The 72,089-nt window shown below is 36.0% G+C and overlaps 1 protein-coding gene across 1 annotated transcript; it reads right to left on the bottom strand.

Moving 5' to 3' along the window:
* Positions 1-4,257: 4,257 nt before the first annotated feature.
* LOC148949178 (uncharacterized) lies at positions 4,258-58,809 on the bottom strand. Its single transcript, XM_089092857.1, has 6 exons — positions 58,777-58,809; positions 36,391-37,182; positions 27,152-27,276; positions 24,834-25,026; positions 9,080-9,252; positions 4,258-6,403 (listed from the first exon to the last, which is right to left on the bottom strand). The coding sequence occupies exons 2-6, from the start codon at positions 36,835-36,837 to the stop codon at positions 6,298-6,300; spliced, it is 1,044 nt and encodes a 347-aa protein (XP_088948983.1). The 5' UTR covers positions 36,838-37,182; positions 58,777-58,809; the 3' UTR covers positions 4,258-6,297.
* Positions 58,810-72,089: the final 13,280 nt, after the last annotated feature.

A 72,089-nucleotide genomic window follows, 5' to 3' on the forward strand; every position in this document is an offset into this window, starting at 1 on the left:
TAATTTTGTTTTACATGTTCGACAATGTGATAAATGCGTCTTTTAGGAAAACTTAATTCCCCAAAATCCCCGGGGGGAGCTCTGAAAGTCACAAATTTCACCAAATGTTAATATATAGTACTGGTTATTGGGAAGTATACAGACATTTTAAGGGGGGATTTTTCTGGTAGAGAGGGGGGAGGGTCGGGGGTTATATGGCAGGATCTTTCCATGAAAGAAGTTTTCATGGGGGAAGGGACATTGCTATGAAGGGAGCGTCGGATTTCCCATCATTATCAAAGAAAAAGATCAGAAATTAAATAAAAAAAACAAGTTTTGCAACTGAAAGTAAGGAGCAACATAAAAATTTAAAACGAACAGAAAATATTACGTATATGATTGGGTTTACCCCCTAGTCAATACCTCACTCTTTAAGCCAAAGATTTTTTAGTACTTTCATAAGAGCAATTTATTCTAATTAACGGCCTTTGTGATCAAGGGGTCATTTTTAAACAATTGGAACAAAATTCAAACCTTAGCTTAAAGAGCAAGGTATTGACCAGGGGGCGAACCCCCTAATATACGCATTAAAAATCTATGAATATAGGTTTTCGTTACGTAAGTTAATTCGTAAGTTAAATATATTTATTACTAATAAAAAAGTTCGTAAATAAAATTAAACAAGTTTAGAGAAAGCCATTTAACCAAATAAAAGTAAAATTAATATACAAATTTTGTTTTAATTATTCATGCACGGTGAGCCAAAATCAAAACCTGCATTAATTCAAAAACGTTCAAAAAGTAAATAAAAAAACAAGTTTTTGTAACTGAAAGTAAGGAACGACGTTAAAACTCCAAACGAACAGAAATTATTCCGTATATGAAAGGGGCTGTCCCCTCCTCAACACCTCACTCTTTACGCTAAAGTTTTACTCTTCTCACAACTCTATTTTTTTTAAACAATAAAAAACTTTAACGTAAAGAGCGAAGCGTTGAGGAGGGGACAGCCCCTTTCATACACGGAATTATTTCTGTTCATTTTAAGTTTTAACGGCGTTCCTTACTTTCAGTTAAAAAAACTTGTTTTTTTTTTATTTAATCTGAGGAAAAGCCGAGTACCATGGTCATTCGTTTGAATAGAAAACCAGAAAAAGGCAAAAACAAGATATTATGCGAAGTAAAATGTAAAAGAGTAGGTAAATAAATAAAAAGCCTCTTTTTTATATCCAGAAAAAAAGATTTTAGATCACAATTTCAGCTTTTCATTGAAATTCCGCTTTTTGGTATAAACTATCTTTCTTCTTGAAGCGATTGACGGAATTTGAAAACAGAATGCCTTACCTCAAGATCTCCATCGTGTTTTATTGGTGTATAGCCTATTATTATTGACCACCGATTTCTTTGGTGATTCTTTTGGTTATTTTTGATGATTTTTATGGTAAAAAAGGTGATTTTTTTTCGTTCTGGTGGCAACCGTGCTTTCATTGCAGAAGTTCAGGAGCATTTCTGAAGTTCCAGAAAGCAGTTTAGTGAGTTTTTGTTCACTTGGCAAGTTCTTGGGCTAGATGAATTTCAGGAATAGATCAACAGTTCTGACTAAGGTCCTAAACAGCTTTCCAAGTACTCACCATGACCCCTACCCCTCCACCCCCTAGGACATAGTATTTTATGACTCCAAGATGTGTCACACTTACACCTAAAGCAATTGCAGAGAGTTATTGAACCTTGATAAAATACGAAAAAAGAAAATAGTTAAGAAGCCACAAAAAACTAAAACCCATTCAAAACTGGAGCAAAAAGTAATTTAACTTCGAAATTTGGATTATTTAACAGAAGTGTAAAAATTGATCTCGTCAGGAGGCAAAAATACAGTTTTAGCACGTCAGAAAAGCTACTTTACATTTTAACTGAAGGGAAAGAGAGAACATGAGGTACTCCCCAAGCATTTAGGTGTATGACAATCGAATAAAAATCAACAGAATGACCCCCCCCCCAAAAAAAAAAGAAAAAAAAACTATATTTTTCTCCGCCTTTTTGCAATTAGTAACACTTGAACTATGTAACTAAAAAATGAAATGGGCTAGAAATCAAAACAGTAATAATACAAACAGTTCGAGGTAACGAACTGTAAATAAAGACCGACTGGGCCCAAAAGTAACCGAAACTCTAAAAAAACAGAATATTGATAAAAATAAATACATCAAAAGGATTGGATTTTGATGCTGATTCCAAACATATAAAATTCATTAAATTTAATATTACCCATCAAAAGTTACAAGTATGAGAATATTGGCCAGATTTTCTTAAAAGGGGAGAAACATCCCTCAAAAGTCAAGAATCTTATTGAAAATTGCACCATGAGATTCAGCGTGTTAGAAAAAACTACTATATAGTTGTCAAACTCCCATCTTTAAAAATGTGGATTTTCTATAAATTTTCTACCAATAGTCCTAGAAGATTGACAGAGGACTCCTTTGAACGGAAATTAAAAGTTCCAGTGCCCTTTTTATGTAACCAAAAATTGAAGGGCAACTAGCCACCCTCCCACGCCATTTCCCCACAAAGTTGTCTGATGAAAATTTTGAGATAGCCAGTTTATTCAGTATAGTTGAAAGGCCCAATAACTATGTTTTCGGGGACAACGTGACCCCCCAGAAGAAAGGTCGCAAGTCATGATATTTGTCCATTGTTTACAAATAGTATTTGTTATTAGGAAGTATACCGACATTTTTCAGAGCGAGGGGGGGGGGGGATTTATGAGGATGGATTTCATACAGGGAGAATTTCCCATTGGGATGTAAGCTTTCGGGGGCGATTTTTCCAGGGGAAATTTTACACGGGGGAATTTGCAGGAATTCATATATAAAATTTGCTTTATTTGTCTTATTTTTCTCGTTGGCGACCCCATTTTATATGTGGAGATGCTCAGGAGAAAATTATCCGGGAAATTTTTACGTGGGGAGGGGGATTTCCCACGGGGAAACTCTCCATGGAAGGAATATCACCAGGAAAAATTCTCATGAGGAAATTTTCCGCGGGAAAAAATTTCAATTGGGAGGAGGGGATTTCCGAGGAATATTTTCCACACAGGGGGAATTCCACCATAACCTGAAAAACGATCAAAATTTAATAGAAACTAGTCTATCTTCAAATGAAACTACGCCAAGGAGTATTTTTTAGGTGGAACCGTAATCAAGAAATTTTCTGTGGGAATTTACAGCGAGGATGGAATTGTCCGAGGGTAATTTCCAGGGGGAAGAATTTTACGCGGGAGGAACTTCCTATGGAGGATTTTTTGGGAGGGGGATTTTCCACGGAGGGGGTGGATTTTCTGGTAATATCCGAATTAGAAATGAAAAAAAAAAGTTTTTCTACGGAAAGAAAACTTAAAGCTAACAGAAATTATTCCGTATAGGTGGGGGGCTGCTCCCTCCTAAATACCCCATTCCTTACACTAGAGTTCGACCTTTTGTCCCAATTTTTAAGAACGATTCCTGAAACACAAGGGCCGTGTAACTAGAATCAGAACCTTTTTTAAAAGTACTTACAAAACTTGAGCGAGAAGAGAGGGGTATTAAGGAGACAGGTCACCTCATATAGGGATAATTGCTGTCGATTTTTAGTTTTAATGTTGCTCCTTACTTTCAGTTGGAAAATCTTAATTTTTTTTATTTCATTCATTACAAAAAGGAGCTCATGAGCGAATTTTCAGAATAGGATTACGCGATTACTTCTCACAAGTGAAACTAATTCATCTCAACTGGAGCTATTTACTAGAATTTGAAAATTAATATGGTTCTTCTGTGCAACACTTCAGGCAAAATATATTCGACAAAAGAGGACTTCTAAATAATATCAATCAGATAATAACACTGGAAATACAAGCCCTACCAAGAGATTGCTCTCGTTAGAACAAAGTTTCCAATTGTCATCTTCAAAAAAAAGGCTTCATATAGGTTATCCTCAAATGCAGCTTGCTCAGTTTTGTAGAGAATCAAAAGCTTCATCGAACTCGAAATTCTAGCTTTAAGCTTATTCTGGGAGAATTAAAATTTCTATTAATTTTTTGGGGTACAATTTTTGATGACTCTTTCCTAATTTTTAAATCATCAAACTGTATCAAAGAATATTTTGCAAAAGATTGTAAAATATTTACTAAAATTTGTCACTTTTTACCCCCACCCTGTACACTTTTATACCCTCAGTGTGTCTAGCTAATAAAAAGGAAACAAAGACTCTTATACAAAAATAATGATATATTAAATTATAAATTTCAACGATAAAATCCAAATATAAGTCAACAATTTTCCAAAATCGTATAAAAAAGTGAAGAATAACAAATTAGTAACTGCAAACAAATCTTTTTGGCAAAAGAGGGAAACTAGTTGGTCAAAAGAAGATTTCAGAGTTCAAACAACAAGTAATAGAAGTGGTTATGCTTCATGTCTAAGGGAAATCAAAATTCTAGTTTCAAGATAAAACAAGGGAAAAACCTATACTCAGATAGGCGTCAAAACCTCTACAATTATTTACAAAATAAAATATTGGATATCTGATACCTAGCTCAGTAACTTTCTAGTCGAGAAAAAAAAAGATAGGTAAGACAAAAGGGAATTCGTGAAATAGGAACAAAGCAAATTCAATAAGTATGACATTTAAGGGGACGAGGATATTTGAAAATTGAGAAAGTAGGAATGCAGGGATTTGATAGCTAGCTCGTTGAATCTAAAGCGGAGAAAAAAAAACGCTAAAATAGTAAAAAATTAGAAATCAACTAAAAGTTAGGACTATGTGGCGCTATTATCGTAAAGTTTGCAAGAGATTATGACAAGGAAAGTGGCCTTACTTAAATTTATATATAATAGCCTGATCAAACAATATAATGAGCTAAAGTGAACCTCAAAATAACTGAAATTTGAAAAACAATCCCAAACAGACTGCAAATTTTAGGTATGCAGATTGCACACAGACTGCACCGAAAAACAGACTGCAAATTTTAGGTATGCTGATAGTTAGTTCATCGAGCTAAAAATTTACCCAATTCTAAAGCAAGAGCAATTCATATATTGAAATGTTTTTTTGTTAACTGGGAAAAACAAGTTCCTCAAATAATTCATTAATAAGTCCAATTTTCAAAATTTCATACAGGAATGAATCCACAATAAATAAATTAAAATACTAAAACAAATTATTATACGCAATAAATTACCTAGCTTTATTCAATTAACAAGTAAAATTGTAACTTCTATTTGCCATAAGTTTCACTTGGTTTGCGAAAATCCCAATACAAATTCCCATACGCAATAAATTCCCAAAACTTTATTGAATTATTATGAAAAATTGAATAGAATAAATTGGATTCCAGAATATACCAACTTTAGGGACCAATAAACAAGAAAGACAAAAATAGTTTTTTCAACAAAACTTCGAACATTTTAAGGCTTCAAAAACAGTCACTGGACTAGAACTTAAAAATTTAAACAATAGTAAAAATACGTGGCCAATTATTGCATACGGTGAAAAATCGTTTCACAAAAACCATTTCACATTAATATGAATGGTTGAGGTTTTGCAAGTAATCCATGGTTTTTAGGAAAATAGGCAATTATTAGTAATAAAACCAATCTTGAAATTCAAGCAAATAGGCAATAGATGGTGGGTAGTTGCTACTACACAAATAAATCGACTACTGAGGAATTAAATTCAATGCTGGTTATTTGTCTTGCTTCTTTGTCAAGGACTGAGTCTCTCTAAACTTAATTCTTTAGCACTCTGCTGTTTTTTTTCTCTGTTCAATTTAAATTTTTCTAATCACAGCAACATAGAACTATCGAAGTTATATTATTGTGTATAGCTCTATTATGCTTCATTTATACATCAAGTATTTATCCTTCTACACAGAACATCCAATTTGAATATTGAATCTACATATTAAACAGTTAAAAGAAGAAGCGTAACCACATTCAAATCATACAACCTATTCGTGAGCATTAAATTTTGTAAAAATGAATATAGGAAAGAAGAGGAGCAAAGAAAATATAGTAAATAAGCGAAAAATAAAATACGAGAATCATGAGAAATAAAAAACGAGAAGTAAAATATGAGAAGTAAAACACGCGAATTATGGAAAAGAGCAAGTAGAATAGACTCCAAGGAAACACAAATCTACGGTAGAAGCTCAAGTTTGCCGTTTTCATCTAATGAAGCTTCTTGACCATTAAGTCTAACAGCTACTTTAGCACCGTCATAATGAACTCGTTTCGTGTCTATGTGGTTATGCCGAAAATAAAAATGCTTCTTTTGATTGTTGCACTTCAACTACGTTGTCAGGTGAAGGCTTGGAATCTGTAAAGTTAAACTAGCAGTCCTTGCACAAGATTTCAAATAAAAATTTGCATTTCCAACACTTCCTCTATCAAATATTCTGAAATGAAAAATTCATCTGGAAATGTTCTAATAAATGGATTGTTGGTCAGACTGTCAGATAGATATTTATTCATCTGGAAGTGTCCCAAAAAATGGGTTCTAAGTCAGACTATTATGTACTCCGTAGCTATGTGAGAGCTCCGCGATACCCTTAGTAAGTCAATTTTCAAAAGCACAGAGTTGAAGAAGCAATAGAATTTCCTTTTGAAACTTTATGTTTTGTTCTATAAGACTATTTACATTTTTTAAAAGAACTATGAAATCTTTATTCCATCTAGAATGGTTATTTGCCGATGTCAAAAATATTATTAATTCCAATACGAGCTCCAAATCTACCTCACAACCGATACGAGGTGGAATAACCACACAACCGATTATGACCCTCATAACCAAAGTTTCGATAAAATACCCATTATTGCCCTTAGTACAATTGAGCATGATGTATTACTAGTAAGTTGTTTCAATAAACAGATAGTGTCTACAGAAACCTGGCAAGGACCAGATTAACATTCAGACCATCAGAATGGGCCTCAAGAAAATCTGGGGGCCTACATATATTATACAATAGCTATATTACAGCATTCTTATTGAAAACCCGTTATATTTTTTAGATATCAGAAGCAATAAAATTTGGTAGAGTTTGTAAGGGTTTTCTATTTTAAGGCTGGTTTACTTCTTCTGTTGAGAACAAAAAAAAAAAAAAAAAAAAAAAAAAAAAAAAAAAAAAAAAAAAAAAAACCACCTTTTATTCGGCCGTCAATACCTTGAAAAGAAGCTTATAAGGAATGTGAGACTGTAAGGAGGCACCACGAAAGGACAATTTTTGCACCACTTGTGGCCATGGGAGTAAAAAAAAAACAAAAAAAACGTGTTGTTAGCAGGACCGTCCTTTTCCGTTTTGACTAAGAACACAATATTTATTACTGGTTCAGAGAGTGTGGACAAATTTTTGAAAAGATGTTCCAACAGATAGTTATTGATATTTGGACCAGCATCTACACATTATTGACTCAAAATTGGATAAAACTAATAAGCTTAAATGTCGGTTATAAATTATCAGAGGTGCAAGCACTCAAACCATGGGGGAAGGGTGTGAAATTAAATAGCTACATTTCTAGCTTAAAAATTTTAAGCTATCATAATTCTTTCTTACCAGCCAGGGAACCATATTCCCCCAGATATGGCAACTTATGATCTAGGTTTCCATAAATACTTTTTTTATCTATTTTTAAGGACCCATAAGCCTCCACTTAACCATCTTTAGTGCAGAATAAACTAATAAAAAATACAAATAAAAGAACACAGGACAATATCGCACAAATAGCAGTTCAAATAGGGATAAACCCTTTTATTAAACAGTGAAAAACAATGAAAAAATCTTTGAATATTTTGATCATATACACAGTGACTGTCATCAGCACTGATGCACTGCTGATATACTGAAATGCTGATATTACCAAACCTTAAAACAAACACTGAAACTAAAAGAAGAAGACCCTTTCCAAGCAAAGATGAAAGGGTAACTGAATAAAAAATACAATAATGAATGTTATTTCAAACTTTTATTTTATGTAAAGCTTTTTTAAAGGCTAATCGCTTACTAGTTATGATATTATTAGAGTTAATACTGTAATTGACATTGGTCTGAAAATATTCATTTTTACTTTGAAACTAATTCAATTTATTATAAAAGATTAAGATATTGACCAATAATTTTGATTACAAAATATAACACAGAATGTTAGCACTCCCACACGAGGCAGTGCCAGATTCAGGATCTTGATTTTCGGAAGAAGGGGCAGGGGGTACAATTTGATGACTTTCACAGTAAAATATGGAGAGAAAGAGAGAGGGTAAGAGAGAGAGAGTAAGAGAGAGAGAGAGAGGGAGAGAGAGAGAGAGAGAGAGATAGAGAGAGAGAGAGAGAGAGAGAGAGAGAGAGAGAGAGAGAGAGTGAAAGAGTGAGAGAGAGAGAGAGAGGGAAGAGAGAGAGAGAGAGTGAAAGAGTGAGAGAGAGAGAGAGGGAAGAGATATTATTTGTTTTAGGTACATTCCTCTAAAGTCAACTTGCAGTTATTAAATTGAAGCGTGGATTTTATAGGGAAGGGAAAAATGAAGTAGGATTAAGATGAAAGAACATATAAGGAAAAATTCTTGTTAGCAAAGAAAAGGCAGATAGTGCCACAAGGATACCAAGTAGTCTTCACGGCATAAGGGAGAAAAAAAAAGAAAACTGTGAACACAGGGAGCCTAAGGGTGAGTAAAAGAGTCACTAGTTTCCATTTAATATTTATACTGTAAGGTCCAGCCAATCAGTTTCACACCAAGTGAGAAACTCGTTCGTATTTTTTGCCCCAGCTTAAAAATTCTTTTAGGAGAATTTTTTATCCATCTTTGAGTATTTATAATTGGCTAGCCCTTCTCCCCATTTTGAGAAAGCTTCGTCACGAAAAGCGCCTAAAATTTGCCTCTTTCGTCAGTCAATGTCGTATTATCAGAAGAAAACAATTGGTGAGTGATGAAAAAGAAAGTTTTTTTTTAATTTTTCAAGTTATAAAATAACAATAACACAAGAAAAAATCATAGCAAAGAGAGAAAAAATTTCTGGAGAATAAAATTGGCTAATAAGACTCTGGACAGATAGAACAGACATACAAATATATTAACAACTTACTCTAGTGTCCCGTCTTCCCTTTTGACGATTGTTAAAGATTTAGTCCACCAGACGTGCTCTCCGGTTGAGAGTGCATAAAAGACAAAATCATGAGATCGGATGCGGATTTGACCGTCAGGACTTCTGGTAACCATTTCTCTCTTCATATTTATTGACTCTTCTTGGATTGCAGACTAGAAAGAAGAAATAAATTGGTTTTCTTATTCAATATCGCTTTTTTTGTGTTATTTGGCAAATCTTCATCCGCTTTTCGAAGCGCCCATGCTTCAGAGCCATATTTGAATACTGTCATCACTGTAGCTTCTAATATTTTATTCTTGGTTTGCAGATTTATCTTCCTATTCTTCCAAATTTTTTTAACAGTGAAAAAACACCCTGAGCCTTGGCTATTCTACTTTTAACATCTTCACTGCTCCCACCATCTTTACTAATAATACTACCAAGGTAAGTGAAGCTGTCCACCTGATCAATGTTTCCATTACCCAATGTCACCTTTTCATCTTCACTTATTCCTAGCCTTAGTGAATTAGTCTTCTTAACATTAATATTCAAACCTATTCTAGCTCCCTGAACTCGCAAACCTCTTTCATTTTGCTCACACTTTCATCTAGGATGGTTAAATCATAAGCATAACCTAAGTCCAGGAAAGTTTTTCTTCCCAATTTGATTCTGTGGTCTCCTATTGCCTTCCCTGTGCTCCTCGAGACCAAGTCCATCAGAATTATCCATATAAAGGGGGATAGAACACAACCCTGCTCAACTCCTGATTTGATACAAAACCAACTACTAGCCTTATTTCCTACCTTAACTGTAGCAGTGTTATTCTTGTACATAGTACTAATTACTTTAATGTATTTGTCTGGTATACCATACAAGGATGAAACCTTTACTAAAGCTCTACAATGAACAAAATCAAACGCTTGCTCATAATCTATAAAACTAAGGACTAAGGGTGATTGATAACTCAGGAACTTCTCAATTATTGACCTAAGGGTGAAATTTTGGTTGACAGATCCTCTACTTTTTCTAAAACCGCACTGTTCTTCTCTTAAAACTTTGTCTACGGCATCTCTCAGTCTAAAAAGTATCATATTACTAAGTAATTTGCTACCTACAGAGACCAGACTAATGGCTCGATAATTACCACACTCACTTTTATCACCTTTCTTATAAAATGGCTTAATTAAGGTTTTCCTAAAATCGTTAAGTACTTCCCCTTTTTCAAAAATCATATTCATAATCTTCAGTAACTTATCTCTAACTTCATAACAATCATATTTAAAAACTCATTTACCACCCTATCAGCACCTGGAGCCTCACTGTTTTTTAATCTTTTTAGTACTGTCACTAATTCTTTCTCATGAAACAAATCTTCTTTCACATCCGAGGTATCACAAACTTTTTCATTTTCCTCTATATCTGCAACTCTATCTCGGTTTTTCTTGTATAACCATTATGGCTTATAACTTCCTAACTACATTCTGGGCTGCTCTTATTCGCGGTTCCTCTATCGAAAGTTGGACCACAGTTTATACCCTTGAGTTAGAAAGTTTTGATTAAACCACCCCCTTATTATCTGTCGTCGTTTACGAACAATATTTTACTATTATGCTGTCTAGCCGCATCTTCCAGGTCCTCGGCAATTTTATCCATGGCCTCCACTTCACACCTTCTTAGTTAATATTTTAATGTTTTCTCCACTTTCTTTACATTTCTTTTGTTTTCATATGATCTATCACTCAGATAATTCTTGTGCAAATCCTTTCTCCTTTCCATTAAACATAAAGCTTTTTCACTAATATTAATTAAAAAAAACTTTCCATAAAATAAGTTTTTCAAAGAAAAGTAAAGAACTCCGTTTAACAAGAAATGAGCAAAAATAAAATCAAATAATCTACCAAGTGTGAAACTACCACAAACCAGCATCGATAAATAAATGAAACCCAAAACAAACAGAAATTACAATAATTAACCAAGTCAAACTCAAAACGAGCAGAAACTAACAGAAGTTGGGCGCAAAACCCCTATGCCTTCCCAAGACGAGAACAAAATTTACATTTTACTGAAAAAATATAAATGTTTTTACTTTTATAACTTTAATAAATCAAATAATATTAACATTTTAGTTATTAAATTTCAGTATATTTATATTAAACTGACAATGCTTATTCATTTGTATTTTTCAGTAAAGTGCAAACTTTGTTCTGGGCATGGGAAGGCATTGGGGTTTTGCGCCCAACTTATGTTAATTTCTGCTCGTTTGGAGTTTGACTTGGTTAATTATTGTAATTTCTGTTTGTTTTGAGTTTCATTTATTTACCGATGCTGATTTGTGTTAGTTTCACACTTGGTAGATTATTTGATTTTATTTTTGCTCATTTCTTGTTAAAGGGAGTTCTTTACTTTTCTTTGAAAAACTTATTTTGTGGAAAAAGTTTTTTTTAATTAATTTCTGTTCGTTTTATATTGACATAGTCTTTTCAGGGAAAAAGAAAAAAATACTTTAAATCTTTTCGTTTTTTAAGATTTAATATTTTGGCCTGGTATGTGTATGCTGGAGAAAATTTTTCAGCAATTTTTAACAACATACACCCTTTTAAAAATCTGGACACAAATTGTACTGTTTAATTTAGTTCATACCTCCTCTAGTTGACCTGAAATGGAAAACTTGATACCATTCACAAAAAAATCTGTATACTTTCTTTGACAGCTTGGATACACTTACGCTCTTTTGATTTTGGTTAAATTTTAAGTCGCCCCGAAAGTTTGAACTTAGTACCCTCAGTCGTTCTTTGAATATTTCCGAGAAGCCTTATTGGGATTTAGCATTAAGAAAGTGCATTTTGATTTAATCTTAAGGCAACACTTAGTTTTTAAAAATATTGGGCAAATGGGAGGGTGGTAGTGGAAGGGGGATTAGTTGCCCTCCGATCACTTTCGACTATTAAAAAGGGCATCAGCCCTTTCCATTTTCAATTGAATAAGCCCTTTTCAAAGTTCCCACGACAACTCCTTTGATACGAAGTGCCCTGGTCTAAACAACAACAACAACAAAAAATAATACATTATACCCACATCGATCTTTACTATAAAAATGTCAAGCCTTCCAATCACTTTCGTCTATTACAAAGGGCACAAGGCATTTCAATTCCCAATCGAATGAGCCCTTTCGGAAACGACAACGCTTTCTATAAACACCTTATATGCCCCCAGGGCATAAATTGCAACCCTTACTTTAAGGTCTGTGAGAGTGGTGTCATCCCCAAAGACCTAATTTCCAGAACTTTCAATTACGTTAAACAAAATGGCTATCTCAAAATTTTGATTGGATGTGTTTGGGGAAATGGTGGGCATGAGAGGGGTGTTAGTCGCTCTCCAATCACTTTCAACTAATAAAAATGGCACTAGCCCTTTCAATTTCCAATCAAATGAGCCCTTTTGAAGTTTCTACGACAAAACTTTCAATAAAAATCTTATATTCCCACAGGGCATAACGTACAACCCTTGCCCTGAGTGCTGGGGGGGGGGTCATTCTCAAATACCTAATTTCCTGAATATTCTAATACGTTGAAAGAAATTGTTATCTAAAAATTTTGATTGGATTTGTTTTGAGGAATGGTGGGCGTGAGAGGGGGGTTAGTTGCCCTCTAATCACTGTCGACTATCACAAAGGGCACAAGCCATCTTAATCTGGAATTGAATAAGCCCCTTTTGAAGTTTTACGACATCTCTGTCTATAATAACCTTATATGCCACCAGGGCAAAATTTACAACCATTGACCTTTGGGCTCTGGGGGGTTTTTCATCCTTAAATACATAATTTCCACAACTTTCAACTGGGTTGAACAAAATAGCTATCTCTATACTTTGATTGAATGTTTCTGGGAAAATGGTGAGCGTAGGAGGGGGGTTAATTACTCTACTCACATTTGACTATTAGAAAGGGCAATTTTCGTGTCAATCAATGAGTTCTCTTAAAAATTGTTCCGACCAATTCCTGTATATCCCTATTACCCCCTCAGGGCAAAGCGTACAAACGCCGCCCTGAAAGCATTGAGGGGGCTATCATTCCAAAAAACCTTATTTACAAAACTTTCAACTATTTTGCACAAAATAGATATTTCAATATTTTGATTACATGTGTTTGGGAAAATGGTGGGCATGAGACGGGCGTTAGTCGCTCTCCGATCACTTTCAACTATTAAAAAAGGCACTAACCCTTTCAATTTCCAATTGAATGAGCCCTTTTGAAGTTTCTACGCTTTCAATAAAAACCTTATAGGTCCCCAGGACATAAGTTAAAACCCTTGCCCTGAGGGCTGTGGGGGGGGGGGGAGGGGTTGTCATCCTTAAAGACCTAATTTCCAAAACTTTCAACTACGCTGAATAAAATGGCTATCTAAAATATAGATTGGATGTGTTTGGGGAAAAGGTGGGCTTGAGATAGGGGTTAGTTGCCCTCAAATTACTTTCGACTATTAAAAAGAGCACTAGCCTTTTTAATTTGCAATCTAATGAGCCATTTTTCAAGTTTCTACGACAAAGATTTCAATAAAAACCTTATATGCCCACAGGGCATAACTTATAATTCTTGCCCTGAGGGTTGTGGGGGAGTGTCCTCCTCAAAAATATGTTTTCTATATGGAAATCAACTACGCTGAACAAAATGGTTAGCTCTAAATTTTTATTTGATGTGTTTGGGGGAATGATGGGTGTGTGTGGGGGGGGGGGGGGGGCTAGTTGCCCGCCAATCACTTTCGACTATTAAAAAGGGCACTAGCCCTTTGAATTTCCAATCGAATGAACTTTTTTTGATGTTTCTACGACAACGCCTTCTTTAATACCTTATATGCCCCCAGGGCATAACTTAAAACCCTTGCCCTGAGGGCTGTGGGGGAATGTCCTCCTCAAAAATATATTTTCTATCTGGAAATCAACTACGCTGAACAAAATGGCTATCTCAAAATTTTGATTGGATGTGTTTGGGGAAATGATGGGCGTGGGGTGGGGGGGGCTAGTTACCCTCCAATCACTTTCGACTATTAAAAAGGGCACTAGCCCTTTGAATTTCCAATCGAATGAGCCATTTTTCAAGTTTCTACGACAAAGCTTTCAATAAAAACCTTATATGCCCCCAGGGCATAACTTGTAATTCTTGCCCTGAGGGCTGTGGGGGAGTGTCCTCCTCAAAAATATATTTTCTATATGGAAATCAACTACGCTGAACAAAATGGGTAGCTCTAAATTTTTATTTGATGTGTTTGGGGGAATGATGGGTGTGTGTGGGGGGGGGGCTGGTTGCCCTCCGACCACTTTCGACTATTAAAAAGGGCACGGACCCTTTGTATTTCCAATCGAATGAACTTTTTTAGAAGTTTCTTTGACAGCTCCCTCTTTAAAACCTTATATGCCCCCAGGGCATAAATTAAAACCCTTGCCATGAGGGTTTTGGAGGAATGTCCTCCTCAAAAATGTATTTTCTATTTGAAAATCAATTATGCTGAACAAAATGGCTATCTAAAATTTTGATTGGATGTGTTTGGGGAAATAATGGGCCTGGGGGGGGGCTAGTTACCCTCCAATCAGTTACGACTATAAAAGATGGCACTAGCTCTTTGAATTTCCAGTCGAATGAGCCTGTTTTGAAGTTTCTACGACAACATCTTCTTTAAAAACCTTATACACCCCCAGGGCATAACTTAAAACCCTTGCCCTGAGGGCTGTGGGGGAATCTCCTCCTCAAAAACATATTTTCTATTTAGAAATCAACTACGCTGAACAAAATGGCTATCCCAAAATTTTGATTGGATGTGTTTGGGGGAATGATGGACGTGGGGGGGGGCTAGTTGCCCTCTAATCACTTTCGACTATTAAAAAGGGTACTACCCACTGCAATTTCCAATCGAATGAGCCCTTTTTGAAGTTTCTACGACAACTCCTTCGATACGAAGTGCCCGGGTATGGAGAAAAAAAACACATTGTGCCCACATCGTTCTTTATAGTTGGGGGGGGGGCTAGTTGCCCTCCAATCACTTTCGACTATTAAAAAGGGTACTATCCCTTTGAATATCTAATCGAATGAGCCTTTTTTGAAGTTTCTACGACAACGCCTTCTATAAAAACCTTATATGCCCCCAGGGCGTAACTTAAAACCCTTGCCCCGATGGTTGTAGGGGAGTGTCCTCCTCAAAAACATATTTTCTATCTGGAAATCAACTAAGCTGAACAAAACGGATATCTAAAAATTTTGGTTAAATATGTTTGGGGGAATGATGGGCGGGGGGGGGGGGCTAGTTGCCCTCCAATAACTTTCGACTATTAAAAGGGCACTAGCCCTTTAAATTTCCAATTGAATGAGCCTTTTTTGAAGTTTCTACGGCAACGCTTTCTATAAAAACCTTATATGTTCCAGGGCATAACATAAAACCCTTGCCCCGAGGGTTGTGGGGGAGTGTCCTTCTCAAAAAGATATTTTCTATCTGAAAATAAACTACGCTGACAAAATGGATATCTCAAAATTTTTATTTAATGTGTTTGCGGGAATGATTTGCGTGGGGGGGGCTAGTTGCCCTCCAATCACTTTCGACTATTAAAAAGGTCACTAGCCACTCCAATTTACAATCTAATGAGCCCTTCTCGAACTTTTTACGACAACTCCTTCGATACGAAGTGCCCGGGTAGGGAGAAAAAAAAAACAAAAAAAAAAACAACTCATTTTGCCCACATCGTTCTTTACTTAGGCCGCGCTAGCGCGCTGCCTATGATTCTTAGCTGCAGTCCTAGCTTTCCTCCCAAAGACACCTTCAGCAACTTCACAAATTATTTTTCTAAAATTATTCTAACCATCTTCCACATTATCAAATTTTAAACTCTGAAGTTTAGTATTCAACTGTTCCTGGAGAGTTTCTCTCAAATTCTCATCCTGGAGTCTACCAGCATTATAACTTCCGGGAAGGCAGTTTCCCTTCCGAAATTTCAGCTTTAAATTAACCCTTTACACTAATAGATGACGATCTTTACTTTTAAAATTAATAACGGCACTCCTATATACCATAGTATTCTGTATTGATCCTATCGGTCTTCGGTTTACTATAATATAATCAGAATGGCTTGCTGTTTTACCATCACGTGAATACCATGTTTACTTATGACCAGACACCGTATTGGTTATAACTAGATTGTTATACCTACAGAATTGCAAAAGTCTGTATCCATTACTGTTTTCTTTTCCTACACCAAATTTACCTAAAATAGGATAGCATCTATCTCTATTTCTACCGACCTGGGCGTTAAAATCTCTTAGTAAAACATCATATTTCTACCTCGGTCTATTTGCTCCTGTAAGTGTAAGCAAAATCCATCTGAGTCACTAGTATCTCCATCAGTCGGTTCTACAGGGGCATATACTACTATAAGTGATACCCTGAAATTTTTAGTCATAAAATGAGCAATTAGTATTCTATTATTAATACCTTCCCAGCCTGAACAAGACTTAGCAGCTTCCTTATTCATCATGAGCCCTACTCCCTGTCTATGTGCCCCATCCTTCCTGCCTGAGTAAACAAATTCTATATCACCTAATTTCACGCTTCATACCTATGAGTTTCTGAAACTCCTAATAAGTCCGGTTCAAATTGTCTAAATTCGTCTGTCAAAATGTCGCTACGATAGTCATTTTTTAACGTCGTAACAATCTAAGTTCCAATTTTGATGCTCTTTAAATCATTGAAATTATTTTGGCCTCAGGAAAAGCAATGATGACCGGATACCAGTGCAGGACGGGGATCACATATGTTCTCAAGTCTACACCGAAGTGCTTAAGCCGGCTTAGAACCAGACAGCAAGAAGTCCCTGGGACCTCCATGAATGGAGGCTTTCTGCAATCCTGGGCCCATCTTGGTCAGAACATGGTTCACTCGGCGATGCTCTTCTATCAACAAGAGTCGAAATCCTGCACAGACAATATCAAGCCTATTACCTCCGACTCATTATATATTCATACCTACAAAAATTATGCTACTACGAGGATGCAGTCCATAGTAAATAAATTAGCTAGGAAGAGGTTTTTCAGCCCGAAGACGCCCGTCAAAACATACCAAGCCCAGAAGAATTATCCATTGATCAGAATCCCGTGCGAATGCTGTGTCGTTTACTAGGCTATAATTTCCTCAAGGGGCGCCGCTCCTCAAGTGGGAATAGAATTGACCGCGAGGTCCACAGTCTTGCAGGTACCCCGAAAAGGTCGAGGCAGCCCTTGTCCATAGATCTGAATCTTACGCCCTGCCACAGTTGTCCTCCTATAGAGGATCCTCCCACGATGGTGTTCTGCATCACCACGCAATTTAACCTATTACTGTGAGAAGGTTTGTAACTCATGGGACTTGTGGACACACCAGTGGGCCCTATTGAGTGTGCCCCAGTTCCTATTATGGACCCCCCAGGGATAAGGTCTCCCCTTGGTCCGTGCCTCCTATGGAGGTACCCTATATATTCATAGAGCGTTCCCCTATCGCCACCTGGGGACACGCTGAGCTGCCTGGGGGAGGCCAGGAGCACAAGTTAAGACAATAAAGCCAAGACTATAAAATGAAAGCAGATTTCCAAAATGATTATAGAAATTATGGTGCTTAGGCTACATGCTATAGCAACCACACTACAGAAGTGAAGTTAGTCACACTGAAATATACCCAACTACGATGAAAATATATTTAGTAACAAAATTATGGAAACTACAACAGACAATTATGTTCAAATTAACATTTCTTTTTATGATTTGCGCATAACAGTGTCTGAACATTTCATTGGTTAAAAGACTGAGAGGTATCTGCTTTGAAAGAGTAAGATTGACTTGGCTACCTGTATAAATACTGGTTTTGAGATCTTTGATTCTAAGAGAGTGTATCTTCTAGACACTAAAAAGATATTTCAATTTTCACCCATTATTTTAATAATGCATTGCCTACCTTATAATGTATTATTTTAAAATAGCTTCTTATAATCTTTACCACCTAGCCTTTTCAAAATAAAATTTACCTATGTCTTGTGTATGCCACCAGCTCGAATAAAAAATTCATGGCAAGCAAGCGTATTGGCAAAAGAACCCGCCGCTCTCGGAAAATTTCTCTCAAATCCTCATGCTGAAATTTATCAACGTCACAACTTCTTGGAAGGTAGTTTCCTTTCCTAAAATATCCTCTTTTGATTAACCCTAGACACTAAAAAATGGCGATCTTCAATTTTAAAATCAATAACAGCATTCCTATATTCCCTAGTATCTTTCATCGATCCTACTAGTCCTCGGTATACAATAACATAATCAATAATGTTAGCCGTCTTACCATCACGTGAATACCATGGTAAATTATCGGGCATTTTATGCACAAAAACTGTTTTACTTATAATTAGATTGTTATACCGACAACTTGCAGGATAACCGTTACTATTTTTTTTTTCCTACACCAAATTTACCCTGGCTAGGATACCATCTATAACTATTTCTGCCGACCTGGGTATTAAAATTCTCTAACGAAAATGCCATATTTCTGCCTGGGATCCTGTCTTTTTCTTTCTGCAGCTGTAAGTAACATATTTCGGTCACATATGCAGTGACCGTCATCAGTAGTAAAACTTTACCGTCATCAGTAGTAAAACTTTGCTACTGATGACGGTCACTGCACATGTGACCGAAATATCTGGTATTTTTTGAATTTCCATCACTGTTTTCATTATCAGTGTCTATTAAAAGGATTTTATCCCTATTCGAACTTTTATTTATCTTATCTGACCTTTGAACTATTTTTAATGAAATGGCTATTTGAAAAAAAATTTCAGATGGGCTTGGGGAAAAGAGTGTGTGGGGGCGGGGCTAGTTGCCCTCGGATATCTTTTGACTCTTAAAAAGTAAACTAGAACTTTCATTTTCCAATCAAATAACCCTCTCTCTGAAGTTTATCCGAGAATCCCTTTTATAAAAACCATATACGCCTCCAGGACAACACTTACAACGCCTACCCCCCGGGCCCTGGGGGGTTGGGTTGACACCGGAGTTTTTGTTATCTAATGTTTTAACAATTTTAAAAAAACTGGCTATCTCAAAATTTGTAGTGGATAGCTTTGGGGAAAAAGGGACGGGGGGGAGCTAGTTGCCCTTAAATCTCTTGACTCTTAAAAAGAGAACTAGAACTGTCAATTTCCAATCAAATGAGCCTTCTATGAAGTTTATACGAGCATCCCTTTCATAAGATAAATACATGCCTTTAGGGCATAGGGCATAACTTAGAACGCCGTCTCCCAGGCCCTGGGGGGACACCGGAGTTTTCTTTCCGACCTCTGAACTATTTTTAACAAAATGTCTATCTCAAAAATTTCATCAGATAGGTTTAGAAAGAGAGGGCATGGGGAGAGGGGACTAGTTGCCTTCGGATCTCTTTTGACTATTAAAAAGTGAGCTCAAACTTTCAATTTCCAAACAAATGAGACCTCTCTGAAGTTTATATGATCATGCCTTTCATAAGAACCATATATGCCCCAGGGCATAACTTAAAACGCCTGCCACCGGGTCCTGGCGGGCTGTGTCGACACCTGAATTTTTGTTATCTGACTTTTGAACAATTTATAACTTAATAGCTATCTCAAGATTTTTATCGGATACATTTGGGGAAAAAGGGGCGTGAGGGGGCTAGTTGCCCTCCAATCTCTTTTGACTCTCAAAAAGAGAACTAGAACTTTCAATTTCCGATCAAATGAGCCCTCTGTGAAGATTTTACGAGTATCCCTTCCATAAAAACTATATATTTCCCCAGGGCATAACTTACAACGCCTGCCCTCAGACCCCTTGGGGGCTGTGTCGACTCTGGAGTTTTTGTTGTATGGTCTTTGAACTATTTTTAAAAAAAATGGCTATCTCAAAGTCCTTATTGGATGGGTTTGAGGAAAATAGAGCGTGGAGGGGGGGGGCTAGGTGCCCTCCAATCTCTTTTGACTCTTAAAAATTGAACTAGAACTTTCAATTTCCAATCAAATGAGCCCTCTTTTAAGTTTATAAGAACATCCATTCCATAAGAACCATATAAGCCACAAGGGCATAACTTACAACGCCTGCCCCAGTCCCTGGGGGACTGTGTCGACACTGAAGTTTTTGTTATATGATCTTAGAACTATTTTTAACAAAATAGCTATCTCAAAATATTATCGGATACATTTGGAAAAAAAGGGCGAGGGGGGGGGGGCTGGTTACCCTCGGATATCTTTTGACTCTTAAAAAGTGAAGTAGAACTCTCAATTTTCAATCAAATGAGCCCTCTCTGAAGTTTATACGAGCATTCCTTCCATACGAACGGTATATGCCCCCAGGGCATAACTTATAACCCTTGCCCTGAAGACGGTGGGGGGAGTGTCCTGGTTAAAGATATAATTTACAGAACTTTCAACTAAGTTGAACAAAATAGCTTTCTCAAAATTTTGATTGGATGTGTTTGGGGAAATGGTGGGCGTGGAAAGGGTGTTAGTTGCCTTTCAATCACTTTCGACTATTAAAAAGGGCACTAGCCATTTAAATTTACAATCGAATTTAGCCCTTTTTGAAGTTTCGACGAGAACGCTTTCTATAAAAACCTTATATGCCCCCAGGGCATAACTTACAACCCTTGCCCTGAGGGCTTTGGGGGGGGGGGGTGTCATCCTTAAAGACCTAGTTTCCAAAATTTTCAACTTCGTTGAACAAACTGGCTGTCTCAAAATTATGATTTGATATGTTTGGGGAAAAGGTGGGCTTGAGAGGGGGGTTAGTTGCCCTCCAATCACTTTCGACTATTATAAAGGGCACTAGCCCTTTAAATTTCTAATAAAATGAGCTCTTTTTTAAGTTTCTATGACAAAACATTCTATAAAAACTTTATATGCCTCAAAGCCATAGCTTACAAAACTTGCTCGAAGGTCTGTGGGGGAGTCTCCTTCTCAAAAACCTTATTTCAATCTAGAAATCAACCACGTAGAACGAAATGGCTATCCCAAAATTTTGATGGGATGTTTTTGGGGAAATGGTGGGCGCGGGTGTTAGTTGCCTTCCAATCACTTTTGATCCTTAGAAAGGACACTAGAACTCTCGATTTCCAATCGAAAGAGCCCCTTTTGAAGTTTATACGACGACCCCTTCCATATGAAGTGCCTCTGGGAAAAAAGTAAATAAAAATAAGAAAATAATAATAAAACATTGGAGCCGTATAGCCTTTACTATAGGCAACACTATAGCGTTGCCTCTGATCTAGAGTACATTTAGCATGTCTGAAAAATCCCTATGTGTGGATATATGAGTAGGCTAAGGCAGGAAATGCAGAAAAATAAATCTTTTTTTTAATTTGTTTTAATAATAAAAATTATTTAAAAAACTCGCCAAAAAAATTATATTGCGTCAAGTGGCACTGCAACAATAAAAAACTATTGTTTCAGACTTGATGAAGCTTCTACATCAAGTTGTGTTATTGGAATTAGCATTTTTAAACACTTTTATATTAGGAATTCCAACAGAATTATTTATCGACTTGGAGTAATATAGCTCTTCCCTTTTAGATTTTTTTTTTTTTTTGCTGCGCTTAAGGTAGTCGCTTAAAGTGGCGTTCACATGCGTTTCTAGCTAGAATCCCATGTCTAGACACGTGTCTAGCCAAACTTCAATGTCTAGGCAACGACCGTTCACAAGTAAAATTCGGTGCTTAGCTAAAACTACAAATTTAGTTTCAAATAGATTACAGTTGTCATTTCAGGCCAATTAAGAGAGCTTATGCATGCAAAATTTTCAAAATTGTAGTCCCTATTTTTACTGTCACAAGATAATGGATGAGATAAGCGAAACAATCGCCTTAGTGTGCTTCACTATTATGTCTGGTGTTGCATATTTGCCTAAAATGAAAAAAGCAATGAGACAACAAAAAATAAATTTAGTTTCAAAATGTAAACATGGATGATGAAAGTAATGGAACTTGACGCATTCTGATCAGCTATAGTCGAAAATCTTAGACATTATGTTCTAGAGTCTGGAACTCGATGTGCAGCTAAGTACCTTGCCTAGCTAAGCGCTCAATTTTACTTGTGAACGGTCGTTGCCTAGACATTGGATTCTGGCTAGACATGTGCCTAGACGTGGGATTCTAGCTAGATACGCATGTGAACGCTGCTTAAGACAAAGATAAAGTGCTTAAGACAAGGTATACATTAGTCGTTGTATCTTTTGAGATGGAACAAACTGCCACAAAAGTGTTTGAAGCACTAAAATGTTCAGGCCATATCGCACGTAGCAAGATAAATTCTGCTAGTTCACTTTGTTGGTAGGGAATTCTTTCTTCTAAACCGAAAATTACATAGAAGGTGTGAAGTGAATCTCATGGTCAGATCCTATCTGTCCTTTTTTAATGAGTGCAATCTTTGGTAAAATATCCACAGGTCTATCCGTCAAAGACAATATCAGCCTTTTTGAAATGCAGCCTCAAGTAATCCACATAGTTGCCACAGATAGCCCCATAAAAGAGCTCTCTTTGCCATAGTATCCTGTGCAACAACAACCCCCATCAATAATGTTGTGGCAAGAAAGGCTGGGGGACACTGGGTCAAAATTGGAAAATCTTTCATATATGGTGTTTGCAAGAGAGCCCTTGTCAGGACTTCAAACGGTCATAACTTCAAAGGGTAATAGAAAATATGTTTTCTAATGCACGAAAGTGACGCTTAAGTTTTCTTAGTGTAACATGAACTGCAAAAAAATATATCTTAGGATTTTTGGATCAACCTCGGGCTCCCTAATAAATTTTGGCCATGTGGATTTGAGGTCGTAAGGTCTTTTGTGTCTAAATATTGTATAATTCAGCAGGAAAGATAAGGTATAACACGACATTCCCAAATATTTTTGAAGAAAAACATATTTTTAGGCTTTTTTTTCACTGAAATTTGAGTTTTATATGTATTTTTGAACAAAACTGAAGTCTAAAGCGAAGAAGATATCGAATCTCAGCAAGTCCGAATATTTATTAAAAGACCCTTCAAAACACATTAAAAGCCAGTGTTTATTTTTTATTTTTGTGCTAAAATTTGTGCTTTTTTTTTAATTTTGGGGTGCTAGTCAATTTCAGAATATTGCAAAGTTTTGCAATGTTATTCTTCATATTTTTTTTTTGAATATTTTAGTGTAAGATCATTTCCAATTGCAATTGTTCCAGGTTTAACCATTTTTTCCTGCAGAATGACTAGCCTAGTAGTTTATTGGTGGCTGATAGATGGATGAGGGTGAAGCATTTAAAGTTATATTATATTAATAGTAAATCTACTGGGTGATTTATTTTTGGTTTTGGGGTGGAGAGCAAAGAAAATGAGAAACTTACAAGAGTACATTCTTCGGCAATTAAGCATAGGAAGAGCTAGGAAAATCTTGACAGGTTAATTAGGCTTGTCGATTTTAAAAAGACAGGCCTTCAGGGGACAGAATTCTGTTTTCTTTACCCTCCTCTGCATTTTAAAATGCCTGAAAATATGGTATGCAACGGTTTTGGGTCCAAAAATTCGTTAAATGCTAGATGGCGCTGGTGATTTTTGTTTTCAACACTAGCGCCGATTTCACCACTCTTATAAGTTTCCCCATATTCTTTGGTAGATCGTGTGACTTTCAGCAGTTCACAAAAAAGTAACTGTATAGATATTTAATATTTTTACTTTCTCCTTTGTTCTGAAGCGTGTTGATTCTCTCTTAAAGAGGCATCACAACTTGTTTTCTTCAGTTTTACCAGTGAGGTCATATTTCGTCTAGATTTCATATAATGTTTAAGCTTTATTAAAGAGATATTTATAAACGGCTATGGCTAGGCCACGTTTTAAGCATAAATGAGGACATATTTCCAAGGATTATGCTTCTTGACCATCCCATAAGAGGGCTGAAAAAAGCAGGTCATCCCTACATTGGGACAGGAAGAGGTGATAGGGAGGAATTTAAAAGAAACAGGAACTTCCCGTGAGAGGCTAAAGAATAAATCTTTGAATAAACTAGGGGGAGAAAGAGGATCACACGCAGTTGTGTTGGTCTCAGGCGGTGGTCTCAGTGGGTTGTTAGTAGTATTGGGAATACTAATAACGACTGAACGAGACACCTATCAAGGTAGGTCACCATAAATATTTTTTCCAGTAAATTATAAAGAAAGAATAAAGTCTAGCAACAATTACTATTTTTATTATTATGCAATGTGACTACCTATAAGAAAAAGAACATCCGAGGCCTTGATATGAAGAAAATGATTTTTGACAGGAAAAGAAAAGCAAAAAATTGTTCAGGTTCCGATATCACAGTGCTGCAGGTAAGTTTAACATATGCAAAAAAAAGAAAAAAAAAGATTAACTCCACTGTCAGACAAAAATCTTGCTTTCACGGTCACAGATTTTGCTGAATTCAACGTCTGTTGTAACTAAGAAAGAATTATGTATCTGTGTATGTTTATTGTAATGAGACAACTTTATGGCTAGATTTTAGGAATAATTGAAACGGCGCCTTTAGTCCTATTTTTCAAATATATTTTTGGCAAAATATTCATGGAATGTTGTAGGTTACTATACACTGCTGATAAAAAAGAAAACAAATATTCTGATTTCTCAAGATTAGCATTTTGTTGAAAAAATATTTTTTTTTGTGGAAAAGTTTAGACATGTCTGAGCTCAATGCCAATACTTATGTTGAGTATCCCTTTTTACAGTCACGTGAAGAAAAAAAGTTTATACTCACTTGGATTTGATTTTCGCCAACATATACGCCTTGCCTAAACATTCTCTTTTCCTCTGAGACCCTGGTAATCATGTCATCTCGAAAAGTATAAAACGTATCAAATTTGGTTCTGACTCCTCCTTTGTCAAGTAGATATGCTATTCCTTGTCTGTTAAGGCCAAAACTTATCCCCATATGCCAAAACTTCACGTACCTTCAATGATATAAAAATAAACAAAGAACAGAAATGTGATGTGCTGATAACGAGCGTACGAGCGCTGAAGGTTCGAGCTGCCACCCTTAGTGAGGAAAGTGAGCAGAGGAAGGCAGCGTTTGACTATATTCGCGAAAGCCGAATACTCAAGCGAGTCTCGAGTATTCGAGAAATAGGTGCAGACGATAAATAAATCGACTTACGAATTGAGAAAATAGATGCAGATTATTTTTTGAGTTGTTAGGATAAAATTTAAAAAATCCAAAGGATTAACACTAAAACACAAAACAAAAGAAAAACCAGAAGTTTGACTTCACGATAACAAGCATTTAAAGCCCAAAAGGCTAGAGCTGCTGACCGTGTGTTTGTGTGAGTACACTATAAAACACCCTCTAGTCAAGCTAGATATAAGAAAATTGATGCAGAACAGTTTTAGGAGCCTTAAAATGTGAAAAAGTCCATGAAAAAAAAAACTTTAAGAACAAAGTAAAGCGACAAATATAACGTCATGATAACAAGCGGGATAGGCCGAAACCCTAAGACCCGCCGAAGCTGCCGCCTAGGCTGTTGGAGAGAATGAAGATGACAAAAAGCCGGCCAAATTAGCTCCTTTTCTAGTCTATATGCATAGATCAAGCATCTTCGTGTGTGTATATACACCAACAAATAAGCTAAACCTACGCAGAATAATTTTAGAATCAGAATATATAGGCTATAAAAATTCAAAATATAGCAAAAAAAAAAAAATGTAAACATGACATCCTGATAACAAGTTACCTGGTGCTGAAGGATCGACCATCGCCTAAGAGAAGGAATATACCATCATAATAATGAGTGTGTAAGGACAGGACTCCCAACTGTCATTATAGGAAGGTAATGTCATGCTATATTTGCGAGGGTAGGATATCCAAGCGAGCAGAGGTGAACAACAAAACCAGTAAAGCCGGTCTTTTACAGGCAAAGTAGCCGGTGAAGCCGAGTCTTCTGCTTGAATCTAGATATACTAGACAAAAAAGCCCACTTTGTGGGTCTTTTGACTAGGCAGGCTTTTGGTCACCTCCCTCTACTTACTTGGGTCTTCGGCCCTTTAGTATGGCCCTTGACACACTCTGGCCAGTAATTATATATGTGATATTACATATTAATCAGCCTTTTGAAGGCCAACTTTTCAGAGCCATACTTGACAACTGTCATTACCGTGGCTTCCAGTGTTCTAATCTTAGCTCGCAGACTTATCTTCCTATTTGACCCTCAATCCCAAATATCCCTAAGGTATCCATAATTCTTAGCTACTGACAAGGTCGTATCTAGGGGCAGGGGGGAGTTATCGAGTCTAAGCCCCCCATCCAAAAAAATGCCAAACTCGTAAAATATAAAACAATGGATATAAAAGAATTCTTGACTTGTGTGTTAAGTTATTTGCCATGACCATTGCGCTATTTTTTTTTTAGTTTGTCAAAATTCTTTACCCCTGTAGCCATTCTCTATCTTAGTTGAGCCAATATTGTTCCTCATTGTGCAGAAATTTCTGCTTTTTATAGTAACTACCAATGCCTATCAGAGGCGCCAATTCACAATAATGTCGTGGGAGTGCAGGGACGGGTGCATTTTTCAAAACCCAGGGGAGGGGGCAATTCTGTTGTTTTTTCCGATTTGTTCAATGAAAAAAAAAAAATGCATTTTCAATGAAAATACCATAAGGAAGGTATTTTTCAAATTCTGGGGAGACAATTACCCCCCCCCCCCCCAAAAAAAATGAAGACTACTGATGCCTATTTTTGCTTTCGTCTCGATTTCTTTTCTAGCTAAAAAAAAAATGTATCTGCCATATTGTTTATTTCATCCAATGAGAGTTCTGTAATTACTTCACCTTACTTCCAGCAATTCAGACCAGGGACCAGTTGAATAATGCGCAATTAATTAATTACTTGCAAAACAATACGCATTTAACTTATTACATAAATTTAGTGAGACAAATTAACACACATAATCGACCTACAGGCTTACAGTCTATTGCTGAAGTACATCAACAGCACCGTAAAAATGTCTTCCTAGATTCCATTTTAGATATATGATTTCCTCCCCACCTACACTCTATTGGAAAACACCCAGCAAAATTTCTTACCTATGTTCTCCTTCCTCGTGAAAAAGTGTAGAATCACATCTATTTCCTCTTTTTATTAATGTTCCTAAAGGATGCGAGACGGCAATCGATTCTCTGTGACCCGCAACAGAAACGAAAGTCTGAACCTTAAAAAGATAAGAAAATGAGTCAATACGGAAATTTTAAAATATTGTTTCCACTCAGTCGTTGAAATCAATTGTTGAAACTGCACTCAGTTGTTGAAACAGCATACGATCAAACTAAGCTGTGTTCGATTTACTTCATTAGTTAACTAATAAGTTGATTTTGCCCATTTTTTTGCAATCCTTAGTTAAATTTGGACGTTTTTTTGACGAACGGATTCTTAGTTAACTGAAAAGTTGATTATGAAACTACTATTAAGAAGTCTTTGTTGTTAGATATCTGCGAAGAATTTCTGGCAAGAAATTCGAACTCGACAGCTCATGCTTGCCTCTATGGTAAAAGGCTTGGCTGGTGCAAAATATGATGATTTATTTAGGAATACTCAGATTGAATGATGCAGCTGTTTATTAAAAGCGTTCACTCAGTGGCTGCATTTTCAATGCTGGAGTTTACTTTTCTTCTTGTAAAAGGAAATAAAAGGTATAAATTTTCACAAAAAGGTTGATTCGTTGTTAGCTAAGATGATTTCAGCCTACTTCATTATCTTGACTGTTTCAAGCCTCCCCTTGCTATACCTGACGGTCTGTTCCAAATGTCTTGCACGACTCACGTTATAGCAACTTCGAATTTTCTGCCAAACTTTCCGTTTTATTTAAAAAATGTAGACTTGTTAGTTGACAAAGTTCTGTAAAATCGAACGCAACTCTAATGGAGATGATGAAAGTCCAAAAATGGGAACATTTTAGGACCTCTGGATCATCCGGATTATATTGGCAACCTTGAAATTTTCATACGATGCCAGGTAGGTTTCGAAAGCCCTACAGGTTGGAAGACCGGCATGATCCTAAGGGGTGCATTTGGCATTGACGGAGTAAAAGTAAACTGCAAAACTACTAAAGCTAGAAATGAGACATTCTTAGAGCAACTATTTTGAAACTACAAGGGATAAAATTATCTCACAGTAATTTGAAAGACAAAAATAAAAGAAAATATTAACGAATTATTTACACAAGAAGTACCCTCATAATAAAAAGTGACAAAGTCGACCGTAGCGAGCGAAGCAGGCAAAGGGAGGCCACAGAAAGCCTGCAAAGCAGGCTTTCTGCTTCTAAAACGAGCAGGAATAAATCTGCATAATAAGTCAAGATGAATGTGAGAGGAAATTGCTATGAATGAATAAATGAGACCGAAAACGAACATAAATTAAATGAATAATCAATACAAAGTTAAAACACAAATTGATTTGGATGAATAAATGAAACATGAAATGCACAGTAAATAAATGATTCTTGAAACTCAAACGAACATAAATTACCACAAATAACTGATAGAATACCACCCGCTCAAACTCAATAAAGGCTAGTATCATTTGCGCTTTGCTGAAAACTATTTATTTTTATTGGTTGTAACAGACATTTTATTGACTAATTACAAAACAGTATTTTGGTACTTATCTGTTATAGCGGCAACATTGAAGAAGTAAAGTTAGGTTAATCCTAATGAAAAATACCAAAACATGATGAAAATATAATATTTTAGAAACAAATTTCGGCTATATATCTGCAAATTAGGGTGAAAGGGGGTGGGGGTTAAGTATATCGGGTCTGCATGCAAAATTTGTTAGCTATAATTATTCTGCATATTATGAAGTAAGAATAGGTTTCAAACGTCACGCTGTCCAAATACTTTTCCCCCCCCCCCCCTAATGTGCGAATATATAGCCCAAATAAGTCCAATGTATTATGTCACCCGTCACTTGTTTCCCACTGAGCGCAAGTTAATTGTTTCTTAATACAGACAGATGAAACCGGTTTTGTTCTCGGGTTTTACACAGCGTAATTCTTGAGTGTTGCCGCTATAACAGATAAGTACCAGTATTTTTTATGGCGTAGATAATTTCGGAGACCACACTGCCGTTCCATGACGATAAAATAAAAGTTCAAAATAGGGATAAAATCCTTTTTAATAGACAGTGTATAGAAAATTCACAAAAAATACCAGATATTTCGGTCACATATACAGCGACCGTCATCAGTAGTTTTACTACTGATGACGCTCACTGTATATGTGACCAAAATATCTAGTATTATTTTGTGAATTTTCTATACACTGTCTATTAAAAAGGATTTTATCCTTATTTTGAACTTTTATTTTATAGTATTTTTATTGGTGTTGCGGTGAGTTGTTAGTAGTACTAGCAGTAGAGGAGACTCCAAAGTTGTTGCGCCAAGCCTTTCGTTTCTTTGAGGCATATCTGCTTTCAAATGGAAGGCAACGTTCAAGCTTTTTGAAATGGGGCCGCAAATTTTGCTATTTACTGTTACTAGTCATTTCTGTTTATGATTTTGATTGATTTTCATTCAATTTTCTTAGTCCAGGACCGAGGAAGATTAATGATATTAAGTTTCCCTGGCAAGTTTCCCTGGCAAGCCGTAATACTTCCATTATCAGCACACAAAAAAAAGAGCTCCTTTGCTCCTTTCTTAGTAAAGACATTAGAAAATTGTTTTTTTAACGCTAATCAATAATCTTTGATGAGCTGATAGGGATGTATGACATGAGTCTTTTTGTACAAAAATTCGTTCATGAGATACACAATACTGGGAGTTTGAGAGGTTGACTACTTAATTGCTGAGGTGCGTCTTGAAAACAAAAAAGTTATGAAAAAAATTAGGATAGTTATAGAATTATTTAAATACGAGCAAGTGCGGAATCTAGGCCCTGACTTGGTGCAAAACCAAGCTAAGTCCTGACTTAGTATAGTATATGCTAGGCTTAGTATAGGCTTTTTGGCCTCCATAGAACTACACATACCCAGTTTTTGAAAGGGGAGCTAGGGCTTTTTTCACTCCGTAAACATAGGCTAGTTCAGGTAGTTAGATTTTGGATGAAGATAGTGCAGGTACCACGAGATAAACTTACTAGAGAGGCCTATGAAGAGCTACTTGCTTCAGGGCGTAAGAGGTCGTGGCCGTTTAGGGTTAAATCCTTATTAGACAGATTAGGATTGTAATGTACATGGAATGATGGTAGAGGACCCTCTAACGGTCTGATTGATATAATAGAAATGGTTAAACAACGATTAGAAAGTCAGGAGATATAGACATGGGGGACTGAAACTGAGAAATCTAAGATATTAAGCGTTCTTAAGGAAGTTCAAAAGGTGTTTGGACCGGAGATCTACGTTAAATTTAATTTGCCAAGTATGTATTTGCCATACTGGTTGCAGCTGCGGGCCAACTGTTTGCCTTTAAGATGGAGGAGTAAAGTATTTGAGAGAGGTAAGGGGTTCCTAGCGTCTACATACACATGTCTCATTTGTAATATTGAAGAGGAACTTCTGGACAATTTTCTGTGCCGGTGCCAGGGCCTTACTGATTTGAGGGAGGATGTTTTGGGGGAAAGTAATTTTTCACTTCGGGTCATGTTCTCTCAGACGGTACCTAGCCTCATGTGTAGATTATGTAGATTTGTGGATCAGGCACTAAAGATAAAAAAGGAACTATTGTGAAGAAGATTTGTTATGGTTTGGAAAAGAAAGGCTGAAGGGAGTTTTATTTTTGTTTTCCTGTTATATTTGATGTATAATGTATATGGCCCTGTATAAAGGCTTTTGAATACACGATTAGTATTATTATTATTATTATTATTATTATTATGTGTGTGACATTGTGTGTAATTATGCGAGTTAGTTTTATAGTATTATGTGTGCTTTTGTGCTGCAATTGTTATGTTATTTTATTTTTATTTTCTATGGGCTATGTTTAGTTATTGTTATATATGTTATTATCATGTGTTTTAACTATATATGCAACTGAGTTTGTTTTTGCCATGGCCCAAAGAGGTATTTGTTTTGCAATAAATATCTATCTATCTATACAAAGCAGCCAAGTCCAAGCTGTATTTACTGCTCTCCCACTGCGAATGTTTTGCAGAAAATCAGGTATTCACATATTGCAGGCATCTTTCACCTCCTTTCAAAGGGGTTCATATAAGAACTTTTAATCAGCATGATTCTATACAAAAAAGCAGGTCCATGGCCATTTTAGCCCCCCCCCCCACCCTTTTTTTCTCTCTCTCTCTCTCATCTCTGTCTCTCCTTCACCACTGACGTTTTACCAGAAAAGTGGGAATGGTGTACCTTTTTTGAGCGGAATTACGCTGAATTGTAAATTCTGCTATTGAAAGCATAAGCCACTCATTTGCCACTTCCCCTCCTACCACTAACATTTTAGCAGAAACGGAAGCATGTTGACCCTACTTTAAACCACAATGGAGTTTAATCTACATGATTGAGAATCATAGTGGGTCCATGGTCCTTTTAACACCATACCTCGCACTAACTGACCAATAGAAGATATGCATGTAGAACCTTTTTTCAGCCACCGATTTTTTCTATAGGATTTTTCAGTTTGAATGATTGGAAAAGCAGAGTGCCCTGGCCCCTTCTAACACCTCCCAGTCCGTCATCCTTTCCAACCAATTTTTCGCAGAAAAATAAACAAGCTGCATGCTAAAACATTAATTTAAACCGGAATAATTCTCGATCTGATACTACTGAAATGTCAATTAACTATTTTCAATTGGAATGTTTGTAACACCAACGTGGACCCTTTCTTCTCTGTCCCCTCTCGCTTTGCCAAATTCTTGGTAGAGAGATATGCCCATGGCGCTTACTTTGACTTGGAACCATAAAACAATTTTCAATTATTATTATCAGAGGCACAAAGTGGGCCAGCTGCCCCTTCAACAACCCGAACTATCCTGTTTTCACAGAAAAGTACGCAGGTTTCACATTATTCTACTTGAAATTACGTAAAGATTTTAAATCTGTGTGATTACAGCAAAGTGAGCCAGCGGCCTCAATAAGAATACCTAGATTCTATCACTCACAACCTTTTAGCACAAAAGTAGAGATTTCAATATTGCTTGAACCAATTTCATGCAAACAGTTTCTATCTATACGGTTGGATTAGAGGATTAAGGGAAGCCTTGGCCCCTATAAAGCCCCTCCCCACCAGTTTTTTTTTGCAGAAATGCAGGCATATTGCAGCTTATTTGAACCAGGAGCATGCAAGAGTTTACTGCATTGGAAGATCAGTGTGAACCAGAAACCCATCCCCTCCCTTCATGGCAAAATTTTCAGCAGAAATTAAGCCATACAGCACACTGTTTGCACTAATATCAATTTTCATAGGTGTTATCAAATACATAAAGGGAGGATGTGGTCCCACAACACCTTCTCAACCACCAAATTTTCGGCAGAAACGCAGACAGGCTTGTTTTTCGCAGAAGCTCAAAACGTACGGGGCACTAACAGTTACTTTGGGCTAACAAAACAGAGGGGCATGAAATTCATAGATTGGTACACGTTTTCTTTGTCTTGGAAAATGTCTTCCTTTTCTAAATTAGTTTTTGTTTGTTTTTGATAAACATGGTTTTACTATCGACATTTGTAATTGCAGAAATAGTAGTAAAGTGTTTTTTTAAGACTTTCTGCGTAAGAACTAAAATGTTGATTTGCAATTTGTGTTTTAGGCAGAATTTAAATATTTAGTCCATTTTTTTAATTATAATTAAAAAATCAATATTATTAAAAAGTTAATATTAATTTTGAATAGCTAACAATTCAGGGTCAGTGGGAAGGATATTCTCCTGCCATATGGATTCTAATATCTGAATATCCAGTACTTGGTATTATCTGAACGATATACTGCATTGTGTATGAGGTTGGTGCTGACCCCCGTCCCAGCCCCTTCAGACGCCCACAATTATACACATAGTTTATCCCATCGTATTATTAAAGTTCTGTTTCATGTTCTCTTTTGTTTAACAGTTAATTACTACCATCTTTGTTACTCCAATGACGCATATGAATCAAAAGAAAATGTAATAACAAAGATACACACAAACCGTCGAGGAGCTGTTTTGGGATATTGTAAGACGCAATGAATGCTCCTTCTTATGCAGGGAGGTATATGAACCAGAATAAAGGTCCTTTCACTGCGTTGGACTGGTTTATAGAAGCGTGCTGTGGTTGGTGTGAACTTCCCGAGGTTTAGAAGATTCTTCTTTAGGACGCAAATCACTTTTTTAAAGATGGTTGATCCAGTTTGAGGGGAGGGGGTAAATTGTAATTCCTGACTGCACTGGAGTTTCCTTGTATCTGTGTAAACCGGGAATAACGTTTAAAGGTTCCGGAACCTCACAAAGCAGACATGCATTCCAATAGAACATGCCAATTGTTTTCTTCAAATTGATAGTAATTTCGGCAGAGGAGTGTTGAAGCCCCCCCTCCCCCTAAAAACAGACACCATTTAGAAAAAGATGTCTGGCTTTCAACCAGTAGAGTATTACGGTGGAACACCTTGACTGCTATGGAGAAGATAAGATGTAAGAATGATGGACCTTTGCTCTATAGCTAAAAGGATCCACAAAATTCCAATTCCATGGAGGATTTATCTGTAGGAAATGTGACTATATGCATAGATGCCAGGTGATAGATAACTAATCAACACTTTAAAAGTCATCGCAATTGCTAAGAGCTCTGAAGAAAGGGTAGATTAAGATTTGGGCAGAGATACGACACTATTAAGGTTTAAATATTGATGCAAGATGGAATTTGCTGATTGCAAAAATGTAACAAGAACAGAAAACGTTGCAAATACATTAGGAGCAGTTTTGGGGAGCAGCTTCACATTTGCCGCAGCAGCAGCAACTCCAGTTTTCGGCGAGAAAAAAAATTCTCAATAATTGCTAATTTTGGTTCAGACCAGGGCACTCCATCCAAGATGAACTAACCGCATTGAGCTTATGGACAAATAAGGCTCTGGAATCTGTCCGACGACCTGTAGCGGTTCTACTTGATATCAGACAAGCATTTGATGGTATGAACCATTCCAATTTTCTGGGAAAACCAGAACATGTAGGAGGGATGAGAGACGAAGCTCAGGATTAGTTTAGATCACTTCTGAAGGATTGCAAGATTTATATGTGAGAAAATGCAGGAGATGATACAATTCCCAACTGTGGTGTCCCCCGGGGCTCAATAATAGAACCACTGCCATTTTTTATCCACGTTATTGATCTATGTCAAATGCTGAACACGGCACGGACAAACCTTCGCTGCTTTAACCTATGCTACGATGAAGAATCCTTCGACCTGAAGATGACGATAATGAGCTCGTAGCTTTTGTCGACAATCCTATGTTTGGCTACTGTGAAAAGTATGAGACAACGCTCATATCTAAGCTAAAAGATACCAGGAGGAGTCATATCTCTAGATGTATGCTAACCGACTTGTCATTAATGTTGAAAAATCTTTCGTTTTATTGTTTTCGCGAGTCGGGGATGTCCATCCAGAAAAATATGGTATCCAACCATCCAGGGGTCTGATCAATCGACCAGAAAAGGATTTCCCAAAATACCTGGGAATCCTCCTTGATGAGAACCTGTCATCCCTGCATGACACCCAATTACTGAAACTGAAGCTATCCTGGAATCTTGGAATAATAAAAAAGACTGAAGAAGACTTCGCAGAAGAAAACACTGTTCCTCCTGTACAATCCTCTGATAAAACCCCATTTATAGCATTGTGTATTGATCTGGCAGTCGACCTTCAATTTTCACCTGCGAAAACTAAACTCGATTCACAAAAGATGTGTGAGATCAATTGGAAAAAAATGAAGAGTATTTTCCACTGGAGTCACTCCACCAACTGCCATGCCTGACTTTTGTGTTTAAGTTTTTAGCTGACGAGCTGTCAGATTAATTTAATGTATTATTCGAAGTATTTCAGACTAGCATAATTTTCATACCCAATCACAATCAAACTTATACATACCTATTACCCTAACTGTACGGTTTGATTTTGCTCTAAATATAACATGTGCGAAGACATGGAATTTCATCCCAGAAGAGCTAAGAGTTTGCTTCATTTAAGAAAAGAATAAAAAATCATTTCTTAGAATTTTAAGAGAATTGTTAAATTTAGATGTGGCAAACAAATACTTTAAGAATAAATTAAACGTAATAGAATTAAGATAAGAATAATAAGAGTTTTATAAAATTCGAATTTTGATTGAATTAGTTTATTTTAATTTTGTATGGGGTACTTTTCCCTGGGGTTAACAGCAGAAAGGTATTTGGTTCTTGTTTTTTGTTTGTTTTTTTAATGAGAGGAAAGGTTGTGTCTGAGAGTAGGAGCAGTGACAGCTCAGCATATTAGGCTATGCTTAAAATGTCAATATTGTAGTTCCCGGCATCCAAGGATGGACTGGATATTTTGATTATATGATAGTTGTGTTTTTATTTGTTAATAAGCACATTTCGCTTGGTATGAAGAGGTACCAACTGCATTATGCAAGGAAACGTATTTAACTGCACGGCAAAATTTTCATCAATCACGCACTTAGAGATTTGCCTGAGATTGAGCGCTGTAGCCATTGGTATCTTGTCAGAGAACTCGCCAGTAGGTTGAAAGCACTGAGATTTGCAAGACATTCAGTGGGCAAGTTTGTTCTGAGTTTGTCACACCCAAACATTGTTTCTGAGAAAAACTCGACTACTGAGCTTTAGGTTATAGTCCAGATACTAGCCGGCTTCAATGTTTCATAGTTCAGGGAATCACCAAGCATTGATACTTTGAAACACGGTAGCTCCACGGCTCAACATTAGATTTAAAAAAGTATATTTAAAAAAAAAACCGCGGAGGAAAAAAATATTAAAACGAATACATAAATATATACTTTGGAAACAAGCATATAAATTAGGCAAGGGCTTCATCTACAAAGGCTGAAGGCCCATTCTTATGCCATAGTGAGCATACCGAAAAGAAGAGGGGTGTAAATGGCAGCCGCCCTTGTATACGTGCGTAGTAACTTAGGTGTCACATCTCTGAAGATAATAATTTTAGATCTAGCTCCATCTCCCCAAAACAAGGAAAAATAGTATATAAAACAACAAAAAAAACTCACAAGGACGCAAAAATTTACCAAAAATATCAGCTAGCACACACATTTTTCCTAGAAAATTAGCCAACATGCCCGGCTTTTACTTAAAAGGAAAGCTGTTTATAACTATCACAATAATATCGAATAAATATAGGAGTTGTTTACCTTATTGTTAATGAAAATGAATCCTAAATCATCAGTGAAGTCCATATACACATGGTCACCTAGTTCAAGTCCACTAGTGCCTCCTCTTGTGCTGAAAGATAGGTCCTGGTACAATGGCACATCTGTACTGCGATTAACATATGTAGGCAGCCTTGGAGCTTGCATATCCACGGGAGACCCATCCATATACACATGGTCACCTAGTTCAAGTCCACTAGTGCCTCCTCGTGTGCTGAAAGATAGGTCCTGGTACAATGGCACATCTGTACTGCGATTAACATATGTAGGCAGCCTTGGAGCTTGCATATCCACGGGAGACACATCCATATACACATGGTCACCTAGTTCAAGTCCACTAGTGCCTCCTCTTGTGCTGAAAGATAGGTCCTGGTACAATGGCACATCTGTACTGCGATTAACATATGTAGGCAGCCTTGGAGCTTGCATAGCCACGGGAGTCCCATCATGGTCATTTGAAGAATGAAAGCCTTGAGTAATATAAGGAACATATTCAGCACTTGTAGGATTATAAACTAGGGGATTATTTCCAATTGAGATGCATGCAGGATGTAAGAACAAATCGGGCACGGGTTGCAAAGGAACTGGTATAGCTGATGGTAAAGCTGGGAAGCACGGGTAAAGTCCATTAACTCCATTGTTAGGAAAATTATATATGGGACCTTCTACTTGGGGTTCAATTAGTGTCCTTTCCGGGTTAGATGGATGGAAATACTGGGTGTTTTGCCAAGATTCTTCAGCCTGGAGAAGAACTCCAAGATACCAGATAACTTCCTAGAAAAGTAAAAACATGTTGAATATACGAACTTTTAAAAGTGAAACTGTGATGTGTTTATGTCAGACTGATCTGACCTGGAATGAAACTCCAATGTTTTTTTTTTTTTCACGGAGAGAAGATGGAATAAAAAGGGTAAAGGGGTAAGGTAAAGGATACAGCAATAGACTCAACAGTCCAGAATCGCGATGAGGAGCTGATTGATTATTGACTTTAATCAATACTGAATAGTTTCACTCTTCTTGTCGTTATAAAACTGTCCTTCTCCTATTTTTTTTTCTGGAAAATAAAATAAATTTTTACTAACCGACTAATTTTGAAATACCTACGATAGAACAATGGATTGATTCTCTACCTGGCAGGACTGGCTCGGGGTTCGATTCCAACTGCTGCAAGGTTGGGTGACAGGCTTGCTACCTGGTCCTGTAAAAAGACCCAGTAACTGAAACATCAATTTGGCACCCTAAGCGCCATCAAAAGTTCTGGAGATCCTGTATCCTTTTATCCTCAATTTTAGAGTGCATATAAAAGAAGATGTAAAAAAAACTATCCAATGCCCAAAGGAGAGAGTTGGTAAAGGACAATAAAGCAGCTCAATTGGAATTGTTACTTGAAATGCTATGTCTAACAAGATTTTTCGACCCTTCATTTTCAGAGGCATCTGGGTCGAAAAGTCCTAAACTTCTACATTCTTGGTAATTTGTTACGTAATTCTAAATGAACAAAATTCTCAAGTTGTTTTTACAGAAAAAACTAAACGCAATTGAACTCAATTTGTGGTTAAATCTGATGGTGACTTTACAGAGACAAAGTGAATAACAGAAAATCCTATTGCGATAGTGATTGAACAAAAGCTTAGGAAATAAGCGATGCTAACAGTTTGTTAGTACATGACGATTCTACTAGGCCAGCATGACACAGGTGTAAGAGAGAGAAAGAGAGAGTGAGTGGAAGAGAGAGAGAGAGAGAGAGAGGGGGGGAGAGAGAAAGAGAGAGAGTATTACCTTTTTGGACCTAACACCTTTCTAAAAGAGTGATATGGGATATCCTACAATTGAAAAAATATCCTATGTCAAATGGTTTTCAGTAAAGGGTGGCGAAAAATGACGAACTAGTAAAAAGAAGATGACTTGTTTATTGGCAAAATTCTGATCCAGCATTTAGCTTCCTATTATTAGGTTTAATTCCATCCCAAGTCGCATTTCGTAGTAGCCTATTTGTAATCTTAGTGTTAGTCATAGTATTGCAGTATTAGTAGTCGTATTAGCAGCCGTAGTCGCAGTAGCATGCATCTAGTGTCCTTGCAAATATTTTGAACAAAACAGCCATCTCAAAATTTCCATCGGATATCTTTGAGGAAGTGTGGCTTAAAGGAGCATAAAAGGGGCTGGTTTCTCTCCAGTCCCTTTTGACTCTTGAAAAGGTCATTAGACCTTCAATTACCAATCGAATGAGCCCCCTCTAAAATTCCTACAAAAACTCCTTCCATACAAAGCGGCCTGGGAAAACAACATAATACACTGAAGCCTTATTTCTATTTACTCAGGCAGCGCCACGCTGCCTATGGTGATCCAGAAAAAAAAAACTCTGGACATCTGATCAGAATCGTTGAATTATGATAAGATACAAAAGTGTGCTAAGTTGATTGAGACATTCCAAGACAAAGTGTTTAGTGATCTAAGGCCAAGAAGATGGCCAATAACATTAGAGGAAAAGCCATAGCCTATAGGAAAAAGAAAAGTTTATTCCGCTATAATACTGGATACGTTTTCCAATTACATGTCACAATGCAGTTTTTGTTTGACATCAAAACTATCCACAGAAAGGACATTTTCATAGGTTGTTGTAAGAAGTTACAAAATCATAAGACTGTAAACGAGCATTCTGACATAAAAAAGGCTCAAAAATGAGTTTCTAAATATAAATTCAATTACTGACTAGAACAAAATCAATATCATCAACGATAAAAGACATGAAAATCATAAGAGAAAAGATTTTTTTTTCTTAATTTATGGATTGCACTCTGAATACACCTGACCATACCACTAACAATGACCGACTGTGAATAGTGCTTTAGGAAATTGATGGTAATAAAAACGTATTTGCCAACATCAATGTCTCAAGAAAGATTGAAGTCATTTGGAATTAATACCCCTGAAAATGAGCTAAAGAGGATAGTACTAGGCCTATAACTAAATCTGCTTGCCAAACCCAGAAAAATTCCTTTAACATTGGAAAGATATAATAATTTGACAACTTCTATACATGTTGAACAATAAAACATTTCCTTAAAAACTCATTTTTATTTTTAGAACTTAAATTTTCTGTTCATTTTAGCCTTCTTACTTTCCACTCAGCGATCTGTTTCTATTATTTGAGATATATTTTAAAGCCCATCAATGAGCTCACAGGCTTGAAAACGATATTCTAAATAACAGATAGAAGTTTTTGAAGCAAAATTACTACATATACGTATCATTGCATATTTATGATGAGGTCAGAGGAGCAGGGGTGTTAGGTTTGCCTCACACACCACCAGCTTAGGAACAGCCCTCCTCAAGGCACAGTCCAAGAACAGAATACTCATAGACCAGCTTGGAAATATCTTCTTTCTTTCAAATTAAGATTGATAGACCTGTCTTTACTAAATCTTTAAAGCCCTGTAAGTAGAAAAATAATAGAAGCAGTAGCATGCAAAACCCTCGGGTGTAAATCCATTCCTCGGCATTTCCTTAAGCTAGCTCACAAATAATTTGTAGGACCACACTGGCTATGAATGACATAATGAAATAAAAAACCCTTTCACAATTTTTTCATTACGCTAAGCTTGCTCAGCAGATGTTGAAGATAATTTAGAGTCCTTCAACTTCCCAAGGCCCCTAATTTGGCGAATAAGTCCATTCCTGACAGCAAAATTCACCAAGTTCATGTTTTAGTATTTTCATAATTAGAAATACAGTATTTTCGACGCTTGGTGCGACATTCATCACCCTCGACAGCTTCATGAAATACTCAAAAGCCCTTAAAGAGTCTTATTAAAATAAGTTTAACTTGAATATCTAAACAAATTTGTCCTGTAAATATTGTTTACTAGAAGTCAATAGCTAGGACATATAGAACATATGGTAATTATTATCATTGGATAGTTTCAGAAATCACAAATACAAAGATTAATATCGAAACTTCAAACAAAGTCTTTAAAAAATCTTAAAAAAAATTCTCAGACAGTTTGTTTGCTTATTTTCATAGCCAAAACACAATAAATATTGTCATTATTGATGCTCAGGAGATTAGTTCTCTTTATAATTTGATTGTATGCAAAATGCTATTTATTTAAAATATCTGTAACTTTAGAACATGTAACTTCAGAAATATAATGTAACTTAGACAGCAGAATGTAATTTTTTGCATGTCCATGTAAAAACTTTAAAAGCCAAACTTGAAAATCGTTTCTCTTTTTCTTACTTAAATAAGTCAGTACAGAGTTACAGAATCAGTCAGTCATTGTGAAGTCAAGTAAAATTACAATTTAGTAGCCTTTTGCCAACTTGGAAACTTCTTGAGCTAGGCTAGTGAACTTCCAGGAAAAGATTTAGAGTTCAAATTAGGGCCCTGAAAGATGTTTTGATTACTCAGTCAAAGACCTGACACCTCAGTCCAGGACACTGACTTTTCTTGAACTTTGAAATGTTTGGTTCTAAGGGAATAGAACCTTTAGAAATAAATTTCTCCCCAAATAAGGTCCAATGAATATGTTTTTCTCCTCTTAACTCTATCCTTTCTTGTGTAATTCGAAAGACACAAGGAACACTTGTCCCAACGTGAGAAAAATTGAAGTTGACTTTAACATTAAGCGGCGTTCACTAGCGTGTCTAGCTAGAATCCAATGTCTAGACACGTGTCTAGCCAGAATCCAATGTCTAGGCAACGACCGTTCACATGTAAAATTTGGTGCTTAGCTAAAACAACAAATTTAGTTTCAAATTGTCATTTCTAGCCAATCAACAGACCTTATGTGGACAAAACTTTCAAATATTATAATCCCTATTTTTACTGTCACAAGCTAAGGGATGAGATAAGCAAAACAATTGCCTTAGTGTGCTTCATTATTATGTCTGGTGTTGTATATTTGTCTAAAATGAAAAAAACCATTAATGAGAAAACAAAAATTAAATTTCAGTTTACAAATGTAAACAATAATGATGAAAATAGTGGATTCACATTCTGATTGGCTGTGATCGAAAACCCTAGATATTGAGTTCTAGAGACTAGAACTCAATGTCTAGCCAAGCGCCTTGTCTAGCGTGTCTAGCTAAGCGCTGAATTTTACTTGTGAACGGTTGTTGCCTAGACATTGGATTCTGGCTAGACACGTGTCTAGACATGGGATTCTAGCTAGACACGCTTGTGAACGCCGCTTTAGCTCAATTCCTAGGAGTCACTTCTATAATTCCAGAAGTCCAAAAAAAAAATGAACTTTTGAGCCCAAACTGAAACACAACTCAGGTTTTATTGAGATTTACTCTAGTAATTTTAATATGTGAGCTGGAATACAGTAAAATTTATCAATAAAAAGCCATGATTTAAGAACAATCCATGTTCTGTGCTGATTTTAACACCACACTTGCTAAAGGTACAGAAATTTGATATGGTGGGCTCTTGATTTGAGAAGCATATATCAACACTGTGTTGAAGTATTTTGTACTAGTACTATAGTTATGTACCAGCTCAACACTGTGTATTAAAGTATTTTGTATTAACACTATAGTTATGTTACCAGTTATATAGTTATAGTTACCAGCTTCCAGCAGGTAAAAATATGGCTTGAACTTCACATGAATCACTTTACTTAGAGTCTAACGAATGCAAGAAGTACCTACATTTAAGCTTACCATTGCAAAGTGAATGTACTGAGGATTTTGAAAATTTATAATTACTATATATGCAATATTTCCATACAGTTTTTAATTGCTCAAAAGTGGATTTCAGTGAACCCCCTGACGGCGATCCCAAAAAACTGCCCAAAACTAATTTCTGAGAGTAAGAAAAGTCTAAAATTAAAAATATAGGTCTTAAACCAGTAGTGATGTAAAATTTATTAATGTGAATGAGTTATATTGTTTTGGTTTGTCTTTGTAATAGGCAATCAATAAACGAAATAAAAGTTGTTTTTTTGCATAGTCGTCGTGACCATGTTTTGTGACAAAGATAAGACATTTCAGAAAATTCCACTGTGAAATCCCAACTATTTTTGAACAGTTTTATCAAACTTATGAGCATTTTGTGCATATATATCTTCCCTTAGCTCTCACAAACTCGGACGAAAACTGCTATTCAAAATATGCGTTTTTGCTCGTGATTTTTAGTTTCGTTTTGGCATGCTTTTGATTTTGACAAGCTAATTGTGATGACTGTTGAAGTGATTTTGCTTAGATTGCAAGACAAAATTTGCAGTGTGCACAAAATATAATCTTGCAAAAATGCTGGTAATTTTACAACTCTGTGCAGAGTCTGAATTTGACTGCAAATCTTATGTAAGGCAAGACCAAGTGATGCAAAAGCTAATACTAATTCAAATACAATTTATACAAAATTTTTCTTTCCAATTTGTGGTATTAGTTCGGCAGACTCAAAATTAGAAAGTTCCAACAAAATAATTATGGCCGCAGTCAAAATGTGTAGTGCATTTCACAGCATTTTGCAATGATGGCAGTATGTTTCCAGTAGTTAATTAAAACTGAATTTTAATTTACAATGAAAAGTAACAACTTAATCCAACTTGGGTCAGATGCAAAAACTCAAAGTGTGTCAAATAAAATTTTGCAAAATTTTCACAACCGAGTGCAAAAACATACTAAAGTTATAAATTTTGAATTTGATAAGCATTAAGTACCATATCAAACTCTTTGTAAACAAAACACTCACAAGCTAGGAGGTGGAACATAGAAAATGGCAATTAAATCCAGTAGATTATCAGTCATTTACATTTAATTCAGTGAGCAATCCCTTCTATTTGGTAAAACTGAAGACCTGTTTGTGTTATCCCAATGTTACAAACAAATTTCTGTTTATGCAGAGATAAAGAATTTTTATCAATTAACAAAAAGCTTTTACTAACAATATGAAAAATCTACAAATTAAGTGAAAAATAAAAATAGGCTTTTGTATGTGACCAAAATTTAAAACAGCACTTCAAAACTCACGACAAGCATAAAAATGAAATACAAAACTTGTAACAGAAAAACAAAATCCTTTCTCAAGGTTCAGATTCAGAGAAAATTTCAAAATTCATTTTCATTCTTAATTTTATTTGCATGTTGTACCCAAAATTCACCAGTCTCTTATAGAATATCCATAAACATTCAGAATCTGGTTTTTTCACCTCTTTTATGATGTAGCTGTAACACACCTTCTTATTTCGGATGGCAAGTCAATAAGGAAAAGGTACCAACTCTTGCTAAAAACAACAAGGATACATTGGCTAGAACCTAATGAACTAGTACCTTTTTCAAGACTTCAATCCCTATTTTGAAATCTTTGTTATCATCTTAGAGAGGAATATAAGGTTTTGAAATAGCACTGAAAATATTTGAAATTTTTACTTGAAGCCAAGTTGCTTGAAGAGTTTAGCTTCAAATATGACATGAGGCAGTTCTCGTCAAATGAGAAACTATCACATCACAGGGGAAAATGGTGAATCCCCCAAACAAAAATGTCTCTGGTTATTTGACGGGTTCTTGGTTTTAGCCTGAAGCACGTAACTGCCCCACCTCTTGAAGAGAAAGTATGTTAATTTTTTTTTTTTTTTGGGGGGGGGGGGGTCCTAGCTCTCAAAATCCCTTACAGTGAAATTTATAGATCTAGGTAGGTTTACTATTTCATTACATTTAATACATTTATTGCTTGGAATGGATTCTAAATAGAACCAATCACTCTAGGAATGCAGTTTTAGAAGATGTCTTGAGATTACTATTAGCTTGCTGTCATCTTTAAATATCTTAAATTCTTAATCTTTTGAGCAAAAATATTACACTACAGCTCAATTACAAAAAAAAAAAAAAATTCAGAAAGGCTACACTAAAATAGTTGGTAAATCACATCAAGGACAAATGACATTTGACTTTACAGATAAAACAGTGGACTAAGGTGGGGAATTGGATAGTTTTGTTAAGATTTATGGATGGGATATCTGCAGCCATTTCTGCCTACTGAACTTGTGCAGACCCATTTTTACAAATCTTTACATGACTAGAAAGGCTCAGGTATTTGCTCTACAAAGACACTCTGAACAAATGGATTTAGAATAAGACATTTTTTTTTCATGAGTTACAGTTAGCTTAACACTGAGGTAGGCTCACTTCCCAGTCGAGGGGTCGGGTTTCAATTCAAAAAGAGGTGTAGGCTTCAAGGGCACATCAATTCGAGTTATGGCCCTTTTATACAAAGACATTCCAGGATGAGTCTTCTTTGCAAAAGTTTGTTGATCAAACATGCTTGCTACCCTGTGCTTAAGTCTTTGAGAAAAACATATTTCTTTTCTAGGAAACTCTTTCTCCTAGGGAGCTAAACAGTACCCTTAATTTAGTCAGCCAAGCATATTTTTGTATGTTCGTGAACATTAGGACTATGTAATTATGTACAGCTTTTAAAATGTAGGGAGGTAAAGAAGAGCAACTGGAGAAAATTAGACTTCCAATCCTGTGTTATACACCTCTCATAGAAATATATTCCATGACAAGACTTGTTTGCAAAAGTTCGTTGATCAAACATGCTTGCTACCCTGTGCTTAAGTCTTTGAGAAAAATATCTTTCCTTTCTAAGAAAATCTTTCTCTTAGGGGCATTAACCTAAACAGCACTCTTAATTTAGCCACCCAAGCATATTTTTATTTGTTTGTGTACATTATGTACAGCTTTTAGGGTGTAGGGAGGTGAAGATGAGCAACTGGAGAAAATTAGATCCCCAACTCTGTGTTATAGACCTCTTATAGAAATATATTCCATGACAAGACTTCTTAGCAAAAGTTTATTCATCAAAAACGCCTTCTACCCTATGCTTAAGTCTTTGAGGAAAATTAATTAAAAAAAAAACTCTTCTTCATTAACGAAACAGAAACGAACGAAAATCACTACAAACAAGAGTTTGGGTACCGCAGCCTTCTCTCACTGTAAAAATCTAAGACCTACTGCGTCATTGGCGCTTTACTGAAAACTATATGGGTCTCAAACAGTCTTGGAAAGTATAAACAAAATCAAATTGAATATTTGATATATGATGATATTATTTGTTAAAAGATCCATCAGTGAAATTAATTTCACTGTAATTTTATTTTCATTTTCAATGCTGTAAGAACTGGAAAAGAAAATATTTGTAATATAGTTTGTTTTCGGTGAAGCGCCAATGACGCAGTAGGTTTTAGGTTTTTACAGTTAAGGAAGGGGGCAGTATGCAATCTACCAGGGGGGTGTCAACCTTGGAGTTTTTATTATCTGATGTTTTAACTATTTTTAACAAAATGGCTATCTCAAAATGTTTATCGGATGGGTTTGGAGAATAGGGCGTGATGGGGAGGGGGGGGGGGCTAATTGCCCTTCGATATCTTTGAATCTTTAGAAGTGAACTAGAACTTTCCATTTTCAATCAAATTAGCTCTCTCTAAAGTTTATACAAGCATCCCTTTCATAAGAACCATATACGACCCCAGGACATCACTTACAACGCCTACCCCCGGGCCCTGGGGGGGGGGGTGGCGACACAGTTTTTGTTATCTAATTTTTGAACTATTTAAAAAAAAGTGGCAATCTCAAAATTTGTAGCTGGGGGGTTAGGGGAAAAAATGGCGTAGGAGGATAGGGGCTAGTTGCCCTCTGATCTCTTGACTTTTAAAAAGTGAACTAGAACTTTCAATTTCCAATCAAATGAGCCCTCTATGAAGCTTATACAAGCATCCCTTTCATAAGAATCATGCATGCCCTTATGGCATAACTTAGAACCCCTGCCCTCAGGCCCTGGGGGGGGGGTTGAATCAACACCGGAGTTTTTCTTATCCGACCTTTGAACTAGTTTTAACAAAATTGCTATTTCAAAATTTCATCGGATGGGTTAGGAAAAAAAGCGGGGGGTGGGTTATTTGTCCTCGGATCTCTTTTGACTCTTAAAAAATGAACTCGAACTTTCAATTTCCAATCAAATGTGCCCTCTCTGAAGTTTATACGGCCATCCCTTCCTTAAGAACCATATATGCCCCCAGAGCATAACTTACAACGCCTGCACCCGCGCCCTGGGAGGGGGCGACACGGGAAATTTTGTTATCTGACCCTTGAACTATATTTATTGGACTATAAACTATATAATAGTCCAATAAACTATAATGGACTATTTAACTATATGAACTATAAAATGGTTATCTCCAAATTTTCATCTGATGCATTTGGGGGGAAAGGGCGTGGGGGGGGAGGTCAGCTGCCCTCTGAACCCTTTTGACTCTTAAAAAGTGAACTACAACTTTAAATTTCCAATCAAATGAGCCCTCTCTGAAGTTTATACAAGCAGCCCTTCCATAAGAACCATATAGGCCCCCAGGGCATAACTTACAACACCTGCCCTGGGGCCCTGGGGAATTATGTCGACACTGGAGTATTTGTTATCCGATTTTTGAACTGTCGCCAGCATATGTGCGAATATGTGTGATAAATAAATAATTTGAAAGCATTCTCTCTGACAATTGACAATGTGACTATAATGTGTCAATAAACAAAAAAAAGTTAGAAAATTGTTTCTAATTTATAAGGATTATCTTTACAAAAGCAGTCAAAACCCAATGCCTAGATTAAGCTACAGAAAATTGTTTGTATTTGTTGAATTTTTGCATTACCTGTTGTACCTGTTGAATTTTTGCATTACCTCTCACCTTGGCTCTCACCAAATCTAACAAGATGTGTATTAAAATTACACAGAACATTTTCTTCTGAACTTTTATTTTCTTTGAGATGTTTTACAAAGAAGCAGAAGCTCTGTCTTTTCCAAGCTAGTGTTAATGAAAGTTGTAAAAATTCCGATTTGATGTAAGCAATAACATTTTGAAAAAAAAGGCTGTGCTTTCATAGCTTAATGGGAAATTTGATGAAACTACAATTTTCATACCATGTGAGAACTAGACATCACCAAATCTAATGCCAATGCACATAAAAATTGCATAATTGTTTGTGGTAATTTCTGGCATTTGTGTGGCATATGCCCTAAAAAGACAAGGATTTCTTGGGATTTTGTGCTCAGAGTAAGAGTCACTCTTACTCTGATTAGAATCACTGAATAGAATCAAGCATTGCCCTGTTTGTATATCAAAATAGAGAACACAGCATATTTTTTTTTTTTTTGATTTGATAACCGGGTTTATTCAAGAAAATACACGACAAAATACATAAAGAAAACACTAAAAAAAAAGCAATACAAAAAAAATAAAAAAATAACCCTCTGGGAGCTTTTGCTTGTTTGGAGTAATCCCTTAAAAATAGGAATACAATATTAGAAGACCAGTTCTTATTAAATCTAATGACTAATTCCTTATAGTTTATGCATTATTTGTATTCTATTTTTTCCTCCTAAGTTTTGCGTCTCCAATGTTGGCTAGAATAAACAGCCTTCAGAACAATTAAATAAAAAAAACAAGTTTTTTAAACTGAAAGTAAGGAGCGACATTAAAACTTAAAACGATCAGAAATTATTCCGTATATGTAAGGGGCTTTCCCCACCTCAACGCCTCGCTCTTTACGCTAAAGTTTTTTATTGTTTTAAAAAATAAAGTTTTGAGACAGAGTAAAACTTTAGCGTAAAGAGCGAGGCGTTGAGGAGGGGAAAGCCCCTTCCATATACGGAATAATTTCTGATCGTTTTAAGTTTTAATGTCGCTCCTTACTTTCAGTTTAAAAAACTTGTTTTTTTTATTTAATTTGTGAACGTTTTTTAATTAATGCAGGTTTTGATTTTGGCTCACCGTGCATGAATAATTAAAACGAAACTTGCATATTAATTGTAGTTTTACTTGGTTAAATGGCTTTCTCAAAAGTTGTTTAATTTTTTTCACGAACGTTTTTATTAGTAATAAATATACGTAACTTACGAATTAACTTACGTAACAAACTTCCATATTCATATATTTTTAATACGCATATTAGGGGGTTTGCCCCCTAGTCAATACCTTGCTCTTTAAGATAAAGTTCAAATTTTGTTCCAATTCTTTAAAAATGACCCCTTAATCACAAAGGCCGTTAATTAGAATAGATAGCTCTTTTGAAAGCACTAAAAAAAAACTACAGCGTAAAGAGCGATGTATTGACTTGGAGGAGACCCCCCTTATATACGTAATAATTCTTGCTTGCTTTAAGTTCTAATGTTGCTTCTTGCTTTTAGTTGAAAAAACTTGTTTTTTTAAATTTAATTTCTGATCGTATTTTAAATAATGCTTGGAAATCCGGCGCCCCCTTCATAGAAATGTCCCTTACCCCAAAGAAACATCCTCCACGGAAAGATTCTCCCGAGTAACCCCCTCGTTCAGCCCCCCCCCCTACCAGAAAAAAATTCTTCCTGAAAATGTCTGTATACTTCCCAATAACCAATACAATATATAAGCAATGGGCAAAGTTCATAACTTGCAGCCCTTCCCCTGGGAACTGTGGGGGATTAAGTCATCGTAAAAGACATATTTATTAGATTTTCTGACTATGCTGAACGAAATGGGTATGTCGAAATTTTGATCAGGTGACTTTGGGAAGCATACGAGCGTGGGAGGGGGCCTAGGTGCCCTCCAGTTTTTTTGGTCACTTAAAAGGGGCATTAGAACTTTTGATCTCCGTTCGAATAAGCCCTCCTACAATATTCTAGGACCACTGGGTCAATACGATCACCCCTGGGAAAAAGAAAAAAAACAAACAAACAAACAAATAAACACGCGCCCGTGATCTTTCTTCTGGCAAAAAATGCAAAATTCCACATTTTTGTAGATAGGAGCTTGAAACCTCTACAGTAGGGTTCACTGATACACTGAATATGATGGTGTGATTTTCATTAAGTTTTTATAACTTTTAGGGGGTCTTTCCCCCTTTTCTCGAAAATCAGCAAAATATTCTCACGCGCGGAACTTTTTATGGGTAAGATTAAACTTGATAAAACTTATATATTTGAAATTAGAATTAAAATATGATTCATTTGATGTATCTATTGGTATCAAAATTCCGTTTTTTAGAGTTTTAGTCGCCATTGAGCCGGGTCGCTCCTTACTTACAGTTCGTTACCACGAACTGTTTGAAAAAGGCTTATATCAAATGAGAAACCAAAAAGATCCTTTTAGTGGATCTTTATCTACTTGTTGCACTCTTAAAAAGCTGCATAATAAAAACTAGAAAAATGGGGTTTTGTCCACACTTTTCAATTTTTCTAGTAAGAGGAAATTATCCCTTTTGTATCTTCTCTTCTATGCAAGCATATGCAGTTTCTTCAACAAAAATATTTTATTAAATGATATCTTGTTGTTTAAGCTTGTTTCTGAATATGGAACTACTGTAAGTTACTAAGCAACTTTTGAATTAACAATGTTACATGTGTAGCTTTTTGGAATTTGTGTTTAAATACCCAAGCATTAGGCAAAAAAAATCACTGGTACTGAAAGAGAACTCTAGAAAAGAAGTAAACATAAAATATGTTGATAAAATAGCCAAAAAGAGCTGCAGTGAACTGTTAGTAAAACGGCAAGGGGGGTTGCTCCCTAGTGTTGGGCGATATTCAATATCGATATTTATATATCGATGTGTCGACCTAAATATCAATACCGAAACGTAAATATCGATATCAAAAACGATATTGTGAATTTTTGTCATTTTTAACTTTTTCTGACATCTAATGGTGAATGTCCAGCCGAAAACATTCAACAAAATAATTGATGCATAAATGGCAGAGAAGAAGAGCAATAACGCATCCAATCCTTGACCCATACATACTGATACATAGCCTGCTCTCAAACGCAGGTTATGCTTAGTGAGGGAGGACTCTCAAATGTGGATGAGAACCTCCAAAAGGCTTTGCTGGATAAATGCCTTATAGGTTGTTAAGCCTTGGTCTTATCACACCCGTCACATCTTGATCCAAGTTTCAAGAAAACGTACATCATTCTTGAGTCACCATTAGAAAAGCTTTAGGAAAGGTCCTATTTGTATTGTATACGAGATAAGTGCATTAAAGTGATAAGTACTATATACAAGAATAACATAGCCGCGGTTAAGGTAGGAAATGAGGTGAGTAGCTGGTTTTGTTTTAAGTCAGGAGTTTAGCATTTAAGTTCTATCCCATTTATAAGGATATTTTGATGAACTTTGTCCTGAAAAGCACAGCAAAGGGAATGGGAGAACACGGAATCAATTGGGGAGGTAAAACTCTCCTAGACTTACATTTTGCCAATGATTTGAGCCTCCTAGATGAAAATGTTGGCAACGTGAGTGAGTTTTCATTGTGTAAGAATAAGTTTGAAAATTAATGTTAAGAAGACTAAGTTGCTAAGATTGGGAGTAAGTGAAAGTGAAGAAGTGACGTTGGCTGAAGTGTGGGCACTCCAAAAGGCAGAGGAGAATTTGCTGGATGTTTAAAGAGAAATTGCCAACAGATTGTTTTAGGTACCCAACTGAATGAACGTTTCCCAAACAGTAGACTGTACGAAAAAAGTCGCTCAATCTCACCTTTTAGGGCTGTAATGAGGACTGTAACATGTTCAGCTGATGAGGGATAACAACTTGTTTAAGATCGTCCTTGTGGTCAACCCTATAGAGCCAAATAAAAAGCAGGTCTTTCCCAAAAAGGGGTGGATTGATGTCTTGAGGAAAGAGTTAAAGGAAACAAACTTTTTGGGAGGTAGTAAAGAGGGAGGCTTTGTATAAATGGGATGAAGGAGCATGCGTTTCTGTTTTGGTCTCAGGCGGCTTGGTGCTGCAGTGAGTTGTTGTTTTTTGACAATCTTCTCCTAGTTGAGAGTAAAATTGCAAGAGGATTGGATTTGACCTTGTTGGCTGCTGAATCTGAATCAGAAGTCATGTAACAGTTGCTTTGATTCAGCCACGACAGAATAAAGCCAGTATGTGAGGTTTCACGACGAAGTTTTAGTAGTCAGCACAAGACATGCTTCGCTGGCAGCCAAATCTATCATGGCTCTGGAGATTTTTAATAGGGATCTACTGGCCAATGAAGACTGACCCTCTTAAGTCGCGGGGGTGTGTTATGGCTCGGCTTAGGAGTAAAATAGAATACTAGGAGACCCAAATTTGTATCCTGGCAGTAAGGAGATCAGAGACGTTGAAGTTTTATGTCTGAGTTAAAGAGGTTTTTGGTTTTGAATACTGTTTTAAATTATATTTACCACCTGAGATACTAGGGACATGGTTTTGTATTTGTGTAAATTGTCTACCATTAAAATAGAAAAAAAAGGTTTTCGAAAGAAAAGGGTGGACTCAGAAACGAAATACTTTTGCCCTATTATACAGGAGCTGATGATGTGGCACACATTCTGGCTAGGTGATAGCAGCTCTCTGATTTAACAAGTAGATTTTTTGAAGGTGATGCCCTTGAGTTCCCGGGGATCTGACAGACGACTTTAAAAAGAATAATTATTTAGGTTTGTAAATATGCTACTGAAGTGACAAAGAAAGGAGAGCGGCACATTATTTTTAGGGGGTGGGGGAGTGATGATTATAATTTGTGTTATTTTTGTAGTGTATATTATAGAATAATGTGTTGTATCACCTTGTCAGGTTTATAATGAGAAAAACAACTGTAGGTATGATATATTTATGTTGAAAGAAAAAGAAAGTAATATAAGTTTGTGTTTTTTTATTCTTTTTTTTGCTGGGAGGGGAGAGTAGATTTGTGTCACTATATTGTGACTTGAATTTTCAAATACTGTATTTAATGGCCTTGTTCTGTTTATAATAAATATTTCTATGGGGTTTCAGAAATATCCATACAAGGTTGCCAATGAATTAAGGTCCATGGCCGAGACCAGTGTCCTTTATAAAAGTGTTTTCCAAGGCTGCTAAGTAAATCACTGTAAGGCAGAATCAACTCACAGCATTGATGTGTTGCTGTTTATTTTTCTTATTCCTGAGTAATTTAAATTTTGGGTTTTTGTGTTATTCATTTATGTAGTCGAAGTTTGTTTTTATTGTTTTATTTTAAATTGTTCAAAGTTTGAAAAAAAAACAAAAAAAGCTGTTTATTTACAATTTTTGTCACTGAACTTTCTCAAATCCATGAATTAATCTGAGTAGAAAAACTGAATCGAAATATAGATACATCAAATATCAAAAGTAAAAATATCAATATATTGATATATTGGCTATTCAGATTATCGCCCGACACTAATGCCCCTCCAATAGTAACCACAATAGTAGGCTCAATAGTAACCGAAACTCTAAAAAACAGAATTTTGATATCAATAGATACATTGAAAGAATCAGATTTTTATGCTGATTTTAAATATATAAGTTTCATCAAGTTTAGTCTAACCCATCAAAAGTTACGACCCTCAGAAAATTTGCCTTATTTTCAAAAAAAAGGGGGAAAGACCCCCTAAAAGTCATAAAATATTAATGAAAATCACACCATCAGATTCAGTGTATCAGAAAACCCTACTGTAGGGGTTTCAAGCTCCTATCTGCAAAAATGTAGATTTTTGTGTTTTTTTGCCAGAAGAAATATAAGGGATGTATGTTTATTTGTTTTTTTTTTTAAGGGGTGATTGTATCAACCCAGTGGTCCTAGAATATCGCGAGAGGGCTCGTTCGAACGGAGATTAAAAGTTCTAGTGTTCTTTTTAGGTGACCAAAAAATTGAAGGGCAACTAGGCCCCCTCCCAAACTTATTTTTTCCCAAAGTCACCGAATCAAAATTTTGAGAAAGCCATTTTGTTCAACACAGTTGAAAAATCTAATAACTATGTCTTTGAGGATAACTTAATCCCCCACAGGCCCCAGAGGAAGGGCTGCAAGTTATGAACTGTGCCCATTGTTTACATATAGCATTGGTTATTGGGAAGTATACAGACATTTTCAGGGGGGATTTTTTCTGGTGGGGGGAGAGGGAGAAGGTTATGTGGGAGGAACTCTCCATGGAGGAATTTTTCACGGGGGAAGGAAAGTCTCCATGAAGGGGGCACCGGATATCCTAGCATTATCTTAAAAACGATCATAAATTAAATAAAAAAAACAAGTTTTGTAACTAAAAGTAAGGAGCAACATTAAAACTTAAAACAAACAGAAATTATTACGTATATGAGGGTTTGCCTCCTTCAATACCTCACTCTTTATGCTAAAGTTTTTTTTTGTACTTTCATAACAGCTATTAATTTGTGATTCAGGGGTCATTCTTAAAGAATTGGAACAAAATTTGTACTTTAGCATAAAGAGCAAGGTATTGACAAGGAGGCAAACCCCATCGTATACGTAATAATTTCTGTTTGTTTTTAAGTCTTAATGCTGCTCGGCTGCTCCTTACTTTCAATTGAAGAAACTTGTTTTTTTTTATTTAATTTCACAAAGAGACTCAATCTTGTAAGTTAATAACTGGTAAGTTTTTTGGAGAGGTAATTAATTTACTTGCTAAAAGAAGCAAATATCGTGAGATTCCTCAATCAAAAGCACCAGTAGTGCCAGGTAATTCGCCTGGTTATAGGCAAAGTTTTTTTTTTTTTTTTTAACTGGCATTATGAACAAAATACTGATGAGAAATAAATTTAAAAAAAAAATCAACATAATTAGCAAAGTTTGTGAATATAAATGAGGACTGTATCTAGAGATTAGGCGGTGGGGCTTGTATTCAATTGTAAAGTTTGTTCAATTGTAATACTTGTGTACATGGCCTTTTCTGAACTAAGCACTTAAATAACAAAAGAATAGTTTTATTTGATTTTCTGTTCAATACTATTTCCAAATGTAAGGGTTGCTATCAGGACAATTGCACACAAGCCCCCTTCACCAATGGGTCTAAATAGGGTAAAGGGACCAATGATTTGACAGTTTTTGTAAAAAAAACAAAAAAAAAACAGTTTTTCTACTCTGGAAGGCTGAACTTAAGACTTTTGGTTTGAAAAGGGTTTCAATATGTAGGAAAAAACATCCAGGAATCTTGCTCTTTGATTAGAAGTTATATCAGAAAAGGATACAAAACCCTGATTTTCTGAAATTGGACCATTTTCACCTACAAATTCAACAGAACAAAATTTACCTGTTTTCAACATTAGTTGGAACCCAATTCAACACATGTCAAAATACTTGGGGAATGCTTGTGGGCAGATCCTTGTGCATTTGGCATGCCTATTCTTTTTACTTTATTTCTTTGTTTCTCTTCAACTTTGTTTAATATGTAGGCTAAATATAGAACACAATTCAGATTTCAGATAGTGGAAGCAAATAAACTGAATAAATTGTCTCAGGTATAGGAACAAAATTGGATAATCATATGGAGTGTAACTGTGTACCCTAAGTCAGATGCCTTTTTTCTTTTTTTCACATTTTTGCATATAGGCCACAAGAATAGTATCTCCAAATGCTATCTGGAATGGCCCAGTTCCTCTCATCTTTAATGGTCCAGCAAAGATTTCTTTGTTGTTCACACTGGAAATGTCAAAATTTGGCCATTTCAGAATTAATCTGCCATTTTAATCCACCTTAAAAATTTTAGTTTTGACTATCCTTTGTCTATAAAGTCCAGAATCCTTGAAATATGCATGCCCAACTTAAGATTGTCAGAAACTTATGAAACCAAGGAGTTTAACATGTTTCACTAGCATTTTGGGTCAGATGGGGTCTAAAAAACACAGGAGTGGATTTCAAGAATTTTAAACAGTTTATTTTTATTATTATTGACTTAGTGGAATTTACGTTTGTAATTCTTAGCCTTGTCCTAAACATGGGTAGGATTTTGTTGGGGCCACTTTTGATATTTTTATGACATACTTCAAGGATCAGCAGGTAATCTACACATTAACACCTTTGAGGGAATCTCTTACCAATTTCATTAACCAATGCTAGATATAAGAGTGGTCCTAACAAGTTTCCTTAAGGAATTCTACACCAAATAGGGAGGGGATCAGAGAGAGCATTTTTGTATTTTACAAATTGGGATCTATTTGAAAGAAAACATATACCAAATTTACTAAAAGAGGATCTACTTTAAAGTTATACAGTGATAAATGAAATAGGGTGTTGAGATCAACCAACTCAAATGATCAAAAATATGAACATGGTATGAGGCCAAGTAGTAGTTCCTCAGATAATGGAAAAATCTAGTATCTAGCGTCAAATCAGTTAAACAACAATTTAATAAAAACCTTTTTCAAACTTTTTTTTTCAGTGAAATACAATTAGAAATAATAATCATCAAAATCTCTTGTTGTTGAAAAAGTACCTGTAAATTTGACAACTGTTTTTGTCAGAGGACCCTTGAATTTTGACACCAATTGTTTCTCATTTGTTTTACATGTTCAGTGAAGTTTCAACAGAGTCACCTATATTTCAACCAGGCCTGTTGCTTTCTGTCGAAAATTTCAACAAGGTTACTGCAAGATATTCTCAAAAGAAATGAATCCCATGATAGAAGCCAATATCTATGTTTGAATTTGGCAGAAGGAAAATTTTTAGTCATCCTTGCATTCCACTACATCAGACAAGAATTTTCAACACTTGGAACATAGTTTTGTCAATATAATATTAGCTGTAATTTTTATTTGATATTATCAAGAAAAGGCCAATTAGAGAAGATCAGATGTATTTTGATGCATTGGTGCTGATCCCAACTTTTTTTGCAAAGAAATAACCAAGTAATGACAGTTTGAATACTACATGGTTCAAAAATTGTCAGGAGCTCATTTTGTGTCAAAAACAGGAAACTTAATGAATTGAATATTCTTTTCTTATCTCAGTGTATTAGATATAGTATCCATGTTTTGCATTGTCAAAATATAATGGCAGCTTCAAAATGCGGGGTTCCAAGTCACAACTAAACAGAGTTATCCTGTTATAAGGAAAATTTTGACAGTGGTTCAAAAATTGTACTGTCAAATCATTGGTACCTTTACCCTGTAGCACAGTGCTATATAGGCTACAACTTTGCTGATTTTCTTGGGTTCTTTAAGAGTTAGCATTGTAAACCAACTGCTGATGAGAAATAGAATGAGAAGTAGCACAAACCAACAAAATCAGCAATGTCTTACTTAACAAGTCTAAAGCAAGATTACTCTTATGAAGGAAATGCTATAAGCCTAATACCAGAAAAAATGTACAAATCAATACTCTTTTTAAGTAAAATTCTAGATGAGGGACTTATGACTCTCTTGTAAAATGATTGTGTTTAGAGATTGCCAGTTTCAAGAATGAATTCAGAGCCTAAATTATGCCCTGAATATGTATTTTTCAGGTTTATGTCTCTACCTTTAGCCTATTTGTAAGGCTTGGAAAATATTTAGAAGACAGTCCTATTTCACTAAATCTAGTGGAACTTAGGAAAAAATTACTATTCCTTAATACTGGGCTGAGTCCACTTTTCTTTGACTCTAGGTTGTGATAACACACTCTTAATGATTTGAGCAGGATTTTAGGTAGTATCAGAATAGCATTCTAGCTCTAAAGAAGGAAACAATATAAAATTCTGAAAACCACTTCAAAAATTCTAAAATAGTTACTTATTTCAGTTCTTAAGGTGTCCCAGTAAACTTTATCCCCATCCCACAATGATCAAATTTATAGGCTACCCAAAATTATATTTATGCATTGAGTTTTCTATAGCCTATGCTGACTCTTTTCCTCAAATTCATTTAATGGCAAACAAGCAGAATTTGGCATGTGGAAAGTTAAGTTTTATATATATATATATATATTTTTTGGGTTATATATTTAACCATTAGGAGGGAAGAGTTAGTTGGTGCACCTTAAGAAATGAAATAGCCTAGCTGGGCTATTCTATTTCTAGCTGGCCTAAGTATTTTTAGAATTTTTAAAGTCATTTTGAGAACTTAGTAGCACCTCCTTCTTGAGAGCAGGAATGCTATAGGCCTACTAATACCCTTTAGGCCATACTAGGATTTAAAGAATGTTATTTTGGAAAGGTTTCTCAATAGGGAATTAATCTTTTCTCATTATAGCCTAGGCCTAGTGTCTTGTTTAGAGAAAAAACCATTCAGTAAAATTACCATTTAAGCCTAGGTCTACATCTGGCCTTATTAGGGGGTGGGGGTGGAACACAAAAGCCAGTGAAGCCTAGTGACAGTTAGGCTAAGCCTAGATGGAAATAGTGGCCTTTTTGAATGAAGAATCAAATGGTAGGCTACCACTGTTTTGCTATTAGCCTAAAGTGATTAGATCAGTCAAAAGAGTATTACCCCATAAAATTCTCCTTTAGCTATGTTTGGCTATCTTGGAAAGGGTTTAGGCTAGGAAAATGAAACTTTCAGGGATGATTCTATAGGCTAAAGTATGTCCTGGGAAAATATTTTGAAGTATATACCTCTACTCCTTCTCCCTCTAGAGGTTCCTGACCTTTAAAATATGTGTGTTAAAGAAGTGAAACCATGCAAAATAGATCATCTGCTGGTAAATTTCTACCAAATCATATTATTGACTTTTACATAAAATGAATATACTGCTCAGTGCCTTTTTTTTATGCTGATTATGAATGTAGTAATCATTTCTATCGGAAAGGAATTTCAGCCCCCCCCCCTATATCGGATCTGGTTACATATATGGGACCTCAAACCTACACAGGAAATGGAATATATAGGGGGGGGGGGCTAGAACTCATTTACGAAAGAAATTTTTATTATAGGCCTATTTTCTATAAGCATAAAAAAAAGGAATCGGATGGTGTATTAACTTTATTCAAAACTCAATAATATGATTTGGTAGAAATTTACCCATCTGCTTAGATGAAGCAGCCTACAACAAAAATTTTTTCAGCTTTACAAATTTGCTCAATCCTAATTTATCAGGTTTTAAATATATCAAATACATTTCCTAAATTTTGAAAAAAAACCATTGACATGGCTTAAAATTCTACTCAAATAACAGGAATTGCATTTTCAAAACTAAAGCCAGAGAAAAACAAACTGATAGCCTATGGCCTAACTGAAAATTAACATAAAATGCTGTTTTGTCAAAATTTCAATAGGTATAGACCTATAATGTAGGCAAATTTCAGGACCCTCTAGAGGGAGAAGGAGTAGAGGTAGGTACTTCAAAATACCTTCCCTGGACATACTTTCAGGGATGGGCCTGTAGACCCATCCCTGAAAGTTTCATTTACCTAACCTAACCCCTTTCCAAGATAGCCAAAAGTAGCTGAAGTAGAATTTTACCTATTGCCTTAATAACTTTTTGCAAGTAAGCAAGCAATTGCTAAACTGCAATAGCCTAGGCTATCAAAAATCTTTTTGGCCTCATGAATAAGAATAGACCTAAGCTAGGGAGGAGACGGAAGTAGCCTAAGAGCTCAAAAACGTGATTTCAGGCTTCAGATCTATTCCAAGACTACAAAAAAGCACTAAATAAGATTTTTCTGCCTCTAACTTATAAGTTAAAACTTATACAAGATGCCGAAAAGATCTAACGACCTACAACTTTTAAATATAAAAAATAAGCCTACTTGTTCGTCTCCCATCTTATGATCTGACTGTAAATGAAATAATAGATGGTGTAAAAGGATATTTACTTAAAAAAAGGCACCTCCCACTGGGAGGCTTCGGAGTGGGGCGGCTGTGGGAGACAGAAAACTGCATCAAGGATAGCCCAAGGAGGATGAGAAACAGAGGAGAACGGAATCTTTGACTCTTACACTAAATGAACAATAATTGTATATAGCCTATGTATATGTATTTATTTATCTGTAAATACTTTTATTTATCTTTTGCCTTTATCTAATTTGTATTTTATTTATTATCTTCTTAAGAACGGTGCTATAATTATTTCTGAAAATTGGTATGCTACTGTTACCATTTTCGGTGTGAAAAAAAACGATCTAGATAGGTCATGACTTTGGGAAAACTGGTTTAGAGTCGTAATATTGGAAAAAAACATTTTTCATACGAATGTCGTCACAACTACTTGGAGCAGTTATAACAAATACTGCTAAACATGAATGTCTCTGCTAAATATTTTTTTCTTTTCAAATTAAAATTTAATTCGATTCTCGATAGCATAGAATAATACGTCGGTATAAATATACGACAAGGTTTTCCGAATAAATGAAATTAAATTTGCTTTGCAAAAGAGATTTAAAAACTATTTTTTTCCCCTGGTACTAAGAACTATTTGCGCCACTGACAGAGCTGCACTATTTCGCAGAGCTAAAGAAGTTTGGAACAAGCTTTATTCGTATTACTAAAATTAGGATTTCAGTTGTGTTAAAAGTTTAAATCGATTCATCAGAGTATTTTCCAAAGGTAGCAACAAAAATTGTACAGAAAAAATACCTAAATCGCCGTGTTATAAAAAAAAATGTCTTTTATTTTCAACCCAATAGAAATTAAGAGATAAAAATATAATATGAATTCCCTTATTCTGGATCTTTAGCGAGTTCGTAACGCATTGAGCTCATTAAGTCTTCAAATGGCTTAATGCAATTTTGACAATATTTCAAATGTTTAAGATAGTGAAAACTTTCAATTTTTTGATTTTTCAAAACATGGAGCAAAGTCATTAGTTCAATTCCTAAAAAATTTAAACTAAGCAGACCAGTAAGAGTCAATATCGTCAGCTCACATATGTTTAGGGAGAGAGGAATATGTTTTTTTTTTAAATATAGGGGTGCATAGTAAACTTGTTGTTTTTTCAATTTTAAATGAAAATACAAAAATATACATTTTTCAATAAAAATACAGTACGTCCCAAAAATGTATTTGTAAAAACTTAAGTAGACAAATCAAGGGGGCAAATACCCTTCCCTGCTCAACTGAAGTCGTCTATTCAAAAGCTGAATAGCTTTTGAATTGCAAAAGCTGGTGTCGATAGAGTTAGTATAATCCGTTTGAGACACGGTGGCAAACTTCTCACAATGCATCTCTCTATTCTTATGCAGATTATATTTACCCAGGGGATAGTCCCTTCTTCCTACTGTATCGGAGATCTCACTCCTCCTCTATTCAAAAAGAAGGAAAATCCGAGTTCCACTGATCATCATTTCGTCCTTGAAGAGATTATGTCACACCTCTTCGCATCAGTTTGGTTTTAAACGAGGATCAGGATATGCCGATGCCCTAGCTGTAATTGCTAATATTTTGATCGATGCTGATTCTTCTAGAAAAAGCCTTGTCCTTGTCGAGCACGACGTTAAACGCGCTTTCGACTCTTTTGTTCACACAGCCATATTGTTAAAAGCTGCTAAACGCAGAGTAAATCCTGCTGCCATCTGTGCCCTCGTAATATGTATTCCAGGTTACGCATCAGCCTGGAGTTACTGCCAGATAAGGCATGAAGCACCCGCTCCTTGTAGTAGATTTGTTCCAGTTATGAAGGGGGTACGTCAAGGAGCAGTCACGTCACCTTGTCTTTTCAATAACTGTGTTATTGAAGCACAAGACCTATGCCCATCCTCTTTGATTTTGCCCTCAATAAACCTGCCTCTGGTATGCTGTGCTGACGACATTATAAATCCCAGCCGAACCCTCTAACTAATCACATAAATTTTCAAAATTCTTCAAGCTGAATATCAGAAAATCTGATTAAAATTTAACTTTGCCAAACCTGAGATCATTCTTTAAATAAGTTAACTAAGTAAAAGAATGATCTCAGATTTAGCAAAGTTAAATTTTAACTAAGTTAACTTAGTTAACTTAGTTCCATATGTAGTTCTTGGGAATAGCTCTTACCAACCTTTTGACCACCTTATTTATCTTAGCCTCCCCATAAGTTCCTCATTCCGCCACACCTCGCTTTTCCTTGATCAGCTCAAACGCCCAATTTCAGCAGCTCGGGACTTCAAGGAGACACAAATCTACAGTAGAAGCTGAAGTTTCCCGTTTTCATCTAATGAAATTTCTTGACCATTAAATCTAACTGCTACCTTGGCGTCATTACAATGAACTCATTTCGTGTCTGCGAGGTTTTATCGAATATAAAATGCTTCTTCCGATTGTTAACAGCAAAATTTTGAAATTAGTGACTTTTGAGATATTCATTTCAATGTTCATCGTTTGCTTTTCTTCAGTTTTAAGCAATTTTGTCAGGTCATTTCGGTGTGAAATTTTCTAGGTATAAAAACATAGGAATTAACTCCTTTATTGTTTCAGTACAATTTCAATGCTTCAACTCATTGGGGAACAGACACTGGAGACTATTTAATTCTTTTTTTGATTTTCTTAACGACGTTGTCAGGTGAAGGATTAGAATCTGTAAAGTTAAACTAGCAGTCCCATCTCAAGATCTCAAAAACATGCTTGCTTTTCCGTCACTTTCTCTGTCGAATATCCTGAAATTCAGTGCCTAGTTTATTCATCTAGATACTGAGAAAAACCAGTGAATTGATTTTTTTATGTGACTAAAATGAGTTAAAAATCTGAATAATAAGAGGACGAAAACTTCCTGGCTCAGTAAGGCTACTAAGAGGTTCTTTCTTCTGGAAGAGAAAATAAGCAAATAACCTAACCCTAGGAAAAGAAATCAAAGTGTTCAAAAAAGAGAATTTTACTTGAGCATTAAAAATAATTCACTCAGTTGAAGTGGTGATTTGCAATGAAAAGGTCAATCTAACGGAAAAAAACAATAGGAAGAAGACAAGAGGCAATCTCTCAGAAAAAAGAAAATAAATGAACAAAAAAAACAACAAGATATTATCATAAAAATGAAAGTCAACTTTTTGGCAAAATGTTTTTTTGCCAAACAACATTTGAACAGTAGGTATCAGCTTTTAGTTTTCTGTCGTTTATTCCGATATCTTATCCAAGCTCTTCAGGTTATGGCAATGCTGCCCAATAGATTCTTAATAGTTTAGCCACACAAACTAAAAAAGTTTATAATGGACAAGATAGGGCAACCCTATTTATAGCCCCAGTTCTGAAGAATTTCCTTATGGAAATTCCTTATGGTTGATTTATCTTTGAATGTTTAAGATTTGTTACCCACTCCGTCTTGCAACAAAATTTTCAAGAAAAGTTTCGTTAAACTTACCTCTTCTATAAAAGATTAGTTTCCTTTTCAATTTTCAAAATTGCAAAATAATAGTAAAACAAAAAAAAAAATATTAAGACATACACATCAATTTCTTGCTAATGAAATCCGCACTTCTTATAACTTGATTCTCGTGACAAAAAGAGCAAACAGATTATAAAAACACAAAAATGTATTAATAACTCACATTAAGGTTTTTCTCCAATTGATAGTACGTAAAAGAAAAAAACATGTTATCTCATATGTATTTGTCCATCAAGATTTCCGGTAGCCATTTCTTTCTTCACATATATTGGTTCATCTGGAACTACTGACTAGGAGCAATTCATTTTTAATTCCTCTTCCAGCTTGAATCTTTATTCGTCTAACACTGATTTTTGTTTATTACAAGACATCATAATTACAAATGGTGGAAATTAAAAAAAACATCTTACACATAGGATTAGATCATTCTTTAGCTTGAATGATTGAGTCTAGGTGTTTTGAAAAGTAAAATTTCTAATATTTTTTTTTTTATGTTGAATCCTATTTTTTATTATTTTTTTTTTTTAAGAGCACAGTTGGCATATTTTTTGAAGAGGAAGGCTCAGAATTCTGAAGAGGTGATTCAGCATATTTAAAGAACATCGCATTTTAATTCTTGATGAACTCCAAAGTGAAAACTGTGCAAGAAGTATTTTGTCAGCAACAGCAATAATTCCTTTTACTTTAATTTTGAAGATTTGAGATCCAGTAAACTCCCTCCTAATTGTTGTTGAGTCAAGTGGAGGATAAATATTTAGTGTTTGGGATGGGCCCTAACGAAACTTGGACCCCCGGTGGTTTTTTCTCGTTTATTAACCCCTATAAATAATTCAATTTTCAGCCTTCTGGGGAGCGTTGGGACAAATGTCCCTAAGACCCCCTTATTGTTCCGCGCCTTGTTGGATCCTTCTAATGTGAAAAAGACTGCAATTAGGACAGAGACTATCGGAAGATAAATTTTCAAATGATAATGACAATGGCATGTTGACATGACATGGCAATGACAATGACTTGACAATTGGCAATTCAAAAGACAAGGCCATGTAATTACAACAAAAGCCAGAGAGTTTTGATCCCACCTTGGCTCATCACGTTTGTGATAACTCAGATCGCTTCTTTTTGTTTGATGGTACATAGTTTACCGTAGTAAGATAGTAACTTATTTCAGTTTACCGTAGTAACATAGTAACTTAAAGATAATCACAAAATACTTTTCCTAGATATTTTATTTCTGAAAAAGTCTCTCTTGCCATGAGTTTCCGATTCACCGTAAGCATACACGTAATGATTTGCATTTGCATTTTTGTTCATCTACCCTCCTTATCTAAAATGAAGAGTGGTAAAATTCTTTGTTGATCGGGTGATTGGAATATGCTCCGAAGCTCACATAGTCCCAGAACTGAACAATCTCAAGAAAATTTTAGTTTGGATTGGATACCCCATCAGTTTGTTGGACTCTATTATAGACAGTAGGATAAAAAAGGCTAAACACTAGAAAGAATAAAAAAAACACAACATTAATGTCAAACTTAAAACTTTACACGGAATACAGAGTTTTTTAAACTGCAGCAAGGATAAAAGCAGCCCCAATCTGGGTAGTGGTGTTTATAGACTTTCCTGATTGTTGTGGTTGTTTCTACATTGGAAGGACCAACCAGCAATTAGAAGAGAGGCCATCCAAACATAAATCTTCAATCGACAAAAACATGAAGTTACAGCAAAAGCCTGAGAGTGACGGTTCCGCCTTGAATTGACACGTTTATGACAACCTAGATTACCACATTTTATTTAATAACACCTCCAGAGCTATTACCCAAAAACATCAAAACCTTCGCTTTTGAGGTTTGATCAGCTTTGAGTGGCTACCGAAAGTTGTTTTAAGCAGGCAACCTAATTTCGAGTTTTGGATCAAAATATACGGCAGCCAAGGAATACCATCTTCATTACCCCCTTAATATACCCTAAGGGTTATATGTGTAAATTTTAAGGACTAGGACTCACTACCCAGACTCCTGCTCCTCACTTTTCGTGACTTCTGGAGTCCCGAGCTCGCCCACCTGAGGCGCCAGAGTTGGTAGCATTTCGGCAGTCTAGCCAAAATCAAAATTTTGAAATTAGAATTTATTCTTTTCAGCAAACGTAATACTGCACAATAGGCCTACTGATTAAGATAAAAAAAAATTCCAAGTTTTCTCAGACTAGTACTTTTGACACTTTTCGTTTTTTATAAAAACTAAATAAAAAAAAACAAGTCTTTTCAAGTGAAAGTAAGGAGAAACATTAAAACTAAAAATGAACAGAAATTACTACGTATTTGACGGGGGTCGCTCTTCCTCAACACCTCGCTCTTTACACTAAAGTTTTTTAGTACTTAAAAAAAAGCTTCTTATTGTTTAAATTACACGAACATAGTGTTTCAGGAGTTGTTCTTAAAGAATTGGGACAGAATTCAGACTTTATCGTAAAGAGCGAGGCGTTGAGGAAGAGTTAAAACCCTCTCATACACATAATAATCTCTGTTCGTTTTAGGTTTTAATGCTGGTCCCTACTTTCAATTGAAAAACTTGTTTCTGGCTACATCTCCGCGGAAAAATCCCTCCTCTCCACGGATTTATTCTCTAGACAATTCAATCCCAGTGAAAATTTACCCCGAACAATTACCCTTAACATCTCCACACGTAAAATTAACTTGGCAAAGAGAAAATAAACATAAGACGAATTTCGTATAGGAATTCTGGAAAAAACCCAGGGTAAAATTCGCCCTGGAAAATTTACTCCCTGGAAACTTCCCTCCCCATGAAGAATTATCCCCGTGGAAAATCCTACCAGCAGCAAATTTACCCCCCCCCCCCCCACACACGAAACATGTATGCAAACTTCCGAATAACAAATACTATACTTAAAGAATGGGAAAAAGACTTAAAGACCTTTCCCCAGGGGCTGTGGAGGGGGGGGGTCATGATATCTCCAAAAGAATAGTTATTTGGCCTTTTAACTATGCTGAACAAAATGGCTATCTGAAAATTTGAATCAGACTATTTTGGGGAAAAGGGGCGTGGGAGGGGGGTTAGTTGCCTTCCAATATTTTTTGTCACTTAAAAAGGGCACAAAAACTTTTAACTTCCGTTCAAGTGAGCCCTCTCCTGCAATTCTCGGACCACTGCGTCAATATGAACACCCATGGGGAAAAAAACACCCATCCGTGGTCTTTCTTCTGGCAAAAATACAAAATTCACCCATTTTTACAGATAGGAGCGTTAAACCTCTACAGTAGGGCTCTCTGAAAAGCTGAATCTGATGGTGTATTTTCATTAAGATTAAATGAATTTTGGGGGGTTTTCCCCTTTTTTCGAAAATAAGTCAAATTTTTTTCAGGCTCGTAATTTTTGATGGGTTAGACTAAACTTAATAAAACTTATATGTTTGAAATCAGCACACAAATTCAATTCTTTTGATATACCTATTGGTATCAAAATTCCATTCTTTAGAGTTTCGATTACTATTGAGCTGGGTCGCTCTTTACTTACCGTTCTTTACCATGAACTGTTTGATTTCGTTACCACCAATAGTAAAATATTTAGCACTTTTAAAAAAGCTTCCTATTCTAATTTAAATAAGAAAAATTATGCATACTTGGACTCACAAGAACAAACGTTTCATTTGATCAAATATCATTTCATTTCATTCTGCAAGTTATCACTGATCAAATAAATGAATGAAATAAATGATCATATGGAATCCCCGAGACTGGCCGATTATTTCATAAGAATTTCACATAAAGAGTTCAGGTTCAGTCAGGTGTAGATTCTAAGACACTGAGAGAAAATCCGGTTTAAACTACCAAAAATTTATATTTACTGTTTTTCCATCAGCTTTAGAAATTTCAAAACCTCCTTCGTCTGCTTTCGTAGGTACACCATTAGAGTACCAGGGATCTCAAATTCGGTAAATCATTGCGGTTAGGTTTAGCACCCATTTTTAGAAACACGGAGTTAAAAATCGTTTAAACTCACTTGGGATTGATTAGTACAAACATGAATTTAAATTTGAATATCACGAAAAAAAATGGAAAAGATGCACAAACAGTAGATCTCTTCTCTTTATGCTAGAGTTTGACTTTTTGTCCTAATTTTTAGAAACGACCCCTGAAACACAAAGGTCGTTTAATTAGAACGAGAAAGTTTTTTAAAGGTGCTAAAAAACTGTGGCGCGAAGAGCAAAGTAGAGGAGAGGGGCAACCCCCTCATATATGGAATAATTTATGTTCATTTTAACTTTTAATGCTGCTAACTCCTATTTGCTATTAAATAACTCGTTTTTTATTTAATAGCAAAAAAGTAACGATTTGCATTTGCATTTTGTAAAAAAAAACACCTAATGTAAAGAAAAGGAGAGTTGCTTGGGCAGCCACAAGGGGGAGGGGAGGACGGCGCACCAGCCCCCCCCCCACCCTGGGGAAATGACGCTGCCTAATGTTTTTATATTTTTGTTTGAGATTTCTATTGTACAGCTTTGAAAGTGCCGATTAGATAAGTCCCCCCCCCCTAAAATTTGGCTTATGGGCACCCATGGAGAGGTGTAGTTGATCAGGTGCTCTAAATATCTTCTGATACTCACACAGTCCCAGAACTGAACAATATCAAGAACATCTTGTTTTGGAATGGGTGTTCAATTGATTCGCTGGAAACTATTACTAACAAAAGGTTAAAAAGGCAAAACACTGGGAAGAATAAATAAAAAGGCATCCTTAATGTCACATTTAAAAATTTAAACACATTAGAGTTTTTCCAACTGCGGGGAAGATAAAAACAAACCCCATTCTGGGTAGTGGTGCTTGGGAATACCCTTTTTTTGTTGCAGTTGTTTCTATATTTGAAGGACCCACCAACAAATAGAAGAGAGGATGTCCAAACATAAATCTTCAATCGACAAAGACATGAAGTTACAGCAAAAGCCTGAGAGTTACGGTTCCACCTTGAATCGACGCGTCTATGACAACCTTCGAATTTGTATCCCAAAAAGCGAACCCTTCGCATTTGAGTTTTGACCAGCTTTGAGTGGTTACCCAAAGTTGTTTTAAGTAGACAACCCAATGTTGAGTTCTGACTAAAAATAGGCACAAGCCAAGGACTGCCATCTTCAGAGCCCCCTTAGTGTACCCTAAGGGTTATATGGGTTAAATTTAAGGTTTTGGACTCAATACCGAGACTCCTGATCCGCATTTATCTTGACTTTACATATTCGGAGTCCCGAGTATGCCCACATGAAGCGACAGAGTTGGTAGCATTTCGGCAGTCTAACCCAAATAAAAATTTTGAAATTAGAATTTATTCTTTCCAACAAATGTAATACTGAATACTACTGATCAATATAAGAAAAGTCTGAATTTTTCAGACTAGTGGTTTGACACTTTTCGTTTTCGATAAAAACATTCAGAAAAAGTATGCGTACTTAGACTCACAAGAACAAACGGAGGATATTTATTTCCTTGAACAAGTTATCATCGATCAAATAAAATGATTCATCATAATAATTCCCGAGACCGGCCGATTATATCATGAGAATTTCACTTAAAGAGTTCAAGGCATCATCTTCAGTAGTAACTGTATTTCGGGCCCCAAATTTTTCAACCAAAAAAGGTTATGGGGAGAGTCGGGTAAGATGGACCCCTTTTTTTGCCTGTAGAAGAGATTGGAAACAAACCAAGACTGAGGTAATGTGTTTAACTTTTCCCCATAAAATTGAGCTACGTAAGAAAACCTTCTTCAAACTTAAATCAGACGTATTTCCGGGCCTACGTGAAAAAAAAACAACTGAAGTTGGTCAAAAGGTCCGTCTTGCCCACCCCATAGGATAAAACAGACCAGCCCTTAGGGCAATACGGACCCAAATGCTTATAAAGATTAATTGTCTCTAAACCTAATTATTTCAAATATTTAAAATACTAGTAGAAAGTGAGTAAATAACTATATTCAAACACGATACGAGGCCAGATGTACGTTAAAAACTAACGAAGCCAAATATTTCGTCGTTCTGCCTGAAGGGGTCGATTTTGGTAGCTTCATGATGACCTGCACTGATCGCATGAAGCTCTTTTCTTCAGTAGCCATGAATCTAGTCGATGGAACAAATCGCTTCCAAAACCGAACTTGAAAACCATCAAACTCACAGTCACACACAACTGAAACACAATTCCTGAACTTCCTCTTGGGTGGTACTTACAAAACAAAGAAACTACCAGCTTATTGTTCGGTTTCATCACTAAACTCCTCCTCTGACCCATCCAAATGGAAGCTGTCATCACTTTCAGTTCGTTTTCTTTGATATTTCTTTTGTAGGTTTTTCTTCTCAACTCAAATTTTCCTTCCAGTCTGTTTTTTTTCAGGTGTGTTCGTCATAATTTCGGATTTTATCCTTTTCATAGATTTTTTCAGTAATATTTTTGAATTTTTTCCCTAGGAATCTTACGGTAAACAACACCCAAGGTCAAAATAGTAACACGCGAGAGAACTGGGAAAGCCCCCAAAAATTTCGGACTAATGATAGCGGGCATTCAAACGGAGGAACCAGCCTGTAAGGATCAACAGAGCTGTACCTTTTCAAAGACACCTTTATAGTTTAGAATGTTGCGATACGAACAAAAATAATTATTTACCAATTTTATGTTGTGTTAAAATAGTGTTTCCAAAATTTACCGTGTTTACTTGATACAGGTGCGTCAAAATCCTTAATTAGAGAGGAGGTTTTCAGAAGATCTCCTCCTTAGTGCGCAAAATAGCGTTAGTAGATGCCATAATACCCTGACATCGGTAACAGGTCACAAACTGAGAATTTTGGGTGAATGTCCATAAAACTTTAGGACAGGGAATAATGAAATAACGGTAACAGTGATAATACGTAAACAACTCCCATTTCCTTGTATTGTAGCATTAGACGCTATAAGAAAGGATGGGATCGTGTGGGAGCCCCTGACCGATAATATAACCATTATCAAGCTAAATGAAACTAATGGGCAAGTTGTGTAATAACGGATAAAAATAGTGACAATCCCAAATATAATGTAAAATTGAACGAGAAAATAACAATAGAAGGAGGAACAACAGCTCAAGTCTTAGCGACATCTAGTACAAAGGAGGGTAACAACAAAACAATTGACGCCATAATTCGAGGATACACTCTCCAGGAGTATCCCATAATTTTTGTGGAAAGTCAAATCATTAAAATTGAGAAAGGTGTCCCATATTTAAAATTATCAAATGTAAGCAGTGATAAGGTAAAGTTAAACCAAGTAGCCCTAGGATCGGCCGAAAAAGATTTCAAATACAGGTATAAAATCATTAGGCAATCCAAAATTAAGCATAAATTTTACAAGTCACGAGCAAACTTCGCAAGAACCATAACCACAAGAAAATTACGGATTGGCAAAAACTGATTTTTTTAAAGGAGTTTAATTTAGAAAATTTACCGGAGAATACTAAAATCCAGGTGGGAAATATCCTATGGGATTATAGATGGACTTCTGCAAGACACAAAGCTGATTATGGTTTAACTCAGCTGAGCACTTACGCAATACCAACACAAGGCCCTTCAATTATGAAGACTATTTAAAACCCCTTGCCATTTGAGATCATGCCTAGATAACCAAATAAGAGACACGGAAGAGCAGGGTATAATTAAAGAGGGTGTTAGCCAGTGGTGTTTTCCACTGGTAATAGTCAGGAAGAAAGACAATACCTGAAGGTTAGGCATCGATTTTTTGGTGCTAAATGCAGTCACGGAAAAGATGTTATGAAATTGCCGCGAATAGATTCGATATTAGATTCGCCATTGCTAACGACGTCCCGGAAGTCACTAGTTCTTATGGAATGATCATAAATGCAGCAAAAACAAAGGCTATGTGCTGCTCACGAAAACTACAGGATACAGTTAAGCCAGACCTGAAGCTTAATGGAGAGAGTATCCAGTAGTTCAACGAGTTCCCTTACCTTGATAATTTGATAACCAGAGACAACAGTCACTCAAAAGACATTAAAAGACGTTCTCGCCCTTGCGAGTTCCAGTTTCAACGCCCTTATGCCCATATGGTGAAGCAAGGATTTGTCTATGTGGCTTAAGACATGACTTTTCGATACCCTGATCATCCCCATCGCAATCTACTCTTGTGAAACATGGACGCTGAAGGGGGATAACAATCGTCGACTCGCACCATTTGAAACTAAGTGCTTCCGCCACATCGCCGGGATCACTTACCTTGATAGAATCTCAAACGTCGAACTTCTCAAGAGTCTTATAATACAGCAAACAGTACTCATGAAGATGCAGTTCCAGCAACGTCGATGGCCCAGTCACGTACAATGGAAAACTCAGTACCGTCTGTCGAAAATCACCTTCGGAGGCCAAACTCACAGTTCTCATCCTCGTGGTCGTCCCCCAAAGAGTTGGAAGGAAAACTTCGCACCTCACCGCCTCTCGGACCTTCTTTGCCTAGCAGATGACCGCGAGGCATACAGAAGGCACATCCAAGCCATTACAAAGAAAGAGGCTCCAAGACGTCCTTCAAGGATAGACGGGACTTAAGTCAAGTGAGTCAAGACTCGCAAGGGTTAGAGACAGTTACTTGTTCACTGGCTAGGATACAACTCTGATTTTGATTCTGGATTGCCACTGAAGACGTTCATAATGGCTAATGATTTTTATTTGGCATTCATGTCCAGTGTCTCTGACCCCCTTCTATGACGATTTGAATAAAAAATATGATTTTTGGACAAAATTCTCTCCCGCCATTAAATTTGAGGGAAGGTATGAAGTTGCTCTGGTTGATTGTATTCTTTGAACTACATATGATGTCCTAAGAAAGGATCTTGCGTATGAGATTAAAGACCCTTGAATTTTCTGACGAGGGTGCAGTGGTAAATTTGGAATCTGATGATTACCCCTATGGAATTATGCCGTATGGGGAATACACCAATATGAGCGATTTGTGTCGAGCTATCAACAAAAACATTGCATGTCGGAAAAAGGGTGGCTTCACATTCAACTGTTCACCGGAACAGAGGAGAATTTACAGTACCAATCCATTTGAGAATAAAAACATTTTCCTCCATGAGGATTTACGTGAGGTTCTCGGTTTTAAAGATTGTATAATTAAAGTATCACATGTTAGCGGGAAGCAGCATGTTATCTATGCAGACTATGCACCCGCCTTCTCATCTCACAATTTCTTATTTCTTTATGCATCCTTTATCGAGAGATCAAGAGTCGGTAATAGCAATGTCCCCTTCCTACGCGTTCTTGAACGAAAAACCTCTAGTGAACACATTCACCACTACAATGTAAATCACCTTCAATGCACTCCAGTCAACACTTCGTATTTGGAGCTCTGTCAGTTAACATTAAGAACGATTTGGGCGATCCTCTAGCAATAACAACAAATTTGGTCGTGATTACATGTCATTTTCGACCCATTCAGTGAGATGGCTAATAAAATTCATTTTGTACGTCCTGATATTGATTGCTAGGTTGCTAATCTTGGACCACAACAGTTTCACAATGGAATGGACTATTACAGGTGTCGTTCGTCAATGTCCGGTTATGATCTTAGCAATTGGTTTGCTAAGCTATTTTGCTCTGGACTACCCCTGGCTAAAAATATATTGCTGCGGTTGACACAGATTTTGCGTCCTCTGCACTACATG

Source organism: Artemia sp. Qi Xiang Cuo, chromosome 8 (genome assembly GCF_049724085.1).
Source record: "Artemia sp. Qi Xiang Cuo chromosome 8, ASM4972408v1, whole genome shotgun sequence".
Taxonomy (NCBI): Eukaryota; Metazoa; Arthropoda; class Branchiopoda; order Anostraca; family Artemiidae; genus Artemia; species Artemia sp. Qi Xiang Cuo.

What these genes read in the sequence shown, in the direction of transcription:
- LOC148949178 (XM_089092857.1), bottom strand. Translation starts at nt 36,837, where the DNA reads ATGCAAGCTCCAAGGCTGCCTACATATGTTAATCGCAGTACAGATGTG. An exon ending in CACGAGGAAGGAGAACATAG is followed by an intron (nt 25,027 to 27,151) that starts GTAAGAAATTTT and finishes ATATCATTGAAG; the next exon opens with GTACGTGAAGTTTTGGCATA. An exon ending in TTGGCGAAAATCAAATCCAA is followed by an intron (nt 9,253 to 24,833) that starts GTGAGTATAAAC and finishes TCTTCTTTCTAG; the next exon opens with TCTGCAATCCAAGAAGAGTC.